Raw genomic sequence first — 72,089 nt, 5'->3', positions numbered from 1 at the left:
CAACTGAGCCACATATTGAGATGCTGTTTCCACATCTAGTAACTGGTCATCAACTACTACATGTTCCAAAATAATGATCATCGGGTCAAAGGTCAAAATACTTAAAACCTAATAACTCGAAAACGGAGCCAAATATCGAAGTGGTGTTTCCACATTTAGCAATAGGTCATCAGGTACTACAAGTTCCAAAATTAGTGGTCATCGAGGTCAAAGGTCAACATACTTAAAACCAAATAACACGAAAACTGAGCCACATATTGAGGTGCTGTTTCCACATTTAGTAATCAACCACCAACTACTACAAGTTCCAAAATAGTGACCATCGCGGTCAAAGGTTAAAACTCAAAAACTGAGCAAAATATCGAAGTGGTGTTTCCAAATATAGTAATTGGTCATCAACTACTACATGTCCCAAAATTAGTGGTCATCGAGGTCAAAGGTCAACATACTTAAAACCCAATCACTCGTAAACGAAGCAACATATTGAGATGCTGTTTCCACATTTAGCAATTGGTCATCAGGTACAACAAGTTCCAAAATTAGTGGTCATCGAGGTCAAAGGGCAACATACTTGAAACCCAATTACTCGTAAACGAAGCAACATATTGAGATGCTGTTTCCACATTTAGCAATTGGTCATCAGGTACAACAAGTTCCAAAATTAGTGGTCATCGAGGTCAAAGGGCAACATACTTGAAACCCAATTACTCGTAAACGAAGCAACATATTCAGGTGTTGTTGCCACATTTAGTAATTGGTCATCAGGTACTACAAGTTTCAAAATAATGATCATCGAGGTCAAAGGTCAAAATTTAAAACCTAATAAGTCGAAAATGGATCCACATATTGAGGTGCTATTGTCACATTTAGTAATTGGTCATCAACCACTGCAAGTTCCAAAAATAATGAACGCCCAATGAACCAATGAACGCGAATAACTCTTAAACAGAGCAACGTTTTGAGGTGCTGTTTCCAAATCTAGGAATACGTCATCAACTACTACATGTTCTGAAAACACTGACCATGGAGGTTAAAGGTCAAATATTTAAGCTTTAATAACTTTAAACAGAGCCTGTGTGACCTATTCAGTTTTGTACCAAGCAGAGAGAAGTGAAGAATGAAAAAATATGACTGGCTTACTTCGAGAAAGAAAGCAACGATATACATTTTAACTAGCTGCGTATTTTAAATCATTTTGTACTATTTAAATAAACAATCGGATAAATTTAACCGGCTCAGAAATGTACTATTTAAACAAACGAAGGTCTCTTGAGTGAGCTTTCCAATTTTGTAGCAAGAAGGACCATTTTTTAAACTAACTCAGAATTTCATTTCATTTTGTAATACTCAAATTTGGATGAAGTGTTTAGTTTTGTACAAACCAGAAAAAATTGATTGGATTATTTCCTTAGGTACCAACTGGAAAAAGTGAAGGGCCATTATTCAAATAAACGAAGGAATAGAGTATTTAGTTTTTGTACGAACTAGAAAAAAAGAAGTGAAGTATGAATAAAATTTAGGTGGACTATTTTCTTTTGTACCAACTGGAAAAGAGAAGAAGAGCTACTTTAACTAGCTCATTATGTACTGTTTAAGGAAACGAAAATTGACTATTTAACTAGCTCAGAATTTATGTAAGAATAATTTCGATGTTCTATTTTTTATACCAACGAGAAAAAATGAACTAGCTGAATATTTAAATATACGAAAGAATAAATTTAAGTGACCTATTCAATTTTGTACCAACGAGAAATGGATCAGCAAAAGGCGAAGGACTATTTTATATAATTTTACTACTAAATAAACAATGAAGTATTCAGTTTTGCACCATTTTGGAGTATTCAAATAAACAAAGGAATTATAATTTGTGTCAACTCTAAAATCAATTAAACGAAGTAATGCATTTGAAAAACCGAAGTTGAGTATTTTATACCATTTGGTATTATTTCAACAAACAAAGGAATAAGCAAAACGAAGGCATAAATATGAGTGAGCTATTTAATTTTGTAGCTGAGTATTTTAACAAAAGAACAAAATTGTACTAACCAGAAAAAACCGAAGAAGGCCCATTTTAACTAACTGAGAATTTCGGTACCTTTTTGTACTATTTAAACAAACGATGGAGCAAATTTGAGTGGCCTGTTTTTTGTACTAACCAGAAAAATCGAAGAAGGTACCTTTATACTAGCTCAATGAACGAAAGAACAAATTTGGGTGTTCTACTTTTTTATTTTAACTTGCTGAGTATTTTATACCATTTTGTACTACTCAAATAAACGAAAGAAAAAGCGAAAAAAGACCTTTTTAACTAGCGCAGAATTTCTGTAACGAGAAAGAAAGCAAAGATATGCCATATTAACTATTTAAATAAACGAAGGGATAAATTTAAGTGATCTATTCCATTTTGTACCAAGGAGAAATGTCATTTTTATCTAGCTTAGAATTTCTAGTGCATGTTGTATTATGTAAACAAAACGAAGGGCTAAATTTGAGAAAGCGAACATGAACCATTTTACTCAAATTTGGATGGAGTATTTAGCTTTGTATGAACCAGAAAAAAAGTGAAGAAGGACCATTTTAACTAGTTCAATATTTCTGTATAATTTTGTACTACCCAAATAAACGAAATTTTATTTTTGTACCAATCAGAAGGGTCATTTTAAATAGCAGAAAAAAGGAAAGAATTAACACCTTGTACTAATCAAGTAAACGAAGGTATAAATTTATTGAGGTGTCCTATTTCTTTTTTACCAACGAGAACCATTTTTAACTGGCTTAGAATTTTATACCTTTTTGAAAAATTTCTATCAAATCGAAAAAAGCAAGGAAATACCATTTTAAATAGCTCAGCATGTTATAGCTTTTTGTGTTTTTGGTCTACCCAATTTCTTGACCAAGTTGTACTATTTCAACAAACAAAGGAATAAATTTGTGTGACCTATTCACTTTTATAGCAAGCAGAAAAAGCCCCTTTTAGTTTTATACCAACCACGAAGGTCCATTATACCATTTTGTATTACGGGTGGTCTATTTCATTTTTGTAACAATCAGAAGAAAATATTAGAATTTTATACCTTTGTGGTGTTACATTTTGTATATTTTTGTGTCATCCAGAGAACAATTTAAATTGACTCTCCCTGACAATTTAGTTGCCAGAGTCCAATGTTAGTTATCTATTAAATTCTTAATATTACAGTACTACAAATTGATCCAGTTAACAGTTCAAGTTCTTCTATTCTTACACAATCAAATGCATATGCTACAGTGGGCTCAGTGTCCATTTACAGAATTAAATAATTGTTTATCTTTCTCTAAAAACATTTCTACTATTTTGTTGATATAATAATCACACTCTGTAATGTATTCATATACCAGATTAAATTTTTTCTCCAAAGTATAAGTGTTCTTAATATTACAACTTTTAAAATGCTTCTCTCATTTCACGTTTAATTAAGATCGTCCACACCTTTTGCAATAATTCGTAATCATACTGCAGCAAACAGTTGTGATCTTTTTCATTCTCATTATGTTTAGAACATGCTTCACATAATAATACTGAATTTGGTGTATACTCATTAAATAATTGTATAACACATGTATCACTAATAGTTTCACTAGTACAGTCGCACTCATTAGCTTCCAGTTCAAAACAGGTAATATTTGAAACACTGTCATCATCACTTTTCGGGAGTATTTCATCATTATATCTATCATAACGTCTAAAATAATACACTTCTTCTATTTCTTGTGTTGGATATATAATTCTCACTTTATCACGTAATTCATCTGGCAAATCGGGGTCAGACGGCTGGATTAACAGTATTGGTTTTTCGTTTTCACGCTGAATTTCTTTTTCTCTAGGTGAAACATAAGCAATTTCAATGCTAGCCATTTTTCTAGTCTTCAGCAAAAACAAATCAAATAAATAGTTTTCTCGGTGTTTAATAATATGTTTCAAGGCAATACAACATCATAATGTATGTTCTATTATTTCCAAATATACTCCATAAACTTATATTCCATTATAATAAAATACATAAATGCAAAAATATATATTTGTCTTTTTTGACTTAGACGAGGAAGGAAAGTCTATAAATAATTGAATCGTTGAACAATAGGCAGTACCTTAGCAATACAAATGTTAGGTAACGCATTCGTAACGTTGCTTAAATATCTGCTTTTCTTACTTTGATATGATCTCTTCTTCTGTTGTGATCAAAAATGGCCATGCATGATGTTACGCAAATTGCTACGGAGTCTGTTCTACACAATTATGGCACAATTCTGGTTTGTTAAATCTTACGTTGAAATATTTTATAAGCCTTTCTTAGTGACGGGAGAGTCAATTTAAATTGTTCTCTGGATGACACAAAAATATACAAAATGTAACACCACAAAGGTATAAAATTCTAATATTTTCTTCTGATTGTTACAAAAATGAAATAGACCACCCGTAATACAAAATGGTATAATGGACCTTCGTGGTTGGTATAAAACTAAAAGGGGCTTTTTCTGCTTGCTATAAAAGTGAATAGGTCACACAAATTTATTCCTTTGTTTGTTGAAATAGTACAACTTGGTCAAGAAATTGGGTAGACCAAAAACACAAAAAGCTATAACATGCTGAGCTATTTAAAATGGTATTTCTTTGCTTTTTTCGATTTGATAGAAATTTTTCAAAAAGGTATAAAATTCTAAGCCAGTTAAAAATGGTTCTCGTTGGTAAAAAAGAAATAGGACACCTCAATAAATTTATACCTTCGTTTACTTGATTAGTACAAGGTGTTAATTCTTTCCTTTTTTCTGCTATTTAAAATGACCCTTCTGATTGGTACAAAAATAAAATTTCGTTTATTTGGGTAGTACAAAATTATACAGAAATATTGAACTAGTTAAAATGGTCCTTCTTCACTTTTTTTCTGGTTCATACAAAGCTAAATACTCCATCCAAATTTGAGTAAAATGGTTCATGTTCGCTTTCTCAAATTTAGCCCTTCGTTTTGTTTACATAATACAACATGCACTAGAAATTCTAAGCTAGATAAAAATGACATTTCTCCTTGGTACAAAATGGAATAGATCACTTAAATTTATCCCTTCGTTTATTTAAATAGTTAATATGGCATATCTTTGCTTTCTTTCTCGTTACAGAAATTCTGCGCTAGTTAAAAAGGTCTTTTTTCGCTTTTTCTTTCGTTTATTTGAGTAGTACAAAATGGTATAAAATACTCAGCAAGTTAAAATAAAAAAGTAGAACACCCAAATTTGTTCTTTCGTTCATTGAGCTAGTATAAAGGTACCTTCTTCGATTTTTCTGGTTAGTACAAAAAACAGGCCACTCAAATTTGCTCCATCGTTTGTTTAAATAGTACAAAAAGGTACCGAAATTCTCAGTTAGTTAAAATGGGCCTTCTTCGGTTTTTTCTGGTTAGTACAATTTTGTTCTTTTGTTAAAATACTCAGCTACAAAATTAAATAGCTCACTCATATTTATGCCTTCGTTTTGCTTATTCCTTTGTTTGTTGAAATAATACCAAATGGTATAAAATACTCAACTTCGGTTTTTCAAATGCATTACTTCGTTTAATTGATTTTAGAGTTGACACAAATTATAATTCCTTTGTTTATTTGAATACTCCAAAATGGTGCAAAACTGAATACTTCATTGTTTATTTAGTAGTAAAATTATATAAAATAGTCCTTCGCCTTTTGCTGAGCCATTTCTCGTTGGTACAAAATTGAATAGGTCACTTAAATTTATTCTTTCGTATATTTAAATATTCAGCTAGTTCATTTTTTCTCGTTGGTATAAAAAATAGAACATCGAAATTATTCTTACATAAATTCTGAGCTAGTTAAATAGTCAATTTTCGTTTCCTTAAACAGTACATAATGAGCTAGTTAAAGTAGCTCTTCTTCTCTTTTCCAGTTGGTACAAAAGAAAATAGTCCACCTAAATTTTATTCATACTTCACTTCTTTTTTTCTAGTTCGTACAAAAACTAAATACTCTATTCCTTCGTTTATTTGAATAATGGCCCTTCACTTTTTCCAGTTGGTACCTAAGGAAATAATCCAATCAATTTTTTCTGGTTTGTACAAAACTAAACACTTCATCCAAATTTGAGTATTACAAAATGAAATGAAATTCTGAGTTAGTTTAAAAAATGGTCCTTCTTGCTACAAAATTGGAAAGCTCACTCAAGAGACCTTCGTTTGTTTAAATAGTACATTTCTGAGCCGGTTAAATTTATCCGATTGTTTATTTAAATAGTACAAAATGATTTAAAATACGCAGCTAGTTAAAATGTATATCGTTGCTTTCTTTCTCGAAGTAAGCCAGTCATATTTTTTCATTCTTCACTTCTCTCTGCTTGGTACAAAACTGAATAGGTCACACAGGCTCTGTTTAAAGTTATTAAAGCTTAAATATTTGACCTTTAACCTCCATGGTCAGTGTTTTCAGAACATGTAGTAGTTGATGACGTATTCCTAGATTTGGAAACAGCACCTCAAAACGTTGCTCTGTTTAAGAGTTATTCGCGTTCATTGGTTCATTGGGCGTTCATTATTTTTGGAACTTGCAGTGGTTGATGACCAATTACTAAATGTGACAATAGCACCTCAATATGTGGATCCATTTTCGACTTATTAGGTTTTAAATTTTGACCTTTGACCTCGATGATCATTATTTTGAAACTTGTAGTACCTGATGACCAATTACTAAATGTGGCAACAACACCTGAATATGTTGCTTCGTTTACGAGTAATTGGGTTTCAAGTATGTTGCCCTTTGACCTCGATGACCACTAATTTTGGAACTTGTTGTACCTGATGACCAATTGCTAAATGTGGAAACAGCATCTCAATATGTTGCTTCGTTTACGAGTAATTGGGTTTCAAGTATGTTGCCCTTTGACCTCGATGACCACTAATTTTGGAACTTGTTGTACCTGATGACCAATTGCTAAATGTGGAAACAGCATCTCAATATGTTGTTCGTTTACGAGTGATTGGGTTTTAAGTATGTTGACCTTTGACCTCGATGACCACTAATTTTGGGACATGTAGTAGTTGATGACCAATTACTATATTTGGAAACACCACTTCGATATTTCGCTCAGTTTTTTAGTTTTAACCTTTGACCGCGATGGTCACTATTTTGGAACTTGTAGTAGTTGGTGGTTGATTACTAAATGTGGAAACAGCACCTCAATATGTGGCTCAGTTTTCGTGTTATTTGGTTTTAAGTATGTTGACCTTTGACCTCGATGACCACTAATTTTGGAACTTGTAGTACCTGATGACCTATTGCTAAATGTGGAAACACCACTTCGATATTTGGCTCCGTTTTCGAGTTATTAGGTTTTAAGTATTTTGACCTTTGACCCGATGATCATTATTTTGGAACTTGTAGTAGTTGATGACCAGTTTCTAGATGTGGAAACAGCATCTCAATATGTGGCTCAGTTGTCGAGTTATTAGGTTTTAAGTATGTTGACCTTTGACCCCGATGATCATTATTTTGGAACTTGGAGTAGTTGATGACCTATTACTAGATTTGGAAACAACACCTGAATATGTTGCTTCGTTTACGAGTAATTGGGTTTTAAGTATTTTGATCTTTGACCTCGATGACCACTAATTTTGGAACTTGTAGTACCTGATGACCAATTGCTAAATGTGGAAACAGCACTTCGATATTTGACTCCGTTTTCGAGTTATTAGGTTTTAAGTGTCATACAAAGGGCGTATCCCACATAAACTATCAGACCCAGATAAAAATAAGTATGATATTTGTAAACAGCATGTCCGAAAACCCTCATATACCGAGTTTCATCCAAATCGATTAAAATTGTCATAGAAAGGGCGTATACCACATAAACTATAAGACCCAGATAAAAATAAGTATGATATTCGTAATCAGCATACACCCTTGTTATGTTATGTGTTCGTACCCCTTTGCTATGTTCTTTGTCTGCTATGTTCAAAAAGTGCTCATAAAAGAGAACGAGTATACCCTGCTATGTTACGTATTCTTATGTCATTTCTGTTATGTTAAAATAGGGGTTGAAAAATATGCTCATAAAAGGGAACGAGTACACCCCCTAAAATGTGCTCGTAAAAGAGAACGAATACACCCCCTAAAAAGTGCTCATAAATGGGAACGAATTCACCCCTAAAATGGAGGTCGTAAAAGACCGTGGGCTCACGGTGCACGGTGGTCATTTTCCCAGTGGCTTGTGAGTTGTTCAACGCTGTTCCAGGTCTGGCCCAGATCGATCCATTTTCTACTACTCATGTAAAAATAAAACAAATAAAGGTAAATAAAATCGATGATTTGTTGCAGTTATTACGGATTTTTTGGTGCTCATAAATTGTGTTCTTCAAGAAAAGGAAGACAGTCTATGCAGTGTGAAATTCAAAATTAATGAACCGGCCTCGTATGGAAAGTTTCCAAGAACTCTCTCTCTTCACAAGCATATACGTATATGTTTGAATGTGTGTGTGTGTAACTAACTTCGAATCGCCCAGCAGTCCTTTTATGGCTAAAAAAGAAAGAAGAATCGCTTCACACAGCATTCCAGCAAGAAGTCTCATCGCTAAGTTTAGCCATTGCATCAGTTGGTTGCTTTTCAAGTCAAAACCGGATTTTCCCTTTGGAGAAGCAACACAAGAGGTTGGCGAACAAAGCTAGTCAGTCTATTGAAGAGACTTGGTTAGGCAGGGGTGCGCCTGGCACCTGTCGTGCGTCCTGCACCTAGAGTACGCTTTTACACGGGCTCTCACCAAGCCCGTCGACCTGATTTTAAGTTTCAAGACCTTTGTGCCCGTCATTGTTCCTAGAAAATTGAAGTAAAAGGAACCAAGTGTCGGTGTTGTGTAATTATAGATCGAGCCTTGCACCTAAATTCATTTGTGAGTTTATGAGTTGTAGCCGAAAAGGAAAAGGGCTAGCAAGCTAGTTTTAAACGTAGTTCGATGCAGTCAGTGGACCTTGGAAGGAGCACTTCCAAACAATAATCCTGTTATGAGCAGCATAACTATTGCATGCTTTCTTTCATATGGCAAATTAATTACAGAATTGGATTTAGGAACCAGTTTCTGCAAACATGATAACCAGAAGAGGAAACTGCGGCTGACTTAATCCCCACCATCCTTGTGCAGTACAGTGTGCATAGTGAAACGCGAGTGTTATATAAATTATCCCCTTCTCTCATTCCATGCCACTAGCGCAAACTGTAAGTAAAATTCATAAAGAATCATTCTTATAAATCGAGAAAGCTACCTGATCAAAGTAAATGATTTTAAGAAAATAAAAAGTAAAGTATTAACTTTAGGGCGCTCAAGATGTTAAATATTACAATTAGCTTGTACTTTGTTTATTGTATATTGTTTCTTTAATCACAATACATAGTACTCGCAAATTTAATCTCACGTTTAATTCTTGGCCGTAATCAATCGTAGCTTCACACTGTGTTGTAACATTTCATAGATTATTTGTTTTATTCATTAATTTTTACGGCAAGCACTCCTCTCTTCCCTGATATCTTTCCGGAGGTCGGTGGAGACGGGGACTGCTTGTATGGTTTATGATGACCTTTTGTGGGCGCTGGAAGCCACAAAACCAAAGTTTGGAGCAAGTGGTTAAAAAGAGAGAGAGAGAATATATAGTCTTATTTACGATAAACCCACAAAGGTCGGTCATAAAGTTTCAAAGTGCTAAATATGTAACGAATATTGATTTAGTGGGAAGTTACAAGCAAGTTCCAATTTCTGAAAATTGTCGAGACTATACAGCATTCTCCTGGAATGGAAGAATGTACAGATTTACTTCTATCCCTTTTGCTTATTCTAATCGAGGTGTAGGATTAGTGGCATGTCTTTTAATTCTGTTATGCCATGCTTTATTTGATAAACTAGTAACCTATATACTCAGTACCGAGACTTTCTTTTGATGAAGAATTAGAGATTTTAAATTTGTTGTTTACAAAATTAGGAGAAGCTAATATGACTGTAAATTTGAGAAAATCGTCTTTTTGTAATACGAGTTTTCAATTTCTTGGTTTTGTGGTCACACCTGAAGGCGTGAAAAAGGGTCAATCGTATGTTCAAACAATTCGAAAATCACCATGTCCTAAAAATGTACGAGAGTTAAAACGAGTTTTAGGTTTGTTTGAATGGTGTTCAAAATTTGTTTATCGTTTTGCTCATTTGGCTAATCCGTTATTTGAACTTTTGAAAAAGAATAAAAAGTGGGTTTGGACTGATGAATGCGACCAGAGTTTTGTCAAATTAAAAGAATCTTTAGCTGGAGAACTATTGTTGAATCACCCGTTGTTGGATCATGATTTTTGTTTAGTAACAGATCGTTCTTTAGTAGAGGTTGGAAATATACTGTTTCAGGAGGTAAATGGTGAGAATAACATACTTGGTTTTACTAGTAAAACTTTGAACAGCTCACAACGAAATTTCACCATAATTGAACTGGAAGCGTATGCCATCGTTGTTGGTATACGAAAATGGGGACATTTATTGTATGGGCATCATGTGAATGTCTATATGGACCATAACTCTTTAGTGTTTCTAAATAAAATCCGTCATTGAAATTCTCGTTTGGCTATGTGGAGTCTCGAATTACAAAGGTTTGACCTGCAGATAATACATATTTCAGGCAGAGAGAACGTTGCCAGTGACGCGCTATCTAGAACAGTTTTGGCCACTCATAATGAAATTTCGGACATAAATAATTTGGAAGTTCTTTCTTCGTTTTTCAGAAAATTTCTCATCAGGAGAGTTAGCCGAGAAACAAAAGGAACAACCTGAATATGATGAAATTATGAGGTATTTAGAGAAATCGGACGATCCATATAGCAAAATTAAAAATCGAAATGTGGAAAGATTTTATAAACTAGAGGACGTCATCTTGTTGTACAAGAACTTCCATTTTCCCAACAATTGGAGAATTTGTGTCCCAACATTTGGAAACGCACAATAACCATAGACATTTTGGATGTGAAAGAACATTAGGTTTTATTAGTGAAACATGTTATTGTAAATCTATGCGGCGAGAAGTAATGAGTTATATTAATGACCGTCTCGATTGCAAAAGAAGTAAAGCTGATACCACACCATCAGCTAGACTTTTAGAATCCATACAGCCCCTAGAATGTTGATTTCGATCGATATAATTGGACCTCTTGTGCCATCTACATCAAAATGTAAATTTATACTTTCTGTTTTGGACGTTTTCACTCGATACCTTTTCCTTTATCCAATTCGAAATGCTACTACCAATTGTGTTGTTAAATGCTTAGAATCCTTGTACTCTGTACATCTAGGAAAAGCTTCTGCAATTCTGGCAGACAATGGAATTTGTTTTGTTTCAAAACATTTCAAACAAAAAAATTGAAGAATATGATGTTTAATTTTTTATGACTCATTCACCCCCTTTTTCGAACGCAGTCGAAAGAATCCATTGAAAAACGAAGATATTATTTAGGTGGTTTTTTAGAGACAATCATGCATCATGGGAAAAATTCATACCGCAATTTGTGTTGTTAAACTACTCAATTTCGAGTAGTCCTGAAGTTAGTCCAGCCAGTTTCCATTTAAATATTAAAGCTGAAAAACCAATTTTTGAACACTTTAGGATTTTTCTAAAGGAAACAAGTGATGATGATAGTGAAAATTAGTAATGGCAGATTTCAAAACAAAAGAGGTAGTGCGAAAGCGAAACGAAAGGTATAACTCACAACAGAAGAGTAAGTATAAGGAAAAAATAAATTATCTGGTTTTCTTAAACAAAGAAATTTAAGTTCAGCAGTTGACAAGAAAAATTTAAAATTCTTTAGTGTTTTCAAGGGACATTATTTGTGTGTGAATAAGCCATCAAACTCAGAAAAGGTATTAGAATTAGTGGATCCATTGACTGTAAAATATATTGGTTCTCATTCTGTAGATCGCCTTAAGGTGTGGAAATTCACAAATTCGACTCGGAAAATCTGGCTTGATTTAGCAGTTAAACATATTTCAGAAAAGTATCACAATGTAATTTCAAATGAGTTTAAAGTTTCAGATTTGGAAAGTAGTGTTAAAACTGTTACTTGCAATGCATTAACCGCAATACCTTTATGTTTGTCCCAATACGTAAAGTCACGTGTTAATGATAGGAGAGTAATTAAAATTTTAGGAAAGCTATTAGATATTGATAAATATTTGAATTTTTTGTATTGCAAAAATGTATGTTCATCTGACATGTTGGAATTTGCATTCATTAATCTACAAAATCCTCATATTTTGTTGTATAAACGTATTTAGACAAAATAACATCATGGTAAAAGAAGGAGAAAAGAGCGTGTTAAGTTTTTAAAGTTATTTGAGCAGGCATCTGTGACCAGCTATGCGACATACAGATGGCCTTGATGTTGTTTCCTAAGTAATGTAAAAACCAGCCAAGCTGTATGCTAAGACAATGAGATGAGGTTCCCTCCAACTATCGGGTAATATTATATTTTCTGAATCCCGGTGCAGGCTATTTTCGTATTATCCCCATCCTTATTATTTTCAATTTTTAACCTTATGCTCTGACATTCACCCTCCTCTCGAGAAGGGAATAAATAATTTTAACGTGGGTAGGTATCTTCCAATTTAGTAAGGCAGACCCTGTCGAGTGGTCAGAGGGAAGCACAACTGAATTATTGCTTTGTAAAAGTTAGCTGTGAAGCTCGCATGCGCTGAGAGCTTTTACTTAAATCTCGACAAATTATGTTATAACATGCTACTCTAATATGTTTGATATGCAATGTGTTATAACGTTTTTTTCAGTTGTAAGAAGAATTATTTTCGTATTTCTTGCGTTATTATGGATTTGTGTGTTAGGTGATGTTTATAAATATGATAATGTTTACGAATATGAGTAAGATAATTTGAATGAAACAATTTAAAATACTATTTAATGGGAATAATATCTAAGAGAAAATTTGCATGATAAGTTTCTAATTGTGTAAAATTCTTAAGTGTAGGTTTATTTGTTGATTTCTCCAAGGCATTTGACAGTGTTCAACATTCTTTTCTACTGGCAAAACTCCAGAAATATGGTATTAGGGGTGTAGTACATGAATGGTTTCGCTCGTACCTTACAAACAGAAAACAAGTAGTGAAAATACCAAAAATAATTAACAATAAGCATGTCACATTTTCATCCAAAACTGCTACTATCTCTGCTGGTGTTCCTCAAGGCTCAATTCTTGGGCAAATTCTTTTTTTTTTATTTTATATAAATGATCTTGTTCAATATAGGGTCATTCCACGTCAGTTCATCCAGGCCATGTCACCCACCGACTCGGAATTTGATATTTGGTACACTTGGTCTACAACCACCAAAACTAACTTGTGCAAAATTTGAAAGTTCTCGCTCAACCCATTCCTATGTTATGGTCATTCAAAATTTGGACATGGTAGGCAAAAATTTCTACTTGCAAGAGCCGGAAATGGTGCATAGAGGTTTAAAATTTCCCTCATAACATGCTGATATGAATCCTTTGAGACAACTGATCTATCCATTCTGATGCAGAATTGTCTGTAGATTTCAAATCTGTGGTCAGATTTGCCATATCATCAACCTAAAGTGCACTTTTGTACAAAAAACTGGTAAAAAGTATGCTTGAAAAACAAGCTTCAACTAGAAGTACAAAAATGGCTCTATTTCAAAAAGTACCAAATTCACAGAAATAATTCCTGGATATTCCGAAAGAGGATGAAATTCCCTATAAAATGAAGTGAAAATCGTTTTGAGTATTTGACTTATTGCTAAAGAAGAAATAAAAATGCAGTTTTATACAATGTGCAGGTAATTGTAATATTTTCTAGCACTCTATAAACACACTTACATAGGCCTATACATTTCATTTTTTGGCAACAGTTTTCCATTTCTGGTCAATTAATAATTTACATTTATTACTGAGTTGGTATTTCCTACCAGCACGAGTAAACAGAGTCTTAATAACAGATAAAATGTGTTGTACTGAGACCCAACATGTATCAGCTCTGCTAGGCCAATGAAAGGATGCTGCAGGTTCAGCTGGATGCATGAATTTTATATTTATATCCGCATTGTCAGCATCTACTTCTGCTACTAATCCGATATACCACTTATTATCATAGATGAATGCTACAAAGCAATTAACTTTGATGTCCTGGCAAGCCAATTTTTTCAACTGATCATATCCTGGTGCAAAGTTAAATTCTAAATCTGATGTTTCATCTGAACTCAATCGTCTTGCTGTTATAACCGTATTTCACAGTGGTACAAACTTATGAAAACCTATTGTGCCTGCTACAGTCTGAGCAATCTGGAAACGATTTGCTAACACACTTCTTACATTGTTAATCTCAGCTTCAGGTAGTTAAAAAAATGTAATTTTCGACAACTGACGCTTGCAAAAGTCATACATTTGTTTTGGATTTATCTGTTTTTAAATGGCCTCTGCAGATTTGCCTTTGTAACACATCGTTTCACCCTGCCACCAATCCCATCGCAAGGTGACTTGCCATGGCTGGTGGCAAAGAAAGACCAACAACCAGATATGCCAAAGTCTTGGAGATGATGACAGAGATTTTAAAAGCTCTTACAGTTTTTATATTGTGCAGCACACCCATCTGTTACATATTCGACCCTTTTAATATATGGATATTTACTCTTTAAGAACGACATGGTTTCAGATTGGACTTTATACACAAAAGGCATGTCATAATGTAAGACACCAGATAAAAAACATAGAGATTTCTCAGTTAAACGGTTAGTTTCAATAAAATAAAGTACAACAGGGTGTAAGGAACTTGACACATGTCTCCAATGGTAAGTCTGTATCTCATTTCGCAATATACAATCATAATTCTCAGCAAAGTCCATCAATATAATGGCTTCATCATGAGAGAAATTTTGTGTACGTTCCTTTAGGTAAGTTGCCTGTCTCTTAGCAATAAAAGAATGAGGTATTAATCCTTAGAGCATCTGAACAAAATGATGAATGAATTCTGGAATTGGTAGTGTTCTTTCTACTAACTGACTACGATCGACATAGACCCACTCTGCAAAGCTCACCTGCTCGTCATCCCAGTACTCCTCGATTTTGTTTTGGAGAAATTCTGTTATTTTAATGCAGCTACGGACATTTTACACCCACTCCTAACATACAATTTCTATTACTTTTATCACACACCATCAGTGAAATTAAATGATCAAGATCTTCCTTTTTTAAACTAATGGCATGCAACAATAAATCTACATTTTGATGAGTAGTACACACACAGACACTGTGTGTACCTGTTGAACCTTCAACAGCACACCATTTAGGCCTTAATAAGCAGAATTTGGAAAACCCAATTTTAATATCAGGATGTTTTTCTTTAAAAGGAACGTAAACCTCACTTAGATTGCACAATATTAGTCGGTTTTGCATGTGGAGATTTCTTTTAACACTTATAAAATCTTTTCTTCCGGGAAGTATCCGCCTAAATTCGTCATCTTGATAGAAATTTTGAACTAAAGTTACAGTTTCTTCAGGTAGTCTTTTCCCTAATCCGTGTTCTGGTAAGGAGCATATACCCTTGCTTTTACTTAATGCCCTAGCCTACCTAACCATGTATTCACTAACATTAAAAACATCAGACACTTTTTTGCGGGACCATGACTCTGGAGCAATAGTGAGAATTTGAAGTTTTTCACGTTTATATGCTATTGCTATCTTCTGCTTCATTAACAGAACTAAGCGATCCAGGTCTGGTGCTTTTTCTTTTACTTCATTTGCACTGGTTCTTAAGTCCGAATCACTGGTGTCAGATAAGTGTTCTGTGTCATCAAGCTGTAAACTGCGTTTAATTGTTAACTTCGCTGCTTCGTGCATCACTTTGATTTTTTTACGCCCAACTGCTACACGCTTATGCGCAGGAACAGCATGGATTTTTAAAGGTGAAAGACCTAAATGTTCTAAACTTGCATCAAGCTTTGCTTTTTCTTCTTCCACTGCAGCTTTTCTTGTATCCGGATCGAATTTGAATTCGCTGTCTGAACTTTTGTGTGGAGATGCTGACCCTAGCGTGTCTGAAGGCGATTTTCCTTGTTTGACAGTAGCGATTTCCTTCTCCAATCTTTTGCGGCAGTTGGAGCACGTTTTCTGGCCTGGGATAACGATAATGACCAAATGTTTTCTGACGGTTTTAGCAAGTTCCAGCGTCACTGTTCGCAAATCACGTCGCACCATTTTCTTATGCCTTGTAAAAGGATCACAAATTTCTCGTCATCTAGTCCATAGTGATGCAATACCACTGTTTATGATGAAAACAAATAGTCAGGTTCTCATTGGTACCTTGTAATTTAGACCTCCACAAAATAAGTTCAATTTCACTCTCTGCGAAAGTTTCATTATTAACTGGCAGAATTTCCTTCGCAGAACCATTTTGAGTCTGGATGTGCACAACCTATGCTGCAAGGAGGTAGATCAGTCTCAGTAACTTCAGATGAACCTTCACCTTCCATTTCAATCCTAACAATGAAATCAGAAAATAAGTAATTAATTAATTACTGTATACATTAGTTAATTAATTTATAAACGTTAGTAATTACAAATCGCAATATTGCAAATTATGCAGCCAGTGATGCTATTCTGTAATTCAAAATGTGTCACAAACTATGAAACTTTTGCTTTTCAATTTCTCTCTTTTGTTGTTCCGCACTCTTTGTTCACCCAGGGTACTTCTACTTGTTACCATATAGTAACAGCCATGTCAACTAAAAGAGACAGGAGGAAAATTTCAATAATTCTTCTCATTCATTTTGACATTTTGAATGTAGTACATCACATGCTCAAATACCCAACACGATTTTCACATCGTTGTATAGAACATTTCATCCTCTTTCAGAATATCTAGGAACTATTTCTGTGAATTTGGTACTTTTTGAAATAGAGCCATTTTTGTACTTCTAGTTGAGGCTCATTTTTCAAGTATATCTTTTACTAGCTTTTTGTACAAAAGTGCACTTTAGGTTGATGTTATGTCAAATCTGACCACAGATTTAAAATCTACAGATAATTCTGCATCAGAATGGATAGATCAGTTGCCTCAAAGGATTCATATCAGCATGTTATGAGGGAAATTTTAAACCTCGATGCACCATTTCCGGCTGTCGCGAGTAGAATTTTGTGCCTACCATGTCCAAATTTTGATGGACCATAACATGGGAACGGGTTGAGCGAGAACTGTGAAGTTTTGCACAAGTTAGTTTTGGTGTACCAAATATCACTAAAATCTGAGTCGGTGGGTGACATTTCGGTTTTTCGCTGGATGAACTGACGTGGTATGACCCTTTATGTATCCCCAACATATTGTACTATATGCTGATGATATAAATGTCCTTGTAAAAGCGGATAATACAATTGAACTAGAAAGTAAATTAAAACAAACTGTGGAGCGTTTGATAAAATGGACATCTCAGAATCAACTGCTGATAAATGCAAAGAAAACAAAAGCACTAAATTTTCATTACTCATGTACACCTCGAACAGTACCTACCATTGTGATAAATTCAACTGATGTAGACTATTCAAAATCCACCAAAATTTTTAGGTGTAACAATAGGCAATAGGCTTACATGGGATGCACATATTACTGAGCTAAACAGCAAATTAAGCCGTATCTGTTTTGTCATTTACAGACTACGTGGTTCAGTGTCAAAAGAAACTTTGCTGTTATTGTACTATGGTAAGTTTCAATCCTTGTTAAATTATGGAATAATTTTCTGGGGAGTCTCCTATTTCAGTGTTACTACTTTTCGTCTACAGAAAAAGGCAATAAGATCTATTTTTAATCTACCACCAAGGTCCTCATGCAAAAGGGTCATTCAGCCAAATAAAATTTTAACTGTGCCTTGTCTGTACATATACAAAAGTATTATATAGGTAAAGAGAAACGAAAGTAATTTTCTTCATGTTGAAGATGGACATTCATACAACACACGACAAAAGAATAACATATTCACAGCATACCAAAACTATGCGTGCACCAAAAGAAGTGTTCTTCCTATGTCCGCTAAGTTGTTTACTAAGCTCCCAAGTTATTTGAAGGATATCAGAAACATACGGAATTTCAAAAATGAACTATTTAATTTTTTGTGTAAAAAAAATCTATTATAATATTAATGAATACTTGGGTGATATTTTGTAAAATAATGTAATATCAATTATATTGAAATGTCTTCTTATTATTTGACAAATCCTATGTACTGGTCTCTGACCAATAATGTACGATATAGATGAATAAAAGAATGATGAATGAATTCTAAACATGCATATATATATATATATATATATATATATATATATATATATATATATATAGTGGTTGAATGTCGCATTTTTTGCACAATATTATATTGAAAAGTAAATTTATACAATCATGTATAATGAAAATGTTTAGTCCAAGATTTTATGGCAAGAGTCACAGAAACGTAACAAATATAAAATTGAATAGTATGACACTAATATAAACTCAATATATATAAAACAATGTAGTATATTTGAAGTATTGTGTCGTAAAGATATTTTTGAAAATCTCAAAGGTATTCCCATTGGTACTAAATAGCGCATCTACGTTTCTACAAAACACAAATAAACTATAATGTATTCGTTGGAACTCATGCTGGAAGGAAGAGGAATAATAACCAAAGGACTACTTCTTCGCGTAGTTTGAACTCATCACGATTCCAGGGTTCTGATAATCGTCGTTGAAGATCATTGTTTCTTTACGCAAGTCATTTATAAGCGGATGGCCCCCGTTACATTTTCTCATTAAATACATACCCAAAGTTTCCGTCTCGTATGGAATGATGCGCTTTAGTTGCAGCGCAGAATTTTCGTTAGCAGTACTTTTCTTGGTAGCACTACAGCGCTCTTTTTCGTAGCACCTAGCAGAGAGAATCAAGTAGGCGTTGTCGTGTCACACCCGAAACAAAGACAGTATGGTGACTTGAGTAAGAGCAAGAAAATAATCTCTAAAAATCTATTATCATCTGCAGTGAATTGATGATTTTATGTTATAACAATTTCTAAAATAAGTGAAAAACCGTACTTAAATTGGATCATATCCATATAGTGTGACATTAACAGTTTTTATTGGTAATTTAATATGAATCAGCATTATATACTGGTGTAGGAGTACAGAAGGTGGTAAGCTAGCCCGCGAGAAGAAGCGTGGTTCGCGCACTAACAATGGTGTCGTAGGACGATTTTCAACGAGTTCTCAGATATTTAGTTGGATAATAGATAGTGAGTGTGCATCCAACATCGTGATAATGAAAATATTAAGTATAAATATTATGAGATAAACTTCCAAATAGAATCGTCCAACGATTACGTCAATTTATATTAAGTGAACGCAAAACTTAAACGTACACACATTTTGGCATAATGTCATGAGAAAGATGGAATAGAAGAAAATTCTCATTCTGTCGTCTTAAAAATAATAGTGCTCTAACAACATTTTAATCCACAAATTGGATATTATCATCTAGAACTCCCCTATGATATTTGTACGTGTGAATTAGTGAAATATATTTATATATAGGCAAAAGCCAAAGTGAATTGTGTGCAAGTGCTACATTCGTGTACCTGAAAATATATGCCGGCATTTCGATAAAAATATCATTTTTGTTATTGAGCTTTTATTTTTCTTATAATATGGGCTATCGTAAATATAAGAGCTTCAATATTCTTAAACATGATACGTAAGTATTTCATAAATATGTGAACTGTAACTTTTGAAGAATAAAATATATTTATTCATCCTACGTCTAAGCATTTGATTTAAAAGAGCAAAATCTCAGTTCAATAAATATTTGGTCTAGGAATTAATTCGTGCGGTTGGTACGCACACGTTGAAGCTGTAGTAAAAACACAAAATACATAAATACCTTAAGAAAAATATTGTCCATCGCTAGCCACCACTTTCGCCCATCTGTCAGGCAATGTACGGATTCACTGGCGAAAGAAGTCCTCATCCTTGGAAGCGATCCAGTGAGAGACCCATGTTTCGATATCTTCTGAAGAAGTAAACCGCTGTCCAATCAAATCGTTGTTCATGCAATCGAACAAGTAGTAGTCCGAAGGAGCAACGTGTGGTGAATACGGTGGGTGGGGTAAAACTTCCCATCCGACATTTTCTAAATAGGTTTTGACCGGTTTTGCGACATGTGGGCGAGCGTTATCATGTTGAACAATAAGTTTATCATGTCTGTTCTCCCATTCTGGTCGTGTTTTGGCCAGAGCTTGCTTCATACGCATTAATTGTCGTCGATAACGTTCTCCATTCATAGTTTCACCCGGTTGCAGCAGCTCATAGTACACCACACCTTTCATATCCCACCATATGCACAGCATAACCTTTGCCCAGTGAATATCTCGTTTTGGTTGTGATGGACCTGGTTCACCTGGTTTCACCCAGGCCTTTTTTCGTTTAGGGTTCTCGTAATGGATCCACTTCTCATCACCCGTAATAATTCGATGCAGAAACCCCTTTCTGCTCTGTCGTTGAAGCAGCAATTCGCAAATGTTTTTTTGTCTTTCAACGTCTCTGTCTTTCAATTCATGTGGAACCCAATGTGACATCTTTTGAATCATTCCCATGGCTTTCAAGCGTTTGGAGACTGTTGTTTGATCAACGCCTAATGCTGCTGCAAGTTGTTCCTGCGTTCGACACGAATCCTGCTCGAGCAATGCTGTCAATTCTTCGTCTTGAAATTTTTTTGGCTGTCCAGCTCGCTCTTGGTCTGCCAAGCCGAAATCACCACTTCTAAACCGTGCAAACCACTTCTGACACTTTCGCTCAGCTAGAGCATGGTCACCATACACTTCCACCAAAATACGATGACTTTCAGTCGCACTTTTCTGCATGTTAAAGTAATGCAACAGGACACCCCGCAAAAACACTTTATCAGGCACAAATTGCGCCATGTTCACTTAACTACAAACTGGTGTTGTTGACGCTTTAATCCACTGCCCTATACTACGAACGATACGCGATGACAGGGGTTTGCAACACATGTGTGGATACACGGAACTGTGGGACGCTCCGTTCGTTGCGCCATCTCTTGTCCACCCGCACGAATTATTTCCTAGACCAAATATATTTTAGTAAAATCATAATAATTATGTGTTAAAGGTAAATATTGAGTGATTAATTTTTATATAAGTGTTTTCGAAAATTATTTCTTTCTTCAATCATGAAGTCGAAGACATTAATCATACAACTGTGCAATGGTTCAAGTCCTGAATTTCATATGCAGATGCGCAGATTTACATTGAGCGAACCATCAGTCGTAAGTAACTAGTACGAAGTATAATGTTGGATTAATCTGGTTATTGCTATATGCCGAACCCACTCTGACTAAAGAAACAGGAATCGAACCGAATCACTTTAAGAAAAACGCGTACCGAAAAAGACACGAACTCGTACCGGTTAAAAGTAATATAGTAAAACAAAAGTTTTAAACCTCACAACTACCTTGATTCCAAATACCTCTGCTGCCATTTCTTTGTTCACCCAGTGTTGGTAGGAGCCGAAAGTTGCTATTAATTTCTGTTTCCACTTATATCGTATTTACTTCCCACTATTTTTACATATTTTTTTAGAAATACTACTTACTGACTGCTCCCACAAACGCTCAAAGAAAAAATCGTAATAACGAAAACAACCTTTCTCCGAAAAAAAAAGGAAGTTACATTATTCGCGTCACTTTTTTCTGGGAACGGTTGTATGTGACTCAAAAAATGCCACTGGAAATACGAGTCTCATGCCTAGTTAATTTAATCCCAAAACATGAACTACTACGTATCGAATTGGTTGAAAATCGGAACTTTACGATCGCCAGTTCGGGAATGATGACTTAAAATTTTAGTTGAAGCAAAAACGTTTGAGTAAATTACAACTCTGCGAAATAAAATGGTGATCACACTCGCTGATCTGGCTACTGGATTCAGACCGAAAATTTCGAATTCCCCTCGAAACATAACACAGAGATGTCACATATATAGGAGTGCATTATAGAGGTTTACACATGACGCCTGAGAAAGTCACAAGTATAAAGTTTGAAGTCAGAAGCTGGTCACGTATATGTCCCAACCAGCATAATGTAGCCTTCAAGAGCCTCCATGACCCTCTCTTCTGAAAGAAATTATAAATTACGATGATCAAATTGTCGTCAACATTGGATTAAATATTCAGCAGCGGGTTATGAGTGTAGGGGTTTGATTACCATATGTCCCTGTTCGGGATATAGCAATTTATGAGTGTGCTTGGTTCCTTCCTGACCTTTAGCAAAGAATGGTCAAATGATAACTAAATAGATCACCAATTAATATGGGAAAAAGATCCACACTCACAGTCGTTAGTTTCGGGTGTATTCATAATTTGTCAAAGGCTGAATCGTGTGCCCACCATCACTGGCGAGTCCTGCATAATACAAATGCATCGACAACTTCCAAAGTATACTTAAGGTGGGAACAACTACCATAGGTAACACCAGATGGTTGCAGGGAAACAAAAATATACCTTTGTACTGCGCTACTTTGGATGTACTTTACCTGTAATCTGATAATGAACTAAATTATGCACATAGTACGGAATGATACTTCCCTTTTACAAACTAAAGAACAACACTGATTATCATACACAATAGTACTTTTATATATTATCTCGTGAATTATTAAAATAGCTTGTGCACCAAATATTTTAATATTTGTATTTCAACTTTTACGAAAATAAGAACATACTAGACATCACTGACAAAATATATATTGATCAAAATACAGAAAAATAACGATGATGGCCCTTAGAAATCAATACGGACGAGCTTGAAACAATAACGACCAAAAGACACGAATTTCACGACTACGGAACTTGAATGGATTTCATAAGGATCCTGGGGACAATACTGAAGACGTACATATTGTTCTTTTCGCTTCACAAAAATCATTTCTTCCGGTTTCCAGCATGTAAGTCCTAGATGCAAATTCCACATATTGTTTGATACTCCATTTTCGACTTCGTTTCCATGAATTTAGTAAATTATTATAACTTACAAACCTGTTGGTTTGAAATCTTCATTTTTAACTCACTGAACGGACAACTACGAGCTTTTGTTGTTTGAATTATTCACTGAGAATTGAGTTATATGTCGAGTGCTTCGTAATGCACTCATTATTAAAACCTGTAAGTTAAACTTAACACGTTTGATTTCAGTATGGAGCGAAACAATCACACTAATACGTGTTTTCCTTCAGGTTTCGGAGAGCACTCTCGCGCCTCTTTTGAGCGTCACTTCTCTTGGTTCGTTTCAGAGCATACGAATATACTAGTGGAACAAAAAATAGTTCACTTAAAGCATTTGGTTTTTATATCACTGTTCTAATAATAGGAAATAATGGATTAATTACCATTTGATTGAAAGTACATTAATAATATTGACGTACACAATAGTGTAAAAAATAAGCAATTATTCACAAAAATTCACATTATGACGCTTGATCCAGTGCTGTTGCTTTGGAATCAACTCTGCGTGGGTTTGGGTGAGGGTACGAACTAATATTTTAAAAAATATGGTCCGACGAGAGGTGCTGAAATGTTTCGCAGAATGAGGCACCTTTTGGGTAGAAAAATTCCACTGTTTTCGCTCTTCTGTGAATTCCGACTAGCTAAACATTAATTCCAAGTACTTGCATTGAAAATATGAGGGTTGGTTAAAAAGTATATATAACGGTATCGTTAAAGGGTACACAAATTTACGTTATTGAATGCGCGTTTATATGCAGCATCCCCCGCAATGGGACATGTTTTGTATTATTTCCAGGGCTATTTTTGTATTTTTCAGCGATATTTGTTTCCAGTGAATGTGTGTGTTTAAGTCCTTATTACACTGGTCGGAAAAATGAAACTTTTTTTCGCTCGCACGAACGAAAATAGGTTATTACTGTAGGTTTCGAGCTCCTCAACTCGAATTCGTAACCATTTTCTCTCTAGGACGTACCAGTTTTCAGGGAGTACAGGGTATTTCAATATCCGCCCAAATATGCTATACTGCACCAATAATAATTTGCACGTTATAATTTAAATATCAATATAAATTACGCAGATAAAATTGCATAAAAATTAAAGTTTTACTCTTACGTGTCACTTGGTTTTCCTACTCCTTTTCTTATTACTACAAGGTGTCTCGCGTGTCATTCCATCAGAAGTATGCCAACATATTCACACTCCATTTACCACTGTCGCGCCTGTCAATGGTAGCTATCTGCTCGTGAAACCTTTCCCCGTGTTCATCCGAGAGCTCCCCCAAGCTGTACATTTCAGGAAAGAAGTCCAGGTGGCAATGCAGGAACTGTAACTTTAGGGACATATTACATCCCATGTTACGAAATGAAGTAATTAACCTGCTCACAATGTCTTTGTAGTCAGGTGACATATGATGCCCTAGAAAGTTACTGCACACTTTTCGAAAGGTCTTTCAAGCCTTACTTTCCACTTCATTAAGCTTAGAAGAAAACGAAGGATCCTTGAAAACGTCTCTGATTTGAGGTCCCGTAAAAACATCTCCTTTCACTTTGGCTTCGCTAAGTCTTGGGGATATTTTTCTGAGATGATTAAATGCTTTACCATCCCTTTTCAGAGCCTTGACGAAGACCTTCATGAGCCCGAATTCGATATGAAGGGGTGGTAAGAATATTTTCTCCGGATCCACAAGACGTTCATTAGCCACATTCATCTCACCTGGGACCAGTTGCTTCCTTGGCGGCTATTTTGTGACTGATCTTTGGCTCTACTATCCCAATGACACAAGATGCAGCAGTCCTTTCTGTAACCTTCTTGTAAACCGGTGAGGATGGCAATACCCTTATGGTCAGCACATACAGACCATTGGAACTGTTCGTACTTTCTTTTCTGTAATAGGTTTCGCATGTTCTCGTATATTTCTTTCACAAGTACAGCATGAGCAATAGGGATGGCTGGCTTTTCATTGCCATTGTGTAGTAACATTGCCTTGAGACTTATCCTAGAGGAAGCTACGAGCAGCCTCGAATATTCTGTGTTGTATTTCAACTTCAGTTGTCCAACAAGCGATGGAATGTCACTGCAATGCACCAAATCAGCATCCTTTGTAAAATAAGCACCTCTCTTTTCCTATACATCGATATATTTACATCTCGGTTTAGTAGATTCCATTTTTGAAGTCGTGATGCAAGCAACAGGGCCTTAGACTTGGGAAGGTTTAAGTCTCCGACCAGATCATTCAGCTCTTCCTGACTTATCACATGTGGTTCATTAGTGTCAGGCACTGCAGCGTAATTGGGATCTGACTGTATACTCGAAGATTGTGCAACATCCTCACAAGCAGTAGGTTTTTCATCGCACGAAACACTGCACAGGGTGTACGAGTCTGGTGGTACGGGTACAGGCAGACACACATCATGTTTCACAGGTCTCGCTGAATCCAACAAGGATACTGTATTTTATGCTTCATGTTTTTTTAGAAACCTTTTATATTCGACAGGCGGAAGTAATAGACTGAAGCATGATCACGAGGCTCGCGCCTAACCATAGGTACGGAGAACGGCATCAAATTAGGTGTACCTTTCAACCGTCCGGTAAGAGTACGCACAAAAATGTTAACACTTTGTTTCGGAGCCCAAAAGCGATCCTGTCGCCGATTCTACACCCGAAGTACATATGATAGGCTGTCTTCACGAACGGGGACAATGGCCTACTTTCTCCCTTGAAAAATCACTTCCCTACATATGTAGCAGAATGAATCTGTCGAATTGTTGCAAATTCTTGGCATGTTCATTTAACACAAACGTCAATATTTCACGCAGAAATATTTTTCACCTACGGTATACACAGACACAGCGTAATACCACCTTCTAACACGAAACTGAAATATTTGTTTCACACGACAACGTGGTGTATGTCTTGGCGCCTTTATTTCAACAGTCTTTCTTTCGTTTAGACAAAAGTGAGCCGACGAATGATCGCAAGTTGATTACGAAACCTTTCTCTGTGAATAATGCCTAGGTTTTAGTGTATGAAGTGTGGAACGACAATAAATCTTTGCAACTCAAGCGGTGGGGGACGTGAGCTAAAGAAAAGAATGTTCCTGGGATATAGCCTACTAACGGTTCTTGAAGTAACATAAAAATTCAGAATTATGCACTCCGAACACGGAAGGCACATATTAAATACGGAAAATACGATTTTTCTGTCAATTATGGAAACAGCACCCCGCAAAAAACTTACGTGCTGGAAGTTTCTCGATGAGACATTCGTAATCAACGTCTCGAAATCTATCCGGTACACCCTTTCCACCTCGTGGGAGGATTTTCATGCCGACCAGTGATATTAGTCTTCAGTGTGTCGTGCTTTCCTTTAGTTTTAATTGTATAATTTGCAAAGTATGCGTAAATGTTTTGTTCCTGGTTGCCGGTCAGGCTATCGTAGCGACAACGAATCCAAACACATCTTTACACCTTCCAGGAACGAGTGGTTATTTGATAAGTGGGTCAGTGCAGTCCCACGAAAAGAGGAAATTAACCAGTAGCAGTAGGGTCTGTGATTTATATTTCGCGGGAGAACTTACTAAAATGATTCTTCGTAATAAAAAAAGAAAAAGTTGAACTCCCGAGTGAAAGGTGGAAATTAAAACCGGGAGCTCTCCCGTATATATTTCCCCATCTTTCCAAATATTTACGCATCCCTATCAAATGTCGGAAGTCCCCTACAGGAAGGCAACTAGAAAATGTAGTAAAGAAGACCAAAGTTAAGGAACTAGACCTAGTGGGTTCCAGTTCACCTCAAAATTCACCTCTTTCGATAAAAACTTTAACGCTTCTGACGCTCGTAAGACAAATGTCTCAAAAGACAAATGAAAAATTTAACCGCTACAGCAAAACCTAACTTATCCTCCGCTGCAGCAAGGATTAATTCTTTAGAGAGGGGTCTTAGCAATGCCAAAACGAAAGGAACATCTGAAAAAAAAATTAAGCAAAAAGCAAAATTTAATAGTAGATGCGATGTTAAAAAAATGTGATTGAAAGTCCCAGAGGGATGAGGTACATCAATGAATTCATACTGGAAGAAAATAGAGTTGAAAATTCGGAATATCAACTGTAAATGGATTTTGACGCACTAAAAAACATCTCTACTTGTCTCAAAATTTTGTTACCTTTAACGCGTGGTTGTATCAAGTGACTAGAGATCTAGAAATGATCATAACAGTGCAGAAGAGCTCAAGGGATAAGGATGAGAACTGTTCTTCAAATATTGAAAAAAAAATCAGTTTTTATATTGGAAAGAAAACCTTTACTGACTGACGTGAACTGAAATTCAGTGGTGCCATTCGGAGCATTAGCACTCGAATCAAATTGCACTTTCCTTCAAACTTACCTCGCTGTACGGATACTTCTGGAAGTAAACCTAACAATATTGGTACCGTTAGAAAGATAATTTTTGCTCTAGAAATTTATTTAGGGATGCTGTTTCTATATTCCAACACATTGGGAAGATACTGAGCAAAAACAAAAATATTACGGACAAAATATTCCAGTTTTAATGTTTAAGTTAAATTTTCCGAAAACCCGTTGGATCTATCAAAGCATGAATAAACAAAATCTTAAAGCACACCTTGCAGACAAAACCGGTAAAAGAAATCCATTAATATCTTGATTAGTTTAGAAGATATGGCCTTGTATTTGAAACGCTCATTTTTTTTAGCTTCAGTATAGTGAAAGGGTGTACGGGGCCCCTTCCGCTCTCATCAATCGACCGGCGGTCCAGAAATGATCAGGATAGTGGGCTTGATGATTTAGGATTGCTTCTTGCTTTTACTTTCTCGGGTTGATCCAACTCCTTATTTTAGAGACTTTTCCTAGATTCTGCCTAGTGACTATATAACTCAGTTGGCTATATTATTAAAAGTGTTCAAAATTCAACTCGTGCGTACTTTGCAACAGATCCCTTTGCACAAAACCCCACCAACAAAACTTGAAACCAAAGACAGCGATTCTTACAACGACCCACTTTTAACCTATCCTTCAAAAAGTATCTATCGTAATTTCCTAAAAGTAGAAAGTAAAATTCAAAATTTGAGTGCTGCCGATGCTCTTTGGGGTGACATTTTTTACGAGTGTCTTGATAACAAAATTTTTTGTAGAAAATACTGTAGGACTGGGATGTCTTGCCCATATTGTGGATATATTGCCTAAATTTTTGTTTCATTATATGAAGTGTAGAATCTTGTTTCGCACCAAAAAAAAAAAAAATATCGGAAAGAACTAAAAGGTCGAAGCTTTGTGAAGTCTAGTAGGAAACTTTCCAAGGTGGCTGCAAACCAATTGTGGTCAGTCACTTTTATTATCGTTGTTATTAATTACTAGATTTAGGTTTGTTTGTGATTATAATTGTTTATTGTTCCTCCCTCGTTAATATAAAATTATATGTAATATGCAAGTGGTTTATAGTTTGCTGTTACTTGATGAGCAAATTACAAAGAAATAAGTTATTTCCTTCTACTACATATGGGTTCGAGGCTACATTGAGCCCACAGCGCCGCTAGTGAAATCTTAGCGACGGCCCACTGAACTGCGTGGAGGGTCACACTTCTTCTGTTTGCTATGTATTAGCCTTTGAACAATTGTAATATTGCAGGCTTACGAAATTCTGCAAGATTGTACACTGACATAAATTTCATGTATTTTCTTTGTATAGTTTTTGAAAATTTTATAAGATTATGTTTCTGATATTCTGTGGTCAATTGCGTTCTACCTAGACAAAGACGTTCTACCCCGTTCCTCTCTACTCAGTATGGAGAAATGATGAAATTTGCTAACCTAGAGGGAAGTACTTAATGCTCTTTTGCAGTTCATGCAAACTGTGGTCGTCGAGATGCCTCTCTTTCAACTGGAAAATGCGTATTTAATCCAAAACCTCAAAGGCACTGGTATGAATTAATGCTGTTGGGACCATAGTGCCTTACCTCTCAATTCAGATAGCTCTCCAATTACCTGATAATTTAGAATCAACAAAAAATAAGATGGAGTACCAACGGATGTAAGTCATGCTGGAGTAATGCGTAAAAAATTCTGCTAAGCAGGAACTAGTATTATATATTTGGCATAACTTTTCTTGATTACTGTTTATTTGCAAACAACCTAGTCAACTCAGATTCATATATCACAGAGAAAAGCTCGAAAAATATGTAGCTAAGTATAGAGTTATTTTGCTTTTTTTTTTAGCAAGACTATATATAGGTCTTAGTGCGTGCCATAAACTATAGGCAAGGGTACATAGCCAGTGAATCTGAATCTGACAGCGTACAAAGCTTTAGTACACGGCCTCTTTGCGAAAGTACCCTAACTATGGCTCGACCACAAGAAGTAGTGACTTTCATTGGTAAGTGCTTCTTGCTTAGTAAATTTCGTTGAGATCTGGCTACGAAATATGCAGGGATCACCTAACATGTACAAGCAGTACCGAGTGTGAACTTTGCATATAGCTAGCAAATACAGCAAATTACATTTCTTAACAACGGACTAGTTACCCATTAAATTTCCTTCATATTCAGCCAGTAATTACCCAGAAATAAAGTATAAAAGTAATTTCTTATATATTGTTATCTTGAAGCAGTATCACGTTGATTCGAGTATTACGAAAAGAGTTTCTTCTTCCATATATTTTCGCCTTTCACCATACAGAAAGAAAAACTTTACTTCATAAAATATAAACACCAGTAATAAATAAAGAATGACCTGAACAGCTTACAAAACAATAAGGAACTTCGAAGATTTCCATTCATAACAATTTTCTACAATTTAATTTTCTACAATCAACCAGTAAATCCCAAAGTCTGTATCATTTTACATTGTATCATAACATGGAATCGCTAAATAATGGTACAAATAGCTTAGGAAGAACATTAGATCTGGTAATAAGTAATCTTTCAAATCTAACAGTAGTAAAAGAACCGCATCCATTAATTAAAGTAAATAATTACCACCCCTCTCATTGTATAAGCTTTCCGTATATTAAACCATCTAGACTAAAAAACAAAAGAAATATGTTTGGTTTCAATTTTAAGAAAGGAAATTATGATTATCTTTATAATGAGTTAGCGAGAATAGATTAGCAATATCTAAATTATTATACGGATCCAAATGAAGCAGAGAGGAATTCTATAAAGTAATTTTTTGACACATTCCAGAAGTTCATTCCCATGAATAGGCCGACGCAAAAAAGCTTCCCTTGCTGATTTACTAAAAGTATAATACGAAAGATAAAACTTAATGGCAACAACCCATAAAATGACTCAAGGGGTGAAAACGACTAATTACCAATATCATTATAACGAGTACGGCAGGCTACCTAAGGAAATGAAACGTGAAATAGCTTTATCACATAATGACTTTATTCTCAATGCTGAAAATAATATAACCCAAGACCCACAACATTTCTGGACGTACATTACAAATTAATCCCGACATCTTTCTACTGAATCCAAGACCTATGACGGACATGACTAAGAATGATCAAATTGCGAAAGCTTTTGCTCAACACTTGCAGTCCATTTACAATCAATCCTCCTCCTTAACTAAAAGTTGTGTTAACTCACATAACAAAAAATATTCACATGAGGAATGCCATAACTTATTCCATATGACGGAGATTAGTATAAAGGACATTGAAAATGCAATAAAGAAACTGAAATCGAACAAAGCAACTGGACCTGACAATATACGACCTTATATTATGAAAGGTTGTAGTAATATTTTGAAACATTCGCTATATACCTTATTTAACCTATGAATAAAAACAAATGATTTTCCAGATATATGGAAAGAACCAATAATATGCCCAATCCCGAAACCCGGCAATAAAAATAGTATAGAAAACTCGTCCAGTAGCTATATTACCAACAATTGCAAAAGTATTTGGAAGTGTCATTTATGATTAGGTGATGCATGTTAAACCTACAATTTCAATGAACCAACATGGCTTCCTACAGAAAAGATCGACGGTGACTAACTTAACTATAATTTCAGATTTCATATCCCGCTCCTTGGATAATAATGGACAAATAGACGTTATATATATACGGATTTTTAAAAAGCATTTCATACTGTGGATCATGATATATTAATTCAAAAACTTGCCACGCTCAATTTTAGTCACCAAATGATATTTTTAAAATCTTACTTGCGTGAACGCAAGCAATGCGTTTTGAATAAAGAATTTAAAACCAAAACTTTCGAGTAAATTCTGTCATTGAGGAGTGTAATCTAGGTCCTCTTTTGTTTTTGTTATTTATTAATGCTCTGCCACGTTACATTAAAAAATCTCATAAAACACTTTTTGCAGATGATTTGGAAATATTCGTACATGTGAAAAGTATAGATGACTGTCTACTCTTGCAACAAGATCTGACTAACATACTACAATGGTGTACTAGCAATAGACTTACAGTAAATATTAATAAGTGTAAAACCATGACATACAGTAGACGTGAGAAAACGTATGACTTTACTTACTCGGCCAATGGAATAAGTTTAGAAAAATTAGATACAATTAAAGATTTAGGTGTGATATTTGACAACAACTAACCTTTTCGCATCATGTGGCAAATATTGCTAATGATGCATATAGAAATCTTGAGTTTCTTGTTAGAACGACTGAAGAATTTAGGAATGTTAAGTCTTTGAAAACGCTTTACTGTAGTTACAGAAGATCCAAACTTGAATATGCCTCAATTATTTGAAACTCTTCCGTGAAAACACGTAGTCAAAAAATTGAGAAGATACAAAGCAAATTCATACGTTTTCTCACATACAAAATACAGGATTTTATCCAAAATATGAATCATATGATAATTTACTTGGAAACTTTACATTTCACACACTTGAAAAACGACGGACGTTGAACGAAATCATTCTCTTGCACAGACTTTTGCACAACAAAATACAATGTACAGACATAATTACAAAGATAATGGTAAAGGTTCCAACCCTAAAACACGCAAGGGAAATAGTGGCCTTTTCTACTGCAGGAATGCACGTACAAGTGCACTGCATATCTTACCTACAAGGAGAATGTGTGCTACATACAATAAAATCAGTAAGGATTATGAAGATATAGATATATTTAATAGATGTGAAAAGTTGTTCGAAAGAATGATACTGCGTATTATGTAAAATAAATAAATAAATAAATAAATAAATACATAAATAAATAAATAAATAAAAATCAAGGAAATTGTATTTAAAATCAAGATTTTGTACTAAATTATGTAATTGTGTATTAAGCAATTTTAATTTATCAACTTTAAAATTATGTATTATATGCACTGTAATTCGGCAGTAATGCCTGTTGTGTCAAGTAAATAAATAAATAAATAAATTTTTGACCGATTTCATTGTTGTTAGAATGAAATGTTTGCAAAAGGAAGGTAATCGTACATACGTTATATACGCGCGTGTTTATACGACGACAAAGTGCTTTCTCAAATTTACCATATTATAAAATCCCGCTGTCTTACGTTCAGTTGTAAGTGGGTCTCGTGAAATAAAATTTTTAGCTAAATTTCTCTGCACCACTAAGATGCATGACGGTTTTAACCTGCTTTTGTAAGTAAGGTAACAGCACCAATAGCTGACACTTTAAGGATGCATTTCTAAATCTAATGCTTTGGTTTGTAAATAAAATAACAGAAGGATTATGGCTTTAATAACTGAAAGGTTTAAGTTTAAGGAATGGTTTTCAATTGATATGAGACCTTCAGATAAACATATGTGAGTTACTGAAATTTATATGGAACATAACCCACTTGTACCAGTTGCTGACACACAGAAAATACCAATGATCCAATGCCTGACATAGTAATGTACCAAAAGCTGACAGTAAAATGAAATCATTTATTAGTAAGAATAACATCAAATATTCTTTCAAAATATAGGTTATACAGAAGTAACAGTACTTATAATAGGTAGAATCTGCTCTTTGGGTACTTATTCAAATATATCCATTTTAAATTCCAAGACATTTCTTACCTTTTGTTAACATGGCATTTCTCAATTTTTTCTATCAGATATGCATCCATCTGGGAATCATATTTAGGTATTGATTTTTTCCAAAATGTCCTCATATGCATACCATAGCTTGTAATCAAATTTCGGCCAATACCAGCCATATCCAGTCTTCAGCATGACTTTGACGAAAGCCTCGTTTTGCTCGGTATTCAGAACCTTTCCTGGAAAATATTCACTTTCATACTGAACAATTACATAATCATTGACATGAAAATTGTCCTCACTTCCACTAGTTGACAACCTTCCCTGATACCAATCGCCACTTTTTCCGTCACATTCAAGTTGAAGCTCAATGGAAGAGTCGGATGATTCCTTGAAGACAATGCCACATTTTCTCCTCCGTCGAACTTTTACTTTCTTCTTTTCCTTGACATTCTTTGCTAATTCTTGTTACTTTCTTTATCTCCCTTTTCTCCCTGGATACGTTCCTTTTCCTTTCGCTTATTTTCATATTTCTTCCACTCAGCTAAAATAAAGCTCTTTTAAATGGTGAGGGAATTAGAGTATTTTCCTTTGCTTCCTGTTTTTTGGTAGGAACGTCAGTTTCTGTAGTGTTTGAAGTCCTTGGAATTGAAAACATGGTTTCACTTCTTTTTTGATGAGTGGAAATTTTAATTACTTCTGTAATATTTTCCTGCGTAGGAACGTCAGTTCCTGTAGGTTCCGAAATGCTTGAATTGTTGTGTTAGTACTTTCATTTGTATTTTGATGAGTAGATATTTCTTCCTTAACTTATTCCTTGTCTATTCTGGGTGGAGGATTGCATCCGTTACAAACTTCTCTACATGCAGCTTTATAGATTTCCACAGGATTTTTTATATATATATTGTATGTTGCCTAACCACGTGCCATCACCATCGGATAATATTTTAACTTTCTTAGTACCAATTCATTGTTTTGGAAACATAAGAATTCATTTATTTGGCCGTGATTAGTTTCCTTGTAGAGATTTCTAGAGTTGTTCCTCCTTTCATGAAATTTTGATAGTCTACATTATTAGCGCATTGAATGGGCTAAGAACGCATGCTCTGAATTAATTTTGTATTGTAGTTGGTGTAATTGACATTTTATTGTTTTCTTACAAAAGAGATTCAAAGTACTCGTTTCTCAGCTTTCTACCGCCATGTTCGATGCTCCACTGATGCACACCACATTTCCAGTCTCTTGACTGGATGGAAAACTGTAACATAAATTGGTTGAAGAACATGAGTGGAATTCAGATACAAAGCTACAAGTTACCATTGTTACTACAAAAAAATGCTTAAAGGCTCACTGAGATGCGATGCATGGCCATCAAAGAAACCCAACACAGGAGTTTTGATATTTGATTTTTCAAGCCATGGTTGAAACATATTAGTCATATATTCAAAAAATATCTCTCCTGTCATCCAACCTGACTCAGATCTACCAATACCCCAATTCTTAAGCACTATATTAACTACAGAAGCTGGTATTCGTTTGTAACTGTACACAACCATCGGGGCGAGCCAAAATACCCGAAGCACTAGCCATAACCAGCGTTATCATACATTCTTTTTCATCATTGCTTGCATGTGTATACATTTTCTTCTTCCTTACGTATTAACACTATTTCCTTTTGGACATAGAAAGAATGCAGTCTTGTCTGCGTTAAGAATTCTGGATGGATCTTAAGGTGCCTGGATAATATACGTTGGCTGTTCTAACAAGTTCACACACCTCGGGTCATCCAATTTTCCAACAAGAGGAGGAAGTAATACTATCTATCTCTGTTCTAACCAATGAAAAGTTAAGAAAAAAAATCGTGAGTTTTTATTTTGTTTTAAATTTTTTTTGAACAACCAGAAAATACGTTTTTTATTCTGTAAAATAACGATGCTTGCGTCATTGTGTTGCTCAAATTCAATGACATTTTTTTCATGTCAGGTCTTGGTACAAAACAATATATTGTTGCTCCAGTAAGTGACAGCCCCTGTCAGCTTTTGGACCGAGACATCCAAATTTAGTGGAATTGACAACAGAAGACAAGTGTTACTTTTTCGTGTAAATTATGTATGAAATTCATAAATTAATGTGGTTATGCTGTTTACCAATGCCTGACATGCAGTGTCAGCTACTGGAAAATCCTACACAAAATGACACCAATACCTGAACCCCCCCCCCCCCCCGCCCCTGAAGTTTTAGAGTTTGAAATTTAACAAAATTTTCCTCCAGCGATTCACTACTCTGCTTCACAAACACTATACATATTCGACATGCTACTGAACTAGAAAAAGATCACTGATTAACATAGGAATAACGACGTAAATAGGCTTACCGTATTTCTTAAGAATTCTTCTCACTTCTGCATATTTCCTGATATCACGTAATTCAACTTCGGCACACTTCTATCAGTTGGGGCGCAAATCAACCACGATCAAGCAAAATGTTGCCAAACCACCAAGAAAGGTGTGTGCGTTCATAAATCTGTTAATGATCACAAATAATCTTATTATGTTCAATTTAAGATAAAAGTGTCAGCTTTTGGTGCAGTGTCAGCTACTGGTGCACTTACCTTACATGGTCTCTTAATTCTGATTGGATTTACATTTATCTTGCTTTCTTGTATCCTCGCTTATAGATAAGCTGGATCTTGCGAACATGGTTTCCCAAGAAGTCCCTTTCTGCATTCTTCAAACGTCAAAGACATCCTAATTGTATGCAATGCATTTGTTTCTACTAGCTTGATTTTAATATTCCTCTTGCTACATTCTTGACAGAAGTATTATATCATTTGCAAATGTGAATACAGGTATTGCCAGAGTTAACTATTGCGACTCTTTTGGAATAGAAACTTTCAATTTTTATGATAGCATTCATCTCCTCAACTTGATTTTACATCAAGTAACTTCCTGTCCTCTTAGCAAACAAAACGTTCCTCAATTAGTGATGAGCAGTGGGAGCATTCCCGGTGGGAAGAAATTTTAAAAATGGTAATATTCCTGGGTTTTTTCCCTGGCCTATAAATTCCCGGGAAGGAATTTATTTCCATTTCTTTACTTTATCTTCCAAATTATAAGAACTATGTGACTAACTATTTTAATATATTATGACTTGCTTGTAGGTTTTAAAAAGTTTGGAGGTTAAAAAAGTTCAGAGTGTTAGCAGCACTTTATATAACTAAGATGATATTTAAGTTCCATTTCCATTTGCACTATAAAGTAGAGTGATTGTTTAGTATTCGTGGGGCGAAAACTAGCAAAAAGTACGATTTACGGACGAAATTAGTTGATAGTCGTGTTCAAGTAGTCAAGAAAGTATAGAACACATTTTTTTTAGGGTAATAGGGGATTTGTACAAACCGTAAAGGTAAGTCGAAGCGATTTATGTAAGAAAGGAAAGTGAATTGTTAGTAGCAAAGATTGAAAACGACCAGCCTTCACTCGCTCACATTCGCTTGACAATCCTGCCCAAATTTAATGTTGGTAACGTAATTTAACATATGAAACCATAAAACAACCGCATCGGAATAGAATATCGCAAAAAAGTAAGTGCAAAATCTGACCCACCAAAGCTAAACAATCGACAAACGTTGCAAAGTACTAATTTAGAAATGATCGGAAGAAACAATTTTTTAAAGTAATGTAGAATTATGGAGAAATAGGAATGAAGTACTATTAATAAACCCTGAACCACCGTTAGTAATAGACGTCTGTCTGTCTCCTCTCTCGGTCTCGAATTTATGTAGAAGTACTCGAACTTCTTTTACATGTGAATTAACGCATGGAATTTGGCAGGAAGAAAGGTCGTGTGTAGCAATGTTACATGCAAAATTATAAAGATAGGAAAGTATTTTGCAAATATTGTGAACATGCATATTTATGCGCATATGTTGACAAAATGGTGGGACATGTCTCTTCTGGCAATTACCCAACCTAATTTATTTATAACATTTAAAAATTTAATATATTTCTAATACCAGTAGTAGAAGTTTAAAAAAATCCACTAACATGTAAATTTAAACTGTTTAGCGGTTTAAAAGTATGCGGACTTAACATATTTTAAACATATTTACTATCATAGAACATATTGTAAATAAATATCCCTTTTGCGTACTCTCTGAATATAAAATATTAATAAAATAATATCGCTTAGAATATACATTCTAAAGACTTCCCTGAGGGCAACAATAATAATATACTGACATATAAAAACGAATTTAAATTTGATATCATAATATAGTAATAGAATAGAATTTTCTTTGCGATTGTACATAAATTCCCGGAATATTCCCATTTTCTGGAATTTTCCCGGGAATATTCCCGAAAAACATCTTCCCGGGAATTAACCCATCACTACTCTCACTTCCGTGTTAGCAAATCTGAAAAACAACTAATCCTCGAAACTTTTATATTACTTACAAGAAAAACATTTCTCCTTCAAATATATTATAATGTGTGATGTCAAAACTCAGCATCAGTTGAATTCGTCGACAAACTTTGACACTCATCATGTATTTCACTGTATGAATTAACAAATATAACTCCAGAAGTGACATTTAGAGTTTTTTTTCACAGTGTCCGCTGATTTGACTTTTCTTAAATATTTTAATCCTTTATTCCCAAATATGATTATTGAACAAACAATTTCAAAATTCTACGAAGATACGAGACTTTTCGCTTGAACGTATTAACATATGTTGTTGTAAACCTGAAGTTCTACAAAATCGCATTTAACAATCTTATCGTGTGGCAATGTTTTCACCTGTATGAATTAATGTATGTCTTTTCAAGTGCGAACGTAATCTAAATCCCCTTCCACACACGAGGCATGTGTGAGGTTTCTTACCCGTATGTGTTGACATGTGCGTTGCCAAATTTGAACTTTGAGTGAATCCCTTTCCACACTCTGAGCATATGTGGCGCTTTTCACCTGTGTGTATTAACATGTGTGCTCTCAAGCGAGAACGCAAACTAAACCCTTTTCCACATTCTTCACACTTGTGGGGTTTTGCTCCTGTATGTAAAAATAAGTGAGTGGAAAGACCAGAAGATTTAAGAAATATCTTACCACACACATGACATGTGTAACGTTTTTCATCTGTATGTGTTAACATATGACTTGGAAAATTAAAATTTCGATTAAATTCTTTTCCACACTCTGTGAGTATGGGAGGCTTGATATCTATATGAGTCAACTTGTGCCTTTTCAAACGGTAAAGTACGCTAAAACCCTTTCCGCACTCATCGCACGTGTGCGGTTTTGCATCTGTATGTACCGGCATGTGTTTTTTCAAATAAGAACGTAAACTAAATCCCTTTCCACACACAATACATTTATGAGGTTTGTAATCACTATGAGATAACATGTGCGTTGCAAAAGTTGAACTGCGATTAAATCCCTTTCCACATTCAGAACATGTGTAAGCTTTTTTACATCTAAGTAATATGTGGGTTTTTAAACTTGAACGTTGCCTAAATCCCATTCCGCACTCATTGCAGCTGTAAGGTCTTTCACCTGTATGTACAATCAAGTGCCTCATCAAATATGAACGTAAACTGAATCGCTTTCCACACTCATGGCAGCTGTGCGGCTTTTCACCTGTATGTACAAGCATGTGTCGCTTCAAACCTGCACTTAAACTAAACCTCTTTCCACAGGCAACGCATGTATGAGGTTTGTCTTCTGTATGCACAAGCATATGTTGCTTTAAATGTGAACGTAAAGTAAATACGGATCCACAAACAAGGCATTTGTGAGGTTTTTCACCTGTATGTATTAACATGTGCCTTGTCAAAGCTGGACTTCGATTGAATTCCTTTCCACACTCTCTGCAAGTATGAATTTTTCTACTTATATGTCTTAACATATTTGTTGCCATACCCGAAATTTGAACTTTGTTTCGTGGAAGAAAATTATTCGCCTTTCTAAAAAGAGTGTATTTATGGTATCTGTAACGAGTTCAATCAACAAGGAAATGGAAATAAATTATATGTAACACTATACAAATGCATATGCTTCATCTAAAAAATGCAACAACAATGATAAGATACAGGTTTCTATTATAGTTTTGATTGATCCCAAATATCGTAAGTTTCTAGGCGAATATACCGAAAGTAATAAACTGATATAGAGTACTACTGTGCTATTACACGAAATTAAGAAGACAAAGGGTTAATTATGAATATGTTCGGGGAAGTGCGAATGAACACCGAGAAAACTTAAATGTTTCAAACGTGTGTGAATTTCACTTGAAGCCTGACAGTAATTTACACTATGTAATTTTAACAGCAAATATTAAACATTGAAGAAAAAACATACAGCCTTCACCATTAAGCACTTGTATAAGTTATTAATATTTTTCAAACATTCATTTTTTCATCCAATTTCAGAAGATACATTTGTATTATATTCTCTCATAATTTTTGACCTATCAAACTTTATATATAGCTTTTTCTCTCACAAGAACTTTACGATCTCCATGCGTATTACTGACGCATGCGACGTGACCCACATAACAATGCCATTTACGATTAGTTATTTGTGTAATAACGTGTGGTCCCTTCTAACTGTAAAGATAAACTATACCTATAAGGATGTAAATTTTCTTTCTGTTCACCTCACGCTAAATAACTAACAAAAGATTTAACAAAACGAATCAGTATTTATTCATGCGTGTTAATAACCATTTGTATAACAAAATAAATAGGATTTGTAACAATCCTACGTTGTCCACATAATTGTAGGCGAAATAGATGGCAAAATTTATCATCTCTTAAAGTGATTTGGCATGCGAATTATATACAGTAGAGAAGACGTCTAATGAATTTTGTGAACAAACGATTTATTCTTCCTACTCGACTGCAAGTACGGTTGAACGCTCATAATTTAAAAAATACAACTGTAGCTACGTAATAGGTCTATTCTGTTATCTACATTTATTCCCATGATTTGATAAAACAACTATTACAAAATATTTTTATATCCAAAGTAAATTTCTCGTACATCATCATATCGTTCATGGTAATCTTTAGAATTGTACAAAGAAATAAACTTTGGTGACACACATAGGAGTAAAAGTCATTGGAACGGTACGAAAGTGTATGTCATACTTATTCATGCGTTGCGGAATATATTATTACATACGAAAAAGTTTCACTCAGATAGAATCTAACTCACGACCTTACGCACATAAGACCGGCAGTTTGCGATTTAATATATATGCCTAGCTTGTACTTTTAAGCTAGTTAGTACAGGGACAGAAGCGAACAAAATATTGCATACATATAGAAATAAGGAAATAAAGAAATGTTAAAAACCTTAACGAAACATTTCGTTTACAGTAGGACAAGTACAAAATCAAGTTCAAAGAGTTCAAAGAAAGTAGAAAATATTTGTGTTTCTGAACAACTGATATACTTTTAGCGGAAGGAGTGAGATATGCAAGTAAATGACGAAGTGGTAAGGACTTAGAGTGGTGAAAACATAAAACATTGCATAAACGACGGAAGAAATAAAAGCATTACTTTAGTACTAGGATAAGAGTTATAATCATCATAAAGGATAACATTACTGTAACTGTAGAACAAACGGTGAAGGCAGCAAACTTATATTAAAACTTCAGAGAACTTCTGTGGAATAACACTTATATTAACAATTTTCGAATCTACGACATAAAGTGTCAACGTAATGGTGTGTATTACACAAGCTATCAGTAGAAATACCCAAGGTAAACAAGAGAATATCCTTACACAGTGTGAAACTAAAATTTCGAAACATTTTATATACAAACTTTTGGTATGCCTTTAACGTCTGTTTGCAACACATTAATAAGAAAGAAAAAACATGTGTTTGGAACCCTGCATTCATATCAAAATGCTATTAGTCTTTCTGTTCTACGGAGATAAATGTTTAAAAAAGTCGTTCATTTAAAATACGTCAAATTTGAAAAAATGAAAGAAAATGTTTAAGTTTTACTGTCCCACAGTTTACTTCTAATTTGAATAGAGGGTTAAGAGAGAAGACAGGAGCTATCCCTGAAACGCTGAACCAATTGAAAAAAAATGTAAGTGGTTCCCCCCTGCTTTTCTTCGTTTATTATATTCCCCAAATTCCCATTTTGTGTGGAATGAGGCTGCCGATTCCTAGTGCAAAATGTGTTAGCAGCACTCATCTTGGTAGCATGACAGCACTCTTTTTCGTAGCACTCAGGAGAGAGAATTAGGTAGGCGTTGTTATGTCACACCTGAAAACAAATACAGTGTGGGGACGTGAGTAAGAGTATAATATAGTTCCCAAGAAACAATTATCATCTGAAGTGAATTCAAGGATCTATCTCGAGAAAATATCTTAAATAAACGCAAAATTATAATTAAACTGGATTATGCCTGTATAGTGTGACATTAATAATGTTCAATTACAATTAAATGTGAATCAGCACTATGCATTGACGCAGGAATACTAAAAGCGACAATAGTTTGCCCGCGAGAGGAAGCGGTGCTGCACTACAGAAAGTATGGCATGAAATGACGATTTTAAATGAGCTCTGGGTTCGAACCCAGCCTCCGCCAAGTGAACTCTGTGGTGGACAAACACCGTGTGCGTGGGTTTTCTCGGGGTTCTCCCGTTTCCTCCCACTTTCTTCATTCCACCATTTCATTCATTACTCATTATCACCGTCTCCTTTAGCCTAACCGGCATAACCGTGGGACGTAAAACAAAGATATCATTTCATTTCATTTAAATGAGCTTGCAGGGATCGATATGGAACCTATTTTTGTGAAACTATATAAAATAAAGAAAACACATTTCGATATATTTATTGTTTTTGCTCTACAGAAATAAATTTTTGCATTAGTAATAAATAAACTGGTCATAACAATAACTTTGGACCACTTTCTCGTTTGGTAGGAAGCTGTCGATAGTCATCTCGGCCTATCTTGAGACAAGGAATCCTGTCTAAAAACAGCTTCTCACTATCTGTTGAAATATTAATCTATGTCGGTAAAAGTTCGAATAGGAAACAGCTAATTTTAACAACTTTCGGTTTTAATAGTGTTTCAAAAGGAAAGCTGGAACGTTTCATCAGGGAGTTCTCTCAATTGCAGAAACCATATATCAATATCTTGCAATTTTCGATGTGCGGAAATCAGTATTGAAACTGTAGAAGTAAATGTGTACCACTACTGGTTTGAGTATAGTTTTGTCACTAGTCATTATATTTGTCTTGAAAGGCTAATCGTTCCAGAAGACGCTTCTTGCCATTATCATCTTTTTTTCGTTGTGATAAATGTTGAAACCGGAAATGCCTAATTTAACAACTTCCATTTTGAATTGAATTTCAACGGAAGAAATGAACATATTCATTGCCGAAAGACTTGCAGATCTTAAATCGATAGCTCTTACTCGCTTTACTCTATAGAGATAAGTATTGGAATTTTGTGTCGTACTTAATTTTAAAACTTTTGATTTACGTAGAGTGCTACGGGTTGTCATATGATTCCTTCAGACTCTCAATCGATTTCAGATATCAACTTATAGGTACCGTTTGCCTTGTATGCTCAAAAATATTAAAACCAGAAATGACTAATTTATAACGTTTCCGAATAAAATAAGGGTTATAGGAAATTATGAACCTTTTCTCACAACACTGAATTAGTTGGGGAAAACCACATATGGATATATCTTCCCATATAGGCATACGTATTGAAACCGAAACTATATGAAACTTATACACTTCCTCTTTTCGTAGAGTAGTAGGATGTGGGAATAGTCATGTTGTGTTGACGCCCAATTGCTTGTCAAAAACAGTCTTGCAGCTCCCTGTTTCCGTTCTATGGCGACGAAAGTTCAAACCGGAGGTAGATCATTCCAAGTACTACTAGTTTGAATAAAATTTCATTGTAGAAGTTGGAACACACATTTGAGATGCTTTATTGATTGTAAAAAGAAAGAGCTTCCTGAAATTTTTACCAGTTTTGATATGAGAATGAATACGGAAATTGAAAGTATTAGTAAATTTGAAATATTTCTGGTATCGATAGAATATTATTAATAGCAGACCGGTATGCCCTCTATTGAGACGCTGAACTCTTAGCAGTAAACCGCTTCTTGCTATGTCTTACTATTTTCATTCTAGGTGTTAAACCTTGAAAACGTTATTGAAATTGGCAAAAATTGTTAATTTCAACACCAGTCGGTTTTCGGAGAGTGTTGTAGAAAGTCATGATATGTCGTCTATAGGCATTGAATTCTTTCCTTCCTTTCCAAACAATAGCTTTTCAATACTTGTTACCGTTTCATTTCATGGCAATATAGGTTTAAATTAAAATCTTTCAGTTTTACTACAGCGTTAACGGTTGAAATTGAAACTTCTTGAGACGTTGAAAGACTTAAAAGAAACCATATCTTGAAACCCTTTACCGTTTATGCTCAACGGAAATCAGTTTTGAAACCGGAGGTAATACTAAGTTTAAACTATTTCCGCTTTCAGTAGTTTTGGGTAGTCTTAAATGTTGTCTTAAGACGCTGAATAATTTTGAAAAAAAATAACGCCTGTTGTTGTGTTATTGTTTTACTTCAATGACGTTAAAAGCGAAATTGAAAAAAAAAAATGAAATCTTTGAGTTTTACGTCCCACGATTATGCCGGTGAGGCTAAAGGAGACGGTGATGATGAGAGATGAGTGAAATGGTGGAATGAGCAAAGTGGGAGGAAACGGGAGTACCCCGAGAAAACCCACGAGCACGGTGTTTGTCCAGCACAAAGTTCACTTGGCGGGGGCTGGGATCGAACCCGGGACCCCAAGCACCAGAGGTGAACGCTCTACCACTGAGCCACCGCGCCCCCCAAAAGCGAAATTGAAACCGGAAGTATTACTAAATTTTAATTACTTCCGGTTTTGGTAAGGTGTTATGGCTATTCTTGATATGTGGTGTTTACATGGTTAATCGTTTGGAAAGATAAACTTCTCCCTATGTTACTATTTTCTTCCTATGGCAATAAACGCCGAAACACCGAAATTGTAAAAGGCAAATTTGAACCACTTTAGATAGAAGTTTGGAACGAGAGTTAACAGAGGAGATGAAGCCTAATCTTTGTATGCTGAACCGATAGAAAAAATACTTCTCGGAATTTTTTAGGATTTTTGCTGATACATGTTAACAGACGGACACACGCACAAAGCCGTTCTGAAAGACTTTCGAGACTTATACACTTCATATTTTAAAGCTCTAAAAATCTGACCCTGGTTTCATAAGAATTATAAACAGTAAATTCCAAAGAGACTTATGTGTATACTTCAAAAAATTAGCCGTGATATTATGCCAGATGCGGAACCAGTTACGGTATGTCGATTTTAATATTATATATAAAGAATTTTTGAGAGTATAGATAAAAGTAGTATACATTTTAACTCATATACTTTTTTATTATTTTATCGGCATAATAATGCATAGGTCATTTCTAACACAGTCGCTGACACAATATCAGTGGTTCAAGATGCGGTTTGACAGTTTTTCACGTCCCGAAAGCTGATACGACCGTCACTGGCACTGAATAAAAGGCTTAGCTAGGCGAGAGACAAACGCAATAACTTTGTTTGCTACATAATAAAAATAAATGTATCAAGAACGCCCTATGCCGTTGTTCTATCTTTTGTGATAACATGACGTTATCTATCTGCCACTAACCCATGATCACTAAATATACAAGAAATAAAGTATTGTTAAAATAGATGAACAGATGGAAATATATTATGAAAGAAAGAAACGATACTGTAAACATACATACCCGAACCTATATATTTTCAAAGAAAAATTTGCCCTTCTTGTGTCGCGAACCCACGCATTTTTATTCATATACCAACCAGCTAACCATCACATCACCGGGTCAAACTTAGAAATATTGGTCTCTTTGTCGATTCCATTTGCAATGCCAAACGCGAAATTGGAGTAAGATGGAGTCAAAACCAGTCACTTAATTCATAAAGGAAATTTGCATGTTAAATACAGCATAATCACTTTCAGACAAGTTCCCTCTCCTAAGAATAATCCACTTTGTCGAAAGAAAGAAACATAAAAGGAAAGACACATGGCACACCTAGCATCTACGAGCCCGCGCTCACTAATTCAAGATAATCTTCAAAAAATGCAGAAAAACGATTATTATTAACGAATATGAACTCACAGAACTTTATTTTAGAAGAAAAATTCGTATTAGTCCAGATTTGAACCCGGGCGGTATCATTCAACAAATCTACACTTTACTGACTTACCCAAGTCAGAGCTTGCAAATCGCGTTTACATAGCTTTATTTCTACAACCACGTTGCGTAACAACGCTGCGAGAACACATTAGCGCGTGGATTACTGATGCAACCTGCTCTTTCAAGAACTAGGACGTGTTTTGATAAATTACGAAATTACTATTTTCAACCTAGATTATTCCGATATATATATATATATATATATATATATATATATATATATATATATATATATATATATATATATATATATTAGCGCAACAGTAAGTTCTAAAGACTGTGGATTAACTATCGTTTGGTTTTGATCTACAAATTTAAATCTGTCTTCAACCAGCGAGGCTGTGCCACACATCACCCAAAGCGATAATTAAAATTGAAACTTAAAATGGAATTGGGGGTTAACAGTTGCGACCTTAATAGCTGTTTCCAAAACATGTATGTTACGGTTTATTAGCTAATTGGATAGCGTTTGAAACTCTCTTTCAAAAGATTGTTAGTTGGATTACAAGCCTGGATTTAGTTCTTTTTTTTTATTTATTTTTTTTTATTTAAGGAATTAGGCATTACGAATTATGTTCTTGATTGCTACTGAAAGAGATTCATCCAACAGAGGGACGAACGTCCAAGGCAGTGAGAGGGTGCGAGGGTCTATGTATGTTTCACATGATTTTGGTTTAGTTTCTTAATTTCTCTTTCTTACAACACAACGAGAGTCGAATTTTTCCCATCTGTCTTGTAGCTCTCTAATGATGCTTGTGCACGGTTAAAGAACGTTTGAATAAGACAGTTCAATGTCTCAAATTTATACATTCAAAGCAATATTGTTGAAGACACTTGAACAAGAGTCTCGAGTGAACTTGAAACAATTTTTACACGATTATAGAGGTATTGAAATATGTTTAATATATTTATTGATAGACGGCAGTCCAAACCAAATGGTCGAAACCGCGTGGTCAGATGAAAGCTAAACTACGTCCTAATTTCGTTCAGACCTCTACATGAATAGCTATAATATTAGCACTTCTTTCCTAACTTTCTGCAGAAATTTAGAAACTTATGGCATATATTAAACAATTTTGAAAACAGGTAAATTGATTTTGTAGCAGTGCCATCGAATTTTCACAAAGTATTTTGTCCTCTTACATTAAATGCGAGTTCATTAAACTTACGTTAAGATCGTAAATTGCTACTTAATTATAAAATCGTTCCCTGTTCTGAAATTTATAAAATCTGATTCTTCATATGTCGAAATGATGACATAACCACACTCAAAAAAAAATCATCAAACTACTTCCCAAGGTTGTGTGTATCACGAGGCAATCGTTGAAATTTGTTGTTATTTATGTTATGCCATCGAAGACTGTTTACAGTAATTATGTGATATCTTCAGGTAAAAGGATAATCGAAATGTGGAAAAAGAGATACATACACAGAGAAAAAGAGATTATTTTACATGAGATACCGTTATCTTGACTCACTCACTTAAAATTAGCGGTATTTTAATTTCGCCGGGATGAGGCCTCATAAACTACAACCGACATTCATGTACATTAATCTCTCAGCTTAATATTTATACCTAAAATTGCTTCATAATTTAACAATAGTTATGGGTATGGCAGCACCGTAAAAACATAAATCGTGTATATTATCAACAAAATTACCAACAATATCTTCCAGCGCGGATATTTGCTTTAATTTATCATTATAATGCACACTTTGAATATCAGATAATTGTGGAAAAGACTAACAGAAACATATTTATTCAACAACAGCCGCTCTCTCTGAAAACGCCAATATAGTTGTTTTGTATTTTCCTGCAATCAACCAGGGCGCTGATTGGCTATTAAAGATTTCCAATTGGATTGTTTGGAGCAGGACCGAAACGAAATCTTTTGAATGGCCTTGACCGTGTTCAAGCTGCCTTTGACCGTGTAAAAACAATAAAAGTTGAGTTGTCCATTCTTGCTTGGTCCAAATGGAGCAATATCCTTGCATTGATGTTTTAAGACATGTCTGTATTGTAATATTGGATGTTCAACTATTAGTCACACACTGAAACTTTCTGCTGGAGGAAACAGCTACTATTTCTTATAACTGAAATCTCGACCAACTTAAGTCCTTAAATGTATTACGAAAAATAATCACAAATTAGGTTAAAACAAAGAGTTAGCAAAATTTCTAGAAATAATACTAAAAATTCCGATTAGTATAGCAGTGCTGGGCGCAGTCATTGAAAAAATATGGCAAATAGACTTCGAAAATTCAACGAAGAAGAAGAATATAATATATATAATGAAATAATGTATAACGACCATTAAAATAAGAAAAGAAACATGAGAATTAAATATGGAACCAATGGAAGTTGTCCCAGTTCATGGTCCCTTTAAATCCGATATTAAAATGTTAAATATAGAATCAAAAACGTCTTTGCAACCTAGAAAAAACTTTGGAACAAATGACAATATTATGGTTATTAGAAATAAGCTATAGCATAAGGTATGGGATAACATTATATAAATTGAAATACATTTCAGAACCTAGGTAAATATATACTTCAATAGGTGAAGAAGAAGGATACATCAGAAACGAGACAGAATTCATACATTACTTTAATACAAACTATTGTAAAGAAAGACATGGAAATTTCTTACAAACGAAATAATCTTTCCTGGAAATAATCTGAAATAGTAAAAGGCTATATGGCTGGACAACTTATTATGTCTATAATCTTCCAGTGCACCTGATAATTAGTCAGGTTTCTCTGTCAGGTAGTCACTATCGCACTTCTCTCCACAACTGCTAGTTCATGGTTGAATGACCTTTCTCTTTATCTTCTCATCAACATTGCAACCTTCTTTCTTACATTATGTTTCTGTTTTTCCCTCTTAAAGCACTGTTTTTAGTTCCGGTACTCTACATGTAGGATCTATAACCTGGAAATCGTACTACATTTCAAGTATGTCTAACACTTGTAGAATGAAATGAAAAAACGCTCTTAAGCTAAATATTAACTATAAGCATGGAAAGGTGTTAACATGAATCTCAGTAATTAAAAGCGAAAAGTTAAGTTTGAGTAATGGTGCACATTGATATAGAGTCAATATCTAACCAAACAATAAGGATATTCAATTTCATGGAATTTCCAAATGTTGTACTGTATTTCGTAACTAGTAAAAAAATACATATGCAGTCTAGTGGTTGATTCTCAGTCCCTAACGGACTAATATTTATTAAACTAAGAATGGAAATGCGATTATGTAACTATTTGAACCAAAAACATTCTGAAAACAAATTACCATTCATTTATTTACCTTAAATTTTAATTTATTTATGTGACTTTTGGGAGTTAATAGAGGAAGCTGAAGATCGAAACACGTAGAAGAAAAGTTTCCAGGCCCAAGTCTTAAAAATAACTACTTCCAGAACTTGCCAAAAGGCAGAACTTTCTATTATGTCTAAAGAATACGTTCGTGACTTCACTCAGAAAAACTTATTTAGTCTTCTAAAAGTTCATATATAGCAAAGCACTGTGCTGCCTTTATTGAGGTGAGCGTCAACGTTGATTCAATCATTCGAGTAGATTAGCATTTGAGTAGACTGTGTCTGTCAAAATGTCCGTCCATGATAGGGCAGATCTCATACAACGTCTCTCGTTTTATTAAACTTGGATTCTGTGTTCCCTTAATTTGCAAAATAGCTAACTATTGGAGATTGTAATTAATCGAAGTTAAAAGGTAAAAGCTTCTCCTGTACATTTGACCACACTCACATAGTAACCCAAGGAACAAATTATTCGATTTTAATAAGCAGGGACGTACGCAGGCAGTGGGTCTTCAATGTCCGGACCTTCACCAACATCTCGACCTCTCTGTAAATTTTGGTCTACTTTTAGGCATGATTTCAAATATTTTAATTTAACTTATCGTCAGAAATAAATTTCTTTATACATGCTGTTGAAATTGTTATGTACATATTGTCTGCTGTAGTTGTGTTGTGACCATTCTCATTGGTTATGTAAGAGAATTAGCAGGTAAAAATTCGTAGCTATCTTTAAGCTTACATATTTCCATTTTTTAAATTATTTTCTTACACGAAGTTCGCCTATTTGAATCGATTTTGATGCACTGCGCTCAGTGATATAACTTCCATCACAAGATTCTGAGTTACGTGGGTGTACTGAGTCTACGGAAACGGAATATATTCCGTTTTTACTAATGTTTCACAAGTATTTCCAGCATATGGAGTCTAATTTAAGAGCAAGAGGTTGACTTGCTTTACCTCCTCCGATATTCGAGAAAATAATTCCATGATAGCTATTGTGAAACGATTTTTTTTCAATTTGATATACTTATTTATTTTTGACTTTTGTGCTTGCAACTAAACACAGTTAAAAATTCGATGAAATACACCGCGTAACATATAAGTAAACTATACGGGTAAACGTCCCCTGAACGGGACGTGTTATCATCTGCATGATCTTCAAATACACTCTCAATAATTAGTCAGGTTTCTAGCCTCAGCAAGCCATTATCGCACTTCACATCTCTCAACAACTGGTGTTTCATGGTTGAATGAATTTTCTCTTTTTCCTGAAATCAGCATTGCAACCTTCTGTCTTAAGATAAAAAAGTTTAACAGAATAAGGAGATATCACTAATAAATTTAATTTCGAGAGTACACTAAGTAATACGAAGTACATCGCACATAATCTTATTATTAACTTCCTAGTAATGATAAGGGACAAGACTTGAAACTTAAGGCTTTTATAAGATTCAGGAGTAGTAGTTAACTCTTGCGAGTGACATCTTTCTAGACTATCTTCTCGAATGTGAATCACTTTTATCAAAAACGACTCAGGTGATTCTGCTTATATTTCATAAATAAATATTTAAATCCAATAACCCAAGAATAATGTGTAAAACAAATTCTTATATAAAAATATGCAGGAAAGGTAATTTCCTGTTAGGGCTTTTTTTTTTTTTTTTTTTTTTTTGTGTGTGTGTGTCTCTCTCTCTCTCTCTAATACGGCATGCGATTTTATTGATACTTCTTTCAACTTGCAGAAATATGACTGTTTGGGATTGCAATACATCAAGTTTACGTGAGGTAAAAGGAGTAAATTCTACCGGATGTTGCACCTTTGAACATGCTCATGCAAAATAATTTTCCAGTGAAACCTACCGAATAAATTATTCGATTTTATTAAAATATGTGTACAGTTATCTTCTTTATCGCATTCAAACAATCCTCACTTGTTGCGATTGAAAATAGTAGGGTAAACGGGAACAAATACCCCAGACTTTGGGATTTCCATATTTTAAATAATATAATAAGAAAATAATTTTCTGTAAAGACGTTCGCCAAAATTGCTAGATTTTGTCATAATAAAGAGTATAGTTTGTTTATAGCTTAACAAACATCCCAATGCATGTAGTTAAAATAGATCAAGGCCCCCTTATTCTCCCGATATTCTGAAAGTTATTTCCGCGATAACTTTCGTGAAAAGTATTCGCTTTTGAACAACGTAGTATATATATTGCTTGCGATTTAAATTAGTGAAGAGTGAGGATAATCCTAGGTAGGTCATTCCGCTGGCACTTCAAAGTCTCTTCAATGGTAACTTTCGTAAAGAAAAAAATAAAATAAAATAAAATAAATAAAAATAAAATAAAATAAAAAATGGAATATGTGCATTGTAGTACATTATTTCGGATGCCTCAAATTTGCCACAATTTCCTTGAGTTTAAAATTTTCAAGCCATCTTTCAAGTCTTTTTTTCCTTTTTCCGCAGCGCGGCTATATGATACTTGGACGTACAGTTTAATGTCGAATCCGAACCACTATTATTCAATAATCTACCGGGAATCGGACCCGGGGCCTCGTCCACCTAAAGGGCGCGTGCTAGTCATAGACCAGCTGGGAGGGCTTTCCATCTATAGATGTAGCCAAAACTTTTCGTATGGGTATGCACAAAGGTAATTAATTCATATTCTCCATCTTACTATAACGTTCTTAAGTGCTCATTTAATGTACCTGTAAGTGGATTTCGAAAACATAAAATGTTATTTTAAGGAATCACTCCCTCTCCTTTGGCCTAGGCGGCATAATGTGGGACGTTAAACTGAATGAATGATGACAAAGGGACCTATATTTCCCCTGCAATTTATAATTTTAAGTACGCCAATGTAGTGCTAATAATTTATACACTACCATTACACTGCCAGTCCTAAGCCTGGATAAAGTGTGAAGGGCAGTTGACATTGCGCCTCGAGGTTGTAGCCTACTTAGTACGAAAGGCGGAAATTTTGGCACCGGAAATTTTGGCACCAGTAGTTTTGACACGGTAATTTTGGCACCGGTAATTTTGGCACCAAGAAACGAAGCAAACGGAAATTTTGGCACCATTTATAATAGAAGTACAGAAAATGTGAGAAAATACTCTGAATGTAATATATATTTAAATTCACATGTTATTAACTAGGATTGTTCCAGCGCGACGAATCAAACCAGTGACGAATGTACAGTCAGCGACAAAATTTCTTTCTCTTCTGTAAAATTTATTTTGCTTATAACTTTGGAATTGATGGACTGATTTGAGTACTTTTCTGAAATTTACCGAAAACTATATCTGCTTTAAGTTGCTGAATATTTCACTCAAATCTGTCCGTCCATTCGAGAGATATTCGCGGAAGAAATTTTAACATAGGAAAAGAACTTTTGTTACTGACAGTACAGACACCGGTAAAGATACTATTGGCAGTTTCATTATATATTCAAAGCAAGTTAAAATTCCCCACTAATGGGTTTGTATTTTACTTTCAAGTGCAAACAGTAAAAGCTAATTGGAACCATGGAAATTGAAGTACAGAGAAAGAAAATTAGAACATACTCTGGATATAATAGATGTTAATGTACCAGTTTATTTTGCAGAAGAGATTACACCGAGATTCTTTCCATCGAAACTTCCGGCTCCCCTCTCACGCATATCCCAAAGCCTCATGAAAAGGTGCAATGTTTTACAACTGGGATTATTGTGAACCATATATCATTGCAAATCATGTGTTATTGAAATTCATTTATTGATTTTGGGGGGCGCGGTGGCTCAGTGGTAAAGCGTTCACCTCTGGTGCTTGGGGGCCCTGGTTCGATCCCAGCCCCCGCCAAGTGAACTTTGTGGTGGACAAACACCGTGCTCGTGGGTTTTCTCGGGGTTCTCCCGTTTCCTCCCACTTTCTTCATTCCACCATTTCACTCATCTCTCATCATCACCGTCTACTTTAGCCTAACCGGCATAACCGTGGGACGTAAAACTCAAAGATTTCATTTCATTTATTGATTTGTTATTTTTTCTTGCGTAAGTGTGTATTTAAGTTTTCTTAGTTAAGAGTTCAATAATTTTGACTTGCTTTGAATACCTAATGAAGCTACCAATATTACCTTTTACTAGTGTTTGTACATTTGTCGCTGGTTTCATTATTCGTGCTGATACAGTTCTAGTCATTAACATGTGAACGTAAATATCTATTATATCCAGAATATTTTCTATTTTTTTTCTCTGTACTTCAATTTCCATGGTTCGAATCAGCTGTTACTGTTTGCACTTGAAAGTAAAATACAAACTCAGTGCAATAAACATAGTGCAGTCTTCAGCAACTCAAAGAAGATACAGTTTTCCATAAATTACAGAAAACTTCTCAAATCAGTCCATCAATTCCAAAGTTATAGGCAAATACATTTTACAGAAGAGAAAGAAATTTTGTCGCTGACTGTACATTCGTCACTGGTTTGATTCGTCGCGCTGGAACAATCCTAGTTAATAACATGTGAATTTTAATATCTATTACATTCAGAGTATTTTCTCACATTTTCTGTACTTCTATTATAAATGGTGCCAAAATTTCCGTTTGCTTCGTTTCTTGGTGCCAAAATTACCGGTGCCAAAATTACCGTGTCAAAACTACTGGTGCCAAAATTTCCGGTGCCAAAATTACCGCGCACCACTTAGTACAACCTACTAGTAGACAGCATATAATTTATCGTGACATTTTATAAATGTCAATATCGCATGTTATAAATTCATGTGGATATTCTAACCAGCAGTATTTTGCCTAGGATGTGCTAACACACTGAATAATCTCTTGAAGAAACATCCAAATTTAAGGCGCCAACACCTGGAAATCTCCCCCCCCTAAAAAAAAGACTGTTTTAAAATGTTAAATTACACTCGAATATTAATCTAGCAAACAGTAGGAAATATTTTTCATACTACTACTACTACTACTATTATTATTATTATTATTATTATTATTATTATTATTATTATTATTATTATTATTAGCATCGCCGATTTCCTTCTGAATCGGTCTTATTGTTTTTAGTTTAATGTTCCATGATTATGCTTTGAGGCAGTGGTATAGAGAGGGAGGCTCACCCAGCTCGATCCCCCCTCCCCGTTAGTGCCGTAATATCGAATATGATTTTGTATTATTATTTGTGATTCCGATGTTTTGACTTTAAAAAAAAAAAAATAATTTATCATCACAAAATGTATTTTAAAGTCATGTTCAAAAGACTAACTTCTTCATTATTGATTCATTTTAAACTCAAGGAAATTGTGGCAAATTTGAGGCATCAGAAATAATATACTACAATTCATATATTGCATTTTTTTTCTTTCTTTACGAAAGTTACCATTGAAGAGACTTTGAAGTGCCAGCGGAATGACCTACCTAGGATTATCCTCACTCTTCACTAATTTAAATCGCAAGCAATATATATACTACGTTGTTCAAAAGCGAATACTTTTCACGAAAGTTATCGCGGAAATAACTTTCAGAATATCGGGAGAATAAGGGGGCCTTGATCTATTTTAACTACATGCATTGGGATGTTTGTTAAGCTATAAACAAACTATACTCTTTATTATGACAAAATCTAGCAATTTTGGCGAACGTCTTTACAGAAAATTATTTTCTTATTATATTATTTAAAATATGGAAATCCCAAAGTCTGGGGTATTTGTTCCCGTTTACCCTACTATTTTCAATCGCAACAAGTGAGGATTGTTTGAATGCGATAAAGAAGATAACTGTACACATATTTTAATAAAATCGAATAATTTATTCGGTAGGTTTCACTGGAAAATTATTTTGCATGAGCATGTTCAAAGGTGCAACATCCGGTAGAATTTACTCCTTTTACCTCACGTAAACTTGATGTATTGCAATCCCAAACAGTCATATTTCTGCAAGTTGAAAGAAGTATCAATAAAATCGCATGCCGTATTAGAGAGAGACACACACACACACACACACACACAAAAAAAAAAAAAAAAAAAACAGCCCTAACAGGAAATTACCTTTCCTGCATATTTTTATATAAGAATTTGTTTTACACATTATTCTTGGGTTATTGGATTTAAATATTTATTTATGAAATATAAGCAGAATCACCTGAGTCGTTTTTGATAAAAGTGATTCACATTCGAGAAGATAGTCTAGAAAGATGTCACTCGCAAGAGTTAACTACTACTCCTGAAACTTATAAAAGCCTTAAGTTTCAAGTCTTGTCTCTTATCATTACTAGGAAGTTAATAATAAGATTATGTGCGATGTACTTCGTATTACTTAGTGTACTCTCGAAATTAAATTTATTAGTGATATCTCCTTATTCTGTTAAACTTTTTTATCTTAAGACAGAAGGTTGCAATGCTGATTTCAGGAAAAAGAGAAAATTCATTCAACCATGAAACACCAGTTGTTGAGAGATGTGAAGTACGATAATGGCTTGCTGAGGCTAGAAACCTGACTAAATATTGAGAGTGTATTTGAAGATCATGCAGATGATAACACGTCCCGTTCAGGGGACGTTTACCCAACTATACGATGATTTCGTAAAAAGAAAAGTCGAATTTCGTGCAATGTGTGTGCTGTATATCATTGAAGACACTTCATAGTCATCACTATAGCTTGAATTTAAAATTAATCAAGGATCTGAGAAGAACTAATACAATATTTTTCGTAGAAAGTGTTCAAATTTTATACACTACAGCGTATATGACACTTGAGTTTTCTGCTTGATTGTTGGTTATGCCACGATTATGCTGGTTAGGCTAAAGGAGACGGTGATGATGAGGGACGAGTGAAATTCTGGAATGAAGAAAGTGGGAAGAAACGGGAGAACCCCGAGAAAACACACAAGCATGGCGTTTGTCCACCACAAAGTCCACACGGCGCCGCAAAAAAATAAAGTGTTTCTTCGGGGGATTCTCAGTTCTCTGAACTTCAAATGGGTCAAAAATAGAAAAGCAAATGCTGTTGGGTTTTACATTAAATATTTCTCAAAAACATTTTATTAAAATCATTCTGAATTTATAGGGTATGCTGACTGTCTGAAAATTATATCTCTTTACGGTTAAAATTAGTAAAGATAAAACTGAAGGATCAGTGGCTTTAACAATGCACAACAGTACACTAGTCATTACCATGATTTAAATAACTATGGTAGGAAAAGACCATGTGAGTTCGTTTTCATGATTCGACTATTTCCTTTCATTTTCTTTTTTCCACCACAATCACAAATCTCATCTTCGCCGTTTCTCTGTTATTATTATTATTATTATTATTATTATTATTAGTAGTAGTAGTAGTAGTAGAAGTAGTAGTAGTAGTATGAATACCACTTTTACCATCTGCTAAATTACTGTTCGTGTAAAATTTAATATTTAAAACAAGATATAGTTACGTGAATGCTGATGATGTAAATTTAATAGGGAATGACAGAACAATAGAAAGAAATGCAGAGGTGTTATTAAACCCTTGCGGGACATGGATTTAGAAGTACACGCACAGAAAACTAAATACATGGAAGTTCGTCGGGATCGTAATACGGCAAATTATGAATGGGTAAAATATCGAATAATACTTTTGATAAAATGGATACTTTCAAATACCTCGAATCAATATTAACAGACGAAAACCATATTCAGAAAGAAATTAAATGTCGACTAAAAGCAGGAAATTCGTGTTATTCTTCGATTCAAAGTCTCTTATCGTCGCGAGTTCTGTCAAGGAATTTCAAGCTTAAAATATATAAAACGATAATCATGCCTGTTGTTCTCTATGGTTGCGAAACATGGTAGTTTACTCGGAGAGAAGAAAAAGACAAAGTTCTTGAGAACAAGTTCCTGAGACGAATATTTGGACCCAAGAGAAAAGCGGAGACTTGATAACGAGGAACTCCGTAATTTATAAAGTTTACCAAACATTCTCAGGGTCATCAAGTCTAGGAGGCTCAGGTAGGCAGATCATGTAGCCAGGATGGAAGAAAGTGGGAACGCTTTCAAAGTCTTGAGTGAAAGACCAACCGTAAAACGACCATCAGAAAATCCTAGGCACAGGGCACAGATATCAGGACAATACTAAGTTGGATCTCGCAGAAATAGCAATACAAAATACAAACTGAAAAAAGATTGCTAAGGAAAAAAGTCAGTGGAGAGCTTTTGTGAACGCGGCATTGAACCTCCTGGTTCCATAGTCCATACAGCTAGTTAATTTATAGTTACGTGATTCAGGTATAGATGTACAGGTTTTCTCCCTTTTTCGGCACTGACAAGATTCGAATACAGAACAAATTCTTTCAAACTATGTTCAACTATACGTGTAGGATATCTCCTTATGCTTCGAAAGACATCCTTAGGGCAACGACAATATTACGACTGATCATTTCTTCACAATAGTCAAAGTTTTCGTAATAATAACGAATTTATAAGAATACATGAAGGCTGGAGGTGCAATGGATCAGATATGAGTCCTCTCAGGCAATATTATATACATATACACAATTTCGTGCTTCAGCAAAATAAAATCTTTCCGCAAGATAGCACAGCGAGATCAACTGTAACGAGATATTCTCAAACTCAGTATAACCGAGATCGATATTACAACTAAAGATAATATACAAAATATTTATGTTATGGATTAATGGCAAGATCCAAAACTTGCGTAGGTCCATGCTTATCAAAATCGAATAATTTATTCGTTGGGTTATTGTATGAATATGTTCAAATGTACAACATAAGAAGATCATACCTCTTAAACTTGATTAATTGAAATACCATATATTTATTATAGCATGACAAGTATAAGCCGTGTGGAGATCTGCTAGTTGAATTAAATAAAATTCCATTATCATTATTATTACGTATTTTGCTTTTGGCAGGTTCTAGGACTAATGAGTTACTTTTTAAGGCTTGGACCAGGAAATGTTTCTTTTACGTTACTCAATATTTTGTTTCCTCTTTGAGCCCTCAAATGAAGCATAAGTAAATTAAAATTTATCAAAACATAAATAATTGAGTAAAGTGTGGTCAGAATATCTTTCCGATTCGAAAAACTACATAATTGCATTTCCACTTTGAGTTTAATACCTAATTCTTCAACAGGTACCGAAAAACAACCATTTGACTGCATATGAATTTTTTCACCAGTTATAAATAGAGCACAACATTTGAAAATTCCATGAAATTCAATGTAATTATTGCTTGGTAGAGAAATTGAAATTATACCATTGTGCACCATTATTGAAACCTATCTTTCCGCTTCTAATTACTAAGATTCACATAAGCAATCTTCCACTTTTATAATTAATATTTAACAAAATGAAGTTTTTTTTTTCATTTTATTTTAAACACAATTGAAATTTAACACAATTTTCGCTTTATAGGCTTTACATGTAGAGTATTGGAATGAAAGACACAGGTCTAAAAGGAGAGACTAAAAGGTAATGTTAGTATTACTACAAAGCAGACTGTAGCCTACTCACTCGGAGAATTTGACTTTTCTGCAGATTGTAATTTCATTTTTCTTTATTTTATTTTTATCCTAGAAAATTGTGGTTTGCTTCATACACGCCAGACGAGGCAGTCTGCTGGAACTTGTAGTCAGGAATTAGACTACAAGTTAATAACTGCACTTTATCATATTGCATGTGGAATTAAACAGGAATGTAAACTTCCCAACTTGTTAATGTCAAGTCTATTTGGTATTAATCCTTTTATCCTAACACAGAAAGTTGCAATGCTGATGATAAGATAAAGAGAAAACTCATTCAGCCATGAACTAACAATATTGAAGAAAAGTGCGATAGCGACTCGCCTATGGAGAAACCTGGATTGTAGAGATAATAAGATGTCCCGCACATAAGGGCTTTTACTACGAAAACAGGTAACCACATTTTCATTTAGTGTCAACGTTCCTCATATTTGTGTGATTACAGGAGTGTTTGTTTTTAGGGTGGCAATATATCAAATGGAAAACAGAACAAAATATATTACAGAGTAATGTTTGCAGCAAAGAAAAAAAAACAACAACAAACTTCTACAAGATATTGCTGCTGATTGCCAGCACAACTTCCTTGCGTCAATTCCACTTTAACACATATGTTATGCTATTTATTTTAGCACGATATTAACGGGAATTAATAGCGAACAGTTCATTAAAATAATGACATTATTTTAACTGAAGTCAAAGAACAGAAAAATATTTGTTTTTATATTCACTTCCAACTGTATTAAGAGTTTCATGTGTGTAATGTATATTTTTGCACTATTTTTTAAATTAAAAATATATGTAAAGAATAGAAGGAAAAGATGGGAAAACGACATGCATTAGTTTCAGATACATGCGAAACCTAAAATGCATTACCGTAAAGTGTAATTTCTGAGAAAATATTAGTTCTCCACAATGAAAATTGAAACCAACTTCACTCTGAAATCAATTTATAATGATCATGTTGCCCTGAAAGAATTATGGAGAAATGGAGCGTCCCTTATATGATACAATTCTCAAACGCACTTGGAGCATATTTCCTTGGAAAATATTAGTGCAATTTAACAAAGATTTGACAAGTACTAACGTTACCTTGATATCTATTGGTAGTCATATTGACCATCCCGTTTTACAGTAAACCTGCACAGGTGAAACAAACATCCTGTATAAAAATTTTAAAGATTATTAAAAGTAACTTTTGTCGTGAAGATACCTTATATAGTTATTTTGTATTAGTGAATATATTCCTAATGTGCTGTAGGTAACTCAATTTATATAGCTGTAGATAAACATTAAGATATTCCTTAATTGTGATATAAAAATTCACTCACCTAATCCTCCGGAAAAGAAAAAAAAAAACAGGAATACTTTTAAGTACGAAAACAATAATAAATGAGAGTGAAACTGATCAACATTCATCCTAAACTAAAATTCAGAAACACATCTAACCTAAAAATAAGGAGAAACTGAAAACATATATTATTGGAACACGGAAGGCCTTGGTGAAAATAAAACAGTTTCTTAAATAACCTTCCTTTCATGGCCTTTAATTCGGTAATCACGGAAAAGCAATAGAAAATGGAAGTTATAATGTGTGAAAAAAGACTATAAAATCCCTACAATCTAACAGATATACCCATGCACAAGCGTGCTTTCATTCCATGATCTACGTATTTTGAGTTCCTTTTCATCCACGTCATGTTTCCTGGATCCTTTCTTCGTATGGTCACAGATAGTCATTTCCGAAAAAGGGCTACTGTAAGCCAAAGTTGACTCCAGACAGAGCTGCAGCCAGCAGTATTCCCAGCCGTTCCAGTTTGATGCAGACACCAAAGATGCAGCCAGCAGTACTCCCAGCCGTTCCAGTTTAATGCAGACTCCAAGGAGAGATGCAGCCAGCAGTACTCTCAGTCGTTCCAGTTTGATGCGCACTCCAGGAAGGTATGCAGCCAGCACTACTCCAAGTCATTCCAATTTACCGCACCTCTGCCCTCCAATCCGGCTCCACGATTTCTGCACTGTGGATCCCTTTCTTTTGTGTAACAATATTACACCCCACAGTAACAGCATCTCGTACTGTTCTTTCTTTGCGTGTTAGTGCTTTATTCTGATATAAAAGTATCCATGTTACTCGTTCATGAGAACGGATGACGATTTAAGACATTCCTTAATTGTAATCAAAAATTCAAGTTTTCACCTAATCCTCCAGACAAAACAACAGGAATACTTCTAAGTACGAAAACAACTGTAAATAAGAGTGAAATTGATCAACTTTTTTCTAAAACAAAATTGAGAAACACATTTTAGCTAATCGATAAGGTGAAAGTGAAAACATATATGATCGGAACACGGAGGGTCTTGGTGAAAATAAAACTTCCTCAAACAATCTTCTTCTCATGGCTATCAATTCCGTGCAAGAAGAAAGAAATTGAAATTAAAAGTGTTGATGTGCGTCAAAAAGAACTATAAAAACCCTAGACAATTCGACTATATCATCTCAATCAGCGAATCTTGTTCAGCGAAGCTCATTCTGCGGATCGCATTCAGTGCTTCTCATTGGGCAATATTCACTCAGCAAGAAACTGACGAACCTAGTCTGCTGTTCGTGCCGTGCATACAACTTTGGACTACAGTGAGATATAACTAAGCTTCTATGAACTCTGTTAGTCTTTGTACAGAAATGGACACAAAACAGTTACCCTTATAACGAGAATATGAACTCCGTGTCATTCAGGATCACCTCTGTGATCTCAATATCACACGCATCTACTTATTGTGCGCAATAAGTTTCTTTTTTTCTTTTCTAATTTATGGTGACGGTGATTTCATTTATGGATTTAATCCAATAAATCCCTTTTGGTGGAGTTTTATAAAGATAATTAACCTCCTATTTCAACTACACTATACTAGCCATATCAAACATTTAATCATGTTTTTCAAATGTTTTAATATATATATGGGTGATTCCACGAAAAAGGGAAATTTTCACTTGGAATTTTTTTTGTACCGTTGATGGTCGCCTATTTCGAAAAAAAATATCAGATGCACTTACTACTAGTAAGTACATGTTAATTCGGTGTTCAGCAGAGCTGAATCGTTATTGGTGTAGTAAATAAAAAATAATAAACTTTTCAGCGCCGACGAAGTTGAGACCATAGGTAACGGAGTTGAGATTAGTTAACACGGAGTTGAAAATTGCTGTGGAGTTGACAAACGTGATAAGTATTGGTTTATAAGTTATTAAAATTATAATTTACATAAAAATTGAAATAATTTTCCAACAATTTTTGTAAGTTAGAATTATTCTCCTTATGTTGAAAAAAATTCTAACAAACTAGATGACACGTAATTTGTTATACAAAAATACTGCAAACATATGAAAATATATCTAATGAAGGTTCCAAAATTGAGTACACACACACCCACATATTATATATATATATATATATATATATATATATATATATATATATATATATAATGAATATGTGACATAAATAAGAAAAAAAGAAATACACATACACTTATCGAATATTGAAAAATTACTGCGTATTCAATATGTTGACTATCATATGGAGAGGACAGACGTTTCACATAAGCTTACAAAACAAACGAAGTAGTCACTAAACCTATCTATTGTCTACTTCATTTGTTTTCTGAGCTTATGTAAACCGTCTGTCTTCTGTGTGTGATCAAGTCAACCCGTCGAAAGTGCAATAATTTTTTTAACATTTGGTAAGTCTATTTCTATATTTGGTATATATACAAGGTGTTTCAAACAATACACACATCGTTTGGGAGCTGATTCCTGACACCAATATACGACGAAAAGTATAGACAATCTGGGTGCACAAATGCTTCCTCTGGAAGTTTTAGAATGCCGAAAACATGAAAGAGATGAACTTTTATGGTCTATAGCTCCAAAACTATGAGACCTGCCGTAGTTGGGTCACGACTTCACTTAGGAACTAATATGTGGACTATCCAAAATATGTTTCAGAATCCTGAGGTACTTACAAAGCAATTTTTATAAAGGGGGTTTGGCTACGGGCGTATAATCTGAAGTACTCACCAACTACTTCTATAAAAGTTGTTGTGGAAATACCGCAAGATTCCGAAACATGGATATTTGGATAGCACACACGCTAGTTCCTAAGTGAAGTCTGACCCGACTACGGTAGGTTCCATAGTTTTATGCTATGAACCTTTAAAGTTCATGTTTTTCAGCTTTTCGGCAGTCTGTAACTGCGAAAGGAAGCAGTTGTGCACCCAGATTGGTCTATACTTTTTATCTTATCTTGGTGTTAGGAATCACCTCCCAAACGTTGTCGGTATTGTTTTGAAACGCCCTGTATAATGCACACTAAATGACAGTGTAAGGCACTCATCATTTCTGTTTTCTTTGGATAATTCGATGTTCTTTGTTAAGTAGCCCTCATTTTACAGTAAAATGAAGAAAATATCTTGAGGAAACAGAAAAGGGCTGTTCTAGTCTACACAGAATGCCAACTACAAACGCTTTTTAAACGTCAAGTTTAGTAGGTCAGGAGAAATTCCTCCCGATCCGCGTCATACAATTGACTGTCCGTACATTGCCTTCACACTCTTCGACAATCCCTGAAAAGAAAACAATTAGCTGATCAAAAGATTGAGACGTCAATAGGTTAGAAAGAGATACTACCCATCTTGACTTAAGTTTTACCTCCGGCTACCTGACAGCCCCAAATCTAAACTTCCGCGAAACACTCCTTAAATGGGCTACGACCCACCAGCCGGCCTTTGAGTGAGAATGACACGTGGTCAGTGTGTCGGCTCCTACGGCCGTTGTGATGGTCTGCGCGATCAGGTTTCAGTACATCTCTACTCAAATGAGTTTTCCAATTGCCTCACTGTACGAAGTAAACACCATTAATTTTTGAGCATCCACCGGGAAACAAACCCAGAAAAACGCACGAACGGGGAGCGTACTAGTCACTAGACCACAAACGAGCTTCATTTCTATCAACATATTGAAAGAACAAATATTTGGAAGAGCATGAGCATAACCAACACTATAGGATTATCAACACCGTGAACTTGTCCCAACACCATGGATTCCTTAGTTTTCAGATGGACATGGAGTTGAGAAAATCGAATATAATTTATCTTTACCGGCCCACTTTTTATCCAGTACATGTGACTAATTGTGTACGAGTTTTCTACGTTAAGGCGTAGGTTCCTCAACGGAAAGAAGGTATATGCCACACAAATACATTCACTAATAAATACCATGGTGTTGAGTATCAATTAATATACGCACTTGCTTTCCACACACAAAAATATTTTTCCTATAGCTTTTAACCCATGCACACAACTTTTTCTGTCCTTCAGTCAAATATGCCTGCCTTGTATTCTTGTGGGTGTTGCCAATGTGGACGACCATGCTAACTGTTGAGAGCAATGATAATTCTCTCTATTGCCATGGAGTTGAGACGAAATAGAGGTGACGGAAACGAAGCATAGTCAAGCTTTCGAAAATAATCGTTATAAAGGTTTACTTTCCACAAAACCGAAATATTGAAGTGTTCTCTTCTATTTAATTACCATTAAAAGATGTTTGATTTGCAACTTCAGTTGTAATTTATTGATTAAAGTCAGTCAACTGTAGTCTGTGACAGCCCACAGAGTTGAGAAATTGGGTAATAATTAATTTTTTACGTATGTTTCGTGTTATATTTGCAAGCTGTTATACATGGCATACCTAGAAATGCCCGTGACAGAAAATTTCCCTTTTTCGTGGAATCACCCATATATATATATATATATATATATAGTTTCATTCGTTAAAAAATAAAATATGTAGTGTTTCTACTGATGACATTATATAGCTCATTAATATATTCAAACACTGAATATCGCACTCCTGTAACGACGGCAGAAACAAACACTATGCAAAATCTTACAATAGTGATGTTACCGATGCTTTATTTCTAAGTCAGCTAGGCACGGTCGCTACGGAACGGTATCAGGTCAGATTAGCTCACTACAAGAGCAGCAGAAAACTCAAAAATAATAGCATTACAATACACTGTTACATGATAGGAAATGAAACAAAACAACAGTCGTACATGCTTAAAAAAAACTGAACATTTTGATAATTTTAAAATCAGAAATGAAATAAAAATCCTTGATTTTACAATCTTTTTTTTTAACAGAGCACAAAAGAAACATTTCAACAAAATGCAGAGCGATTCATTAGTTTTTAAATGTTCACAGGAATATTTATTTCACTCGTATAATAAAAGTATGGTAATGCTGAAACTTCATTCACAGATAAAAGTAACAATGGGGCAAATAATACGCAATAATTTCAACAAACTTTCAAATATAAGGAATGAAAATAAAATTTGGTTTGTATTTAGAGCCATTCCCACGTCCACCTAAAATCTAGTCAGAAATTAACTGATGACTTAATTGACTCATCTGAAATCAATGAACTGATCTCACATTATACCCTCTTCAGTTATGAGCAAAATAATTTCATAAACACAATCCAAGTTAGAAACATATTTCAAATAAAACAGGAAATTTTCAGTTTGCACTTAGAGGAGAGGCTTACGTTCCTCTAGATTCACAAAATCAGATCTAAATTTACTTAACTCGCCCAGAGAAAATGACACGATATCTAATTATGCCATCTGCAATTAGAAGCAGAAAAGGAGACGTTCAGATATGTAAATAAATAAACAAGTTTAAACACAACGATCGGTATTTATTTTCATTGCTGGTCAGTAAAACACTTCCTACATCCTGCATACAGCAAAAACTATTCACGATTAACTGCACTGCTACAAGGGATAGCATGATGTCAAATACATATTTCTACTATAGTTATATCAAATACATATTTCTACTATAGTTATGACAGCGGCACAAACAAGAGGTTCAAACTTGGATCGTCTTGGAAATAGAACGAATGGAACTTTCTTCGTGACTTCTAGCTAGAGAAATTCTTACATTTAAAAAAAGAGAAAAAGGATGAGATCTTAATTTTTGCATTCCGCAGCTGGAAGCAGAATACTTTGCAATTAAAAGTTAAAAGTCCGAAACACGTTAGGATAAAGTTCCCAATCGTTCTCTTTGAACATTATCGAAATTGGAATAGGTAATAGTAGCTCTCTCTTTTCTAGCTGAATGAAAGGCAGTATTTGTCATTATTGTATACAATCCAAAAAAAAAAAAAAAAAAAAAAAACGTAAGAATGACCTTAGATACTAGCAACGAATAACTATCAATTTCATCCATTTTACCCTATTCTAAATTTCTAACTCTTACTTACGCCGCTCTGAGAAATTAAAGGGAAATTGTTAATTGCGAATCATGCTATCGCCTATGATTAACGAAATAAATTATGAGTTAATGCTTTCTAGAATTTCGGAAAAATGTAAAAATGCACTAGTCATGAATCGAGAAAAAATTCCCAATTATTCTACTTGCAATATGTTTTGAATTTGGACCTATTAATGGTGGATATTCTGCTTCTAACCATACAAAGCACAATTTGAAATCAAATCATTCTTGTAAGACATGTAAAATGAGGTAATATTTACTAGAATATAAAAGAATGTAAGTAAGGACCTAGGCATGAGCTTCAAACTATTTCTTACTTTCCTCTATTCGAAGGGAGTTTCCAAATTTTGCGGATTATCGTTGTCACTGTCAATTTTACAGAAGAAAAGTGTTTCGGTGATTGTTCCGTTATTATTATGTCAGTAATCAACCCGTAACCACTTTGAGAAGTGTTCTCGACTTTCATAGGGTTAAATGTTATTGAATCTAGCACCAATCAGCTCAGTAATAGTGACGATTATGGATTCGAGACTAATAACGGCTGTTTTCGGTTATATTCACATCTCTTTCTTTCCCAACCCTAAGAGTCTCTCACATCTGTATTACGCTTCTCCATATTATAACTCATATCTGTTATTCAACTTGCTTTTAGAAATAAATTCGCCGACTGAGTTTTATCTCTCTAACCTGATGGATTTGTTAGATTATATATAAATATACCTTTTAAGCTTCTTTCTCCTCACTTCAGATTTACTAAAAAAGTTATATGTAGCCCTCGATTTCTTCCAAATTATGGTGTCTTCGATAAAACTACTTTGAAGTACAGAAACTCTACGCTGTGAATCTGTATACCAGACCAACTAACACGGATATATTCACGGAAGCAGATTTACTGTAAAATTACTGTAACTATCTACAGATACTGTAGATAGACTAATGTGTGTCTTATGCATGGATTCACTCGCAATGTAGCTATTACGCAGTATAAGTGAACGGAGTATCAGGAGTCAATGTTAACTAATGAACTACAGAAATGACCAAGAGTTAAGGAATCCCTTACAATTGAGAAATTTACGTTACTAATGTGTTATGTTACTTTCGAACACAAATCATCAAGCAATGAAAATATATCAATGTGCTACCTACATAACGCCTTCATTAGTGTATTAATACATAATAAAAAATGCAAGTAAAGTGATTTTATGCCGTATAATGTGTTTAGCGCTATCCACGTTTACATGTATACGCGTCTACGGTGAGCATGGGCTCCTGCTCTAACTCAGATACCATTCATACATTTATAGTGGCCACTAAGTACAAGTTGGTTAGTGTCTTTTGCACAATAGTTCTTATCGAGTACGTCCACTAATGCCCCCTAAAGCCAACATATATATAGGAAGGAAAGTCAACACCACAAATATGATTGTGGAAAATATTAAAAGGTGATTTCTTGAAAAAGAGGTAAATACACAATAAATATATGACATGATCCTTTCAATAAACGTGCACCCATGTGGTTACAATTAACTTTTATCTTGTGTTTTGCTAATAATTTGGATGCCCTCCAGAAAAGTGTGGCAAGGTGCATTCGAGCTAAACCGTGGGTAAAATCAAACCATCTATCTTTGTGTGCGTGTATCACACATTTCGCGTTTCCACTTCGAAACTTTTCGCACCCGCTTCAGTCATGCTACCTCTTCTTCTACTGAAGGTTGTATATACCTGAGACAATATTTTAGAGCACTCAAATTGTACACACGGAGAAGAATTTGTGAAAAATGTATAATAAATAATAACGTAATCATTACTTTACAATAATACTTGTATGAGTGTTACCGATCACGGATAATGTTTAGGCAAAGAGCCTAGCAATTGTTTCTGAAAACTATTACTGTTTCGATAATTTCTATTCATATTAAGTTAGTTTAGATCAAGTCAGGTTAGTTTGGGTTCGAATAGGTTAGGTGAGTTTATGCTAGATTATATTAGTATATAAGTCTAGCATATTTTTCCAAAAAATGATAGATATTAGCTTATATTAGGTTATCTCAGGTTAGTTTATTTTAGATTTGGTTACATTATGTTAGGTCTAAGTATATGTATCATCTATTTCTCCTTTAAAATCTATGTTTTTATGTGTTACTGAACCATTTCTGCTAAATATAACCTCCGAATACTTGTCCTAATTTGTACAGCTATTCAATATCCTATCTCCCATGCCTATTTGTCGCGAAATTTTGCTTTTTATATAAAAAAGAGGTATGTTTAGTACAACGGATCCAAAAGCACGTAAAAAACACAAAATTTACAGGAGAAATGAGTGATACAAGTACTTAGACGTAACATAACGTAACCAAATCTAATCTAACCTAACATTAACTAACTTAAGCTAACCTGAACTAACCTAAACTCACGTAATATAAGTAGAAATAAGCGAAATTCTATCATTTTTTGGAAAATTATGCGGGACTCCTACACTAATATAACATAAACTAAACTAACGTGACGTAACCTAAACAAGTCTAGCCTAACTTAAACTAACCAACCCTACCCTAAACTGACCGAATGTTAACATAAATTGCCAAAATTGTAACAGTTTTTAGAGAAAAGAGCTGGACCTCATCTGCTAAACATAGGGCAAAAAAAAATCTGAAAAGATGCAACTGTATTATAAATCTGAACCAATTACCATATAGAAAATTTAACATTACCTTTGTGGCCCATCTGAATCTAAACTTTTTGTTGTCAATTCTTTGTTGCCATAAGAGTACGGCGTGGAAGTCCCTTCAACCACTCTTTTTCCTAGCGTTTCTATATTACTTTCAAATGTAGGTACTTCTTCCACTACAGATTCTGAATTAACTATATCAATGTTTAATTTCATATCTGAAGAATACATAGCTACATCCTCCTCAATTGTCTGATCTAATTCTTTGTTGCCATAAGAGTACAGCGTGGAAGTCTCTTCATCCACTCTTTTTCCTAGCGTTTCTATATTACTTTCAAATGTAGGTACTTCTTCCACTACAGATACTGAATTAACTATATCAATGTTTAATTTCACATCCGAAGAATACATAGCTACATCCTCCTCAATTGTCTGATCTAATTCCGTTGTAGATAATATTAATTCTTTGTTGTCAGTCATCAGTTCGTATGTCCACTCTTTCCCTTCGAGTGGATCTTCTCGAGGGAATTCATGTTCGATTTCTTCTTTACATATCAATTCCAACGTAACAGACGTCTCATCATCCATTATGAATTCACGTTTAATATGAATTTACCAACTGTGTTTGATACTTCTGCATTCAATACAGCCAGTGTTGATGAAATGACTTGCAGGAACATTCAAAAAATAACATTATACTTTCAATCAAACATACAATCTGATTTTAATAAAATAAACACTATCGATCGTCTTCGAGTTTGCTTGTACGACCTTCAATGCACATAAAGTCAGGGTTGCAAAGTAACATTTTCATTAATGTCGTTTGCTGAATATACATTATCAAAGATTATAGATACATAGATACATACATACACAGATACGTGTACATCATTTACAAATTTATCCAGTTGTATACAAATATTTTATTTACATACTAATATTGTGCATTTAACAAATGTCTTAACATCCTAAATGCTATATACTTAATATATTACGAAAAATATTTACAGAAATTTCGTAATTGTTGTAAAACATTGAGCGCAAAATTTGCTGTGATAAATAATTTCATTGCCATACCAGTAACTGATATTTTTTTTCATATAGTGGTTCACCTGACTTCCTAATGTATTAAAATCGTCTTTATGCCTAATATTTTAGGGATGTACATCACTTTGGTAGTGAATGTCATCTAACCATTTTTTTAATATACATAATGCACCAAAAGATCATAGAAAGAAGGCATTGTCATAATTTATGTTTTATTAAATACTTCCTTGTCGGACGTAATTCAAGAGAGTCCTTTCAGTACTCTTAAATCTTTTTTCTGACATTTGAAGACAGTCTGTGGGGCCCATAAACCATCCCAGAACATAATTCCGTGTTCCAAATGTGAGTGAAGGAAATATTGTACGATGTTAAAATAGATTTCTTACTAAATGCAGTTTCTATAGAGGCGTACGCAATGGAATTCCCTGTAGTAATAAGCTATTGAACAAGATATTATGAAGAAATGAACATTTACTAACATACTGATCCTTTACGTATATATGCATAGTGTTGCACACGTTTATCTAATAGCCTTGGGCAGTGCTTAAAGTGACATCGGATGAGATGACGGTATGGAACAATTACCATTTAGAGTAGTAATTTAAAGTAGTGACCATTTAGAGTAACCCTAAAAAGCATCTCTACTCCTGACATTTTTGCATCATTTTTGACGTGAAAATCTATAGGAAGAGAGGGAGAGAGAGAGAGAGAGCGAGAGAGAAAGAGAGAGAGAGGACTAATATGTCAATGTTTTACACCCCAGTATCATCAACCTAGTATTCAATGAATAGTGTTTTCCGTTGTATTACATTATATTCCACTAGTATTAATAATTCTTTCCAATGTTATTTCCATTATTAAAAGCTTCTTCTGGTATCGTTTCATCTCCTGATCAAGACTAGTTTTCTTACAACTGTGAGCACAGAAGTCCAGACAATGTGAAAAGAATAATTTTGATTTAAAAAAAAAACTCTTGTCAGTGACAGACGCGGATACTGGTTAAACATCTTAGGTGAGTGGTAAGGTAATTAGATTTTTATTAAGTTGGTGGAATTGCTTATCGAAATCTTGAAAAAAAATAAGAGCACAAATTCTATAATTGAATAGCGTGATAGGAAATTGTTATTTACTATCGAAGCAGCAGCAACGAAATATTTGATAGTACAAACATATTTGTTGACTCAATGCTAACATCGTATTTATTTCTGTGTAAACTGTGTTGTCGTCTGCATGCAAATTACAATTTAAATAAGTTATTTTTACCGGTATGCCATACCAGCCGCTTTTTGAATTTTCGGATGCATAACCGGCACATACCGCCTCACTTTAAGCACTGGCCTTGGGGCGTAGGCTAGCCTATCGGTTCTTGAAATAGAGGTCCTATACCTGAGCTGCACCGGAGGAACGAGGAAGTTCGTAAACAAACGTATAAAGTTCTATTGAGTTCGGATTTTATTAATACAATTTATATCGGCTAAATCGTGCCTCATGCAATTGCCAATTTTCACATTATGGGCCACAGTCCAATGGAAATTTAAAGGATACCATAGTCGTAACAATAATATCTGGATATACTACTGGAGCTACAACTAAATTAGACAACGCGAGAAAAATTAAAAGATTTTTTAATTAAATTAATTCGATTGCGTGTCAGCAGAAACCAGACAAGTAAATCCCAAATTGCAAAAGAATTTCCGTTCGTTACCTTACTTATCCACTTTAAAAAAAATATTCACAGCATTAAAAGTTAAATATCCGACACGAAATATTGATGAGTAACGACGAAACATGTGAAAGTCCAATCACCATATTTTCGAATAAACTCGTTTCATAAGTTGGAAAATGTGTCCTTGTGTGCCACATCGTTATTCCAAGTGTCTATATCACTAAGTTCTTAAAGCTTCCATAATGTCAATAAAAAACATTTCTGTCCACCCCTCACGCAAACGTGACTATGCGTAATTTGTGAGCGCCACGCTCACCTGCCGACTGACGGCGTGAGTGATTTTTCCAAGATCATCTACGACAACAAGGAGCAGATTCAGCTATGACTTGCGAAAAACAGAAGAAAACGGTGCGACATGCTGCCTGTCAAGTGCCAATCTGTGGGAAACACACTGTTAGCATCTTCTGGAAGTGTAATGGATGACATCAGTACAGTGATAAGGCATGGAGTACAGAGTTGGCGTGGTTCAATGGAAACTTGACCCACGACCCACTGACCCACCACCCACCATGAACCACTCTCATCCACTTTGACCTACTCTGACTCACCAAAATCCATTGTCATCAACTCTGAACACGATCCACGGCCTCTTCTGAACTGACTAAAGAGTTTACACTTGTAATAAAACAAGACTGTGAAATTGTCACTAATCAGAATTTGAATTTCTAGTCAATCGCTCAAGCACCACTCTGTTACAATAACGGTGGATCTGACCTTTACGATATAAAATGGTAAAGTTTTGTCAGTAAGGAAATTGAAACAGTTCGAGGTGGGGGGGAAATTAGTGTGTGCCTAAAATATACTTGTACTAAGAGAGTATTCTTGCAAGTGTTAATTTCTGAACGCATTCCACAAGAAACTTCTATTCGCAGGAAAATACCCCTGTACAATATGGAACAGGTTATAGTTTCTCAGTTTACAGTATTTTTCTCACAAAAGACTTGAAAAATCAGTGGTTCATAGGGTATAAAGGTGCTCGGGTACCCTACAGTATGTGAGAGCATCTCCATAAAGTACGCTCATAATTGTAATCACTAAAACACCACGTTAAATTTAAATTACAAATATGCATAATTGCAATTATTATGAATA

At 34.6% G+C, this 72,089-nt stretch overlaps 1 protein-coding gene across 2 annotated transcripts; it reads right to left on the bottom strand.

Annotated features, from left to right (window-relative positions):
- Positions 1–16,426: 16,426 nt before the first annotated feature.
- LOC145675867 (uncharacterized) lies at positions 16,427–69,016 on the bottom strand. 2 transcript variants are annotated; one of them, XM_081746638.1, is made up of 2 exons: positions 68,268–69,016; positions 16,427–16,546 (listed from the first exon to the last, which is right to left on the bottom strand). In XM_081746638.1, exons 1-2 carry the CDS (start codon positions 68,810–68,812, stop codon positions 16,429–16,431), a joined length of 663 nt encoding a protein of 220 aa, XP_081602764.1. In that variant the 5' UTR covers positions 68,813–69,016; the 3' UTR covers positions 16,427–16,428. The 2 variants fall into 2 exon arrangements, with proteins under 2 accessions (XP_081602764.1, XP_081602762.1); XM_081746636.1 differs by lacking the exon at positions 16,427–16,546 and adding an exon at positions 30,483–39,087.
- Between the last annotated feature and the right edge of the window lie 3,073 nt (positions 69,017–72,089).

The sequence above is a fragment of the Thermobia domestica genome, chromosome 18 (assembly GCF_964235325.1).
Source record: "Thermobia domestica chromosome 18, izTheDome1.hap1.1, whole genome shotgun sequence".
In the NCBI taxonomy this organism is placed as follows: domain Eukaryota; kingdom Metazoa; phylum Arthropoda; class Insecta; order Zygentoma; family Lepismatidae; genus Thermobia; species Thermobia domestica.
This window is presented reverse-complemented; position numbering and strand designations above follow the sequence as displayed.

Excerpts from the sequence above, each read along its gene's own strand:
- LOC145675867 (XM_081746636.1), bottom strand. The coding sequence starts at position 68,812 with ATGGATGATGAGACGTCTGTTACGTTGGAATTGATATGTAAAGAAGAA. Across the intron at positions 39,088-68,267 it reads GATTCAGATGGGCCACAAAG|ATACCATAAATACACTCTTT; the intron begins GTAATGTTAAAT and ends AACTCGTTACAG.